Source organism: Vitis vinifera, chromosome 2 (genome assembly GCF_030704535.1).
Source record: "Vitis vinifera cultivar Pinot Noir 40024 chromosome 2, ASM3070453v1".
NCBI lineage: Eukaryota > Viridiplantae > Streptophyta > Magnoliopsida > Vitales > Vitaceae > Vitis > Vitis vinifera.
In genome coordinates this window covers 1,790,889-1,855,502 of record NC_081806.1, presented here as the reverse complement: position 1 = coordinate 1,855,502, position 64,614 = coordinate 1,790,889, and the positions used below count along the sequence as shown (strand labels likewise).

Below are 64,614 nucleotides of genomic sequence, written 5' to 3'. Positions count from 1 at the left end.
GATTCTTTTGGATATAGCATAGTATAAAATGTCATTCACATGAAATCAAATACTATTAATGACATAGTATAAGTTCTTTTGGAATCTTTAATTAGGTTTCTATTACTTGATATAATATTAACATCATTTATTATCGATGTTGTGTAATTAATGAGACAAGAGTTTGATCAAAATAACAAGTCATAAAACATATCATAAAGATCTCGCCCTTATAGAATTGAAAAAATCTTACTATAAAGAAAGAGTTGAAATCAACAAAAAAAAAAAAAAAAAAATTACTAGTCGTTGACGATGACTTAGTTTAATAAGTTGTGTAAAATTAGATTTAAAACATTTAAGATTCTCAATTAGATTTTTATTATACAAAACATTATAGAATTGTTGGAAATTTTTTTTTATTTGATGTTTAATATTGAACTTAAACAAATCATCTAAGATATGAAGAAGAAGAAAAACCGTACATTGATCCATATTTCTAACTTCAATATGATTTGAAGTTCTTCACATTATCATTTTGAACTCCTTTCTTGATTTTCCTTCTCAAACTCTTCTTTTATGCACTTCTTAATGATGGGTATGACGATGAGGAAGTGGAAAAAGGAATCAACAATTCCTCTGTTTACCGGAGTAATATGTTCATTTCATTAATGAAATTTTATCTAATCATGAATTCCAAAATGAATAAAAAAAATTAATAAGAGGAAACTTAACTTTTAAGAAAGGAAAACTTATATATCATTAGATAAAAAAATCAAAGTATTTAATAGAAAGAAACTCAACTTTAAAAAAAAAAACTTATATCATACACTATTTTACTTTTCTAGAAAGATATATAAATTTGCTTTTCTCTTTCTTCTTAGTCCAACTGCTTAGGCAATTTAGTAATGTCACAAATGAATATGTCATGGTTGAGCACAAAGCTCAGTCGTGAAGCATGTAAACTCAGACTATGAGAATCTCAAAAGAGGCCAAAGCTCCGTTTCCAATACAATTTCAATAAAAGAATAAGAGCATAAATGTAGTGTTAATTTGCAGGAAATTTGGTTGATTGCATGTGATTTCTAGGATTATAGAATTTGGTTGATCTAAGCATTGATTTTCACATAAATTCCCGTGAGTAGAGAGCAATGTTTTGAGTTAGGATGTGGGTTTGTTATGTGTTTCTGCAACAATTTTGCAAAACTGATTTTTAGAAAATAAGAGTACAAAATTTATTTTATTATTCAACAAGTTGATAACCGTCTAAGACAAATTGTTGATTTTGTTTTTCTTCCATTTTTCATTGACTTTTTTTGTGGTTAACCAAGCAAAAGAAAATGAAGATTTTTTTCCCTTGATTTTTCATGGATAACCAAACAAGTGAAAAATTATATTCATTTCCTTAGTTTTTTCTTTCCTTCCATTTTTCGTCACAATTTTCTTTCTTTCGCATTTTCCAAAAACTGAACATAGCCTTAAGGATATTTTTGTCTTTCATATTTCATGTCTTTAACATCAATTATGCTAAATATGTACCTTAGATTCGTTATCTATCTTAACTAGTCTTAAATCATAATTGTCCTTAAATTTTAACATGTAAAAAATATCGAGATTTGCACATAAGTTCAATAAATAATGATGGAAAAATAAACTTATTTTATTTATATTATTTTATTAAAAATACTTATTTGATGGTAGAGTTATTAAGAAACAACTCAGAAATCGTAGTTATCAAGCAATAATACAACAACAACGCTTTCCACCGTTAGGATTTGGAACACACAAGACAGCAGTAGGAGAATGGCCTTTTGCTCCGCAAGGTTTTGCACAGTCTGCCTTATTCTTGCATGACCCTACAAAGTCGCAATCACTCCCTGGATCTTGCGCCATGGCCCCTACATCCCAATAAATAAATAATATTTTTATATTAAATAAAAATTGGATAAAAAGAAAAAAGATTACAAATTTAAAGGAAAAAAGAAAAAAAATACCAAGAGAATGAGAGAGGAAAATAAGGGAAAGGATGAAGAGAGAAGTGAATTGAAACTTGGATGATCCCATATTTCTTGTATTTGCCTGAATGACCATGATGAGACATATATATATATATATATATATATATATATATATATATATATATATATATATATATATTGCATAGATTTTTTTGTGTAAAATAATAAATGCATAGATTTTTTTTGTGTAAGGTAATAAATCCCTAAATAATTTTCAAAATATTTTTGGCTTTGATTTTTTTTTTTCGGGAAACCTTGTAGATTTTATTCATTTATATAGATATATAATAGCATAATTGATGTTAAATGTGTACATTAGATTCGTTATCTATCTTAACTAGTCTTAAATCATAAAAATCTACAAGTTTTCAAAAAAAAAAAAAGATCAAAGCCAAAAATATTTTGAAAATTATTTAGGGATTTGTTTCCTTACACAAAAAAATCTATGCATTTATTATATTACACAAAAAAAAAATCTATGCAATATATATATATATATATATATAAAATGAATAAAAATCTACAAGTTTTCTAAACAAACAAAAAAAAAATCTATGCATTTATTATCTTACACAAAAAATCTATGCAATTTATATACACACACACGTAAGATAATAAATGCATAGATTTTTTTGTGCAAGGAAATAAAGCCCTAAATAATTTTCAAAATATTTTTGGCTTTGATTATTTATTTATTTATCTTTTGGAAAACTTGTAGATTTTTATTCATTTTTTTTACTATGAATGGGAAGAACTTAAGGCAATGTGACTTTTTTTTTGGTAAAAAATGAATATAAATAATTTGTTATGTGGAGATTTTGAGGAAAAAGTAATAAAATAAAATGTTAATTTCATTTACATGAGGTTTCAGCTAAATACATCTAGTTTCTATGGATTTGAAATTTCATGGGATAATTCCTTGATCATTATCCTTATCATTTCCTTATCATTCACCTCTCCTCTCACTCAAAATAAATAAATAGACTTCCCATTTTAATTGTTATAACATATACGGTAACAATTGCAAATATTTAACATAATGAATATGTATAGGCAAATTAGATAATAAACATGTGCTTCCCATTTCAAATATTCATTGAGGTGATTGTACCACATATGTCTTTGGATTCCTTAATTAATACAAGGATCTTTGTAACTTAATTGAGTATATATTACAATGTTTTGAATTAGTTGCTTCAAGTATTTGAAGTCTTTCAGAGATTTTCATATATATGTTATTATCTAAAGATTCGTATTAATATATAGTAACGACATCCATGACATGTATATCCAGTCTTTCTGAGACTGCTCAACAAATTAAATATCTAAATATGGTTGCGTCTATCATAGGAGAATATGTTTCCTCGTAGTCAATACCAGATCTTTGTGATAAATCTTGAATTATGAGTCGCCCTTTATATCTCATGATTTCATTTTTTTTTATTGCACTTTCTTATAAATACCAATTTATATCGGACAAGCTTGACAACTTTAGGCGTTTGGACTACTTATCCAAATACTTCTCATTTTGACAAATATTTTCTATGTTGGTATTTATCCATAGTTTCTGATTTGGAATTCTTATCATTTCTTATAACGTTAATAACCATTTAGAAAGAAAATATATTGTCAATGACAAAAGTATTTCAACCCCATTTTTCTTCATACATAAGTAGATAATTGAGATCTCATCATTATCAAGTACTTGTACCTTTTCAGAAACTAATTGTATAATATATGTCTTTTTTAGGGCTACTTGCTTAAACTGTGCCTTTTTAGGAGTTGTTTGAGATTGATTAATCATTTTATTAACTCATTTTAGATGCAATTTCTTCAAGAGTGCCACATTTTTATATATTTTTCTTTGTGTTTTCCTCTTCTAAGGAATGAGTTTACCTTTTCAAGGTTTACCACGCTTCATGTGTGCCTTAGACTCATTATTTAATTGTCTTTCATGGACACCAATCTGTATTGGAATATTCTCAGTCTATAAAAATGATTTTATTACTTTCTTTGCATCAATGAAAGCATCTGGTAGTTGATTTGCAAGTTCTTACAAATGAATAATGTTTTGAACTTCCAGTTCATATTGATTAGTATGAGGATCAAGATTAATCAAAGTTAATGCATTCCAAATAATTTCACGTCGTTCTTCTGGAATTGGTTCTTCTTCTCTTAATATCGGGGAAATTGTCTTATTAAAATGATAATTTACACAACATGTTATGTACTTTTCAAGTGTATAGGTATATTAGTCACTAAATAAAAACTTTTAATTTTTATAATGTACGTTCATACGATTTTACAAAAAATTAATAAAAATTAATACATCATCGTTTACCTCGGGGACCAAGTTGATCTTATAAGATTATTTTGGATATAGCATAGTATAAAATGTCATTCACATGAAATCAAATACTATCAATGACATATTATAAATTCTTTTGGAATCTTTAATTAGATTTCTATTACTTGATATAGTATTAACATCGTTTATTATCGATGTTTTGTAATTAATGAGACAAGAGTTTCATCAAAATAACAAATCATAAAACATATCATAAAGATCTCACCCTTATAAAATTGAAAAAATCTTACTATAGAGAAAGAGTTGAAAAAAAAAAATTACTAGTCATTGACGATGACTTATTTAATAAGTTGTGTAAAATCATATTTAAAACATTTAGGATTCTCAATTAGGTTTTTATTCTACAAAACATTATAGAATTGTTGAAAAAATATTTTTTATTTGATGTTTAATATTCAACTTAAACAAATCATCTGAGATATGAAGAAGAAGAAAAACCGTACATTGATCCATATTTCTAACTTCAATATGATTTGAAGTTCTTCACATTATCGTTTTGAACTCCTTTCTTGATCTTCCTTCTCATACTCTTCTTTTATGCACTTCTTAATGATGGGTATGACGATGAGAAAGTGGAAAAAGGAATCAACAATTCATCTGTTTATCGGCGTAATATGTTCATTTCATTAATGAAATATTAACTAAACGTGAATTTCAAAATGAATAAAAAAAATTAATAAGAGGAAACTTAACTTTTAATAAAGGAAAACTTATATATCATTAGATAAAAAAAATCAAAGTATTTAACAAAAAAAAACTCAGCTTTAAAAAAAACTTATATCATACACTATTTTACTTTTCTAGCAAAATATATAAATTTACTTTTACCTTTTTTTAGTATTATTTAAAAACCTTTTCTCATCTATTATTTAAATTTTAGTACAAATATATATATAAAAAAAATTAAAACATTATAGATGGATTTGAATCATATAACCCAATTTCAAACAAGTTTAGAACAATAAAGTTGAATTTGTATTGAGTACCTGGTATTAAATTAAATTTGTGTTGATTGTTTCTCGATTTAAATTAAATTTAAGTTGGTCATAAAATTGATTCAATCTACCCAAATTCCAGTCTTAGTAATAACTCATTTTCCGAGTCAAGGAAGCAAGAGAGACTCGTTATGATAGAAACCATCCCTATAAAAGAAAAATGAAAGAAGAGAAGAATGGAACAAACTTCTCTTTATCTCTTTATTTCATTCAACCAGAGTCACCCGGGTGGCTTTATAGGCTTTAAGAAAGAACACAACAACAACAGCCTCCACCACCAACTGGATCTGGAATACACAAGACATTGTTTGGATCCCTATTTTTCATTCTGCACGGCTTCGCACAGTCTGCCTTTGTTTCACATGGACCAGCATAGTCACAGTCACGCCCTGCATCCCCCATTCAACTTTGTCAACATATTTTCGAACAAGTGAGATGGAATATCTTGATTTTCTATAGATGATGATTAACAAGCCACAGTAATAAGATTTGAGGAGCGTACAACAATTTGATTCTCACAAGATTCACTCATGTGAAAAAAATTTGGACCAATTCCAATGAATTCATGTGGGTTATTTGGCAAGATGCTTGTATGGACTTGTATTCTCTTCTTTCTTAGTCCAATTGTTTATGCAATTTAGTAATGTCATAGTGAATATGTCATGGTTGAGCACAAAGCTCAGTCGTGAAGCATGTAAACTCAGACTATGAGAATTTAGAAAAAATGCCAAAGCTCCGTTTCCGGTACAATTTCAATAAAAGAATAAAAGCATAAATATAGTGTTAATTTGCAGGAAATTTGGTTGATTGCATGTGATTTCTAGGATTATTGAATTTGGTTGATCTAAGCATTGATTTTCACATAAATTCCCGTGAGTAGGGAGCAATGTTTTGAGTTAGAATGTGGGTTGGTTATGTGTTTCTGCAACAATTTTGCAAAACTGATTTTTAGAAAATAAGAGCACACAATTTATTTTATTATTCAACAAATTGATAATCGTCTAAGACAAATTGTTGATTTTGTTTTCTTTCCATTTTTCATTGACTTTTTTTTTTTTTGTGGTTAACCAAACAAAAGAAAATGAATATTTTTTTCCCTTGATTTTTCATGGATAACCAAACAAGTGAAAAAAATTTATATTGCTTTCCTTAGTTTTTTCTTTCCTTCCATTTTTCGTCACAATTTTCTTTCTCTCACATTTTCCAAAAACCGAACATAGCCTTAAGGATATTTTGTCTTTCATATTTCATGTCTTTAACATCAATTATGCTAAATATGTACCTTAGATTCGTTATCTATCTTAACTAGTCTTAAATCATAATTATCCTTAAATTTTAACATGTAAAAAATATCGAGATTTGCATATAAGTTCGATAAATAATGATGGAAAAATAAACTTATTTTATTTATATTATTTTATTAAAAATACTTATTTGATGGTAGAGTTATTAAGAAACAACTCGGAAATCGTAGTTATCAAGCAATAATACAACAACAACGCTTTCCACCGTTAGGATTTGGAACACACAAGACAGCAGTAGGAGAATGGCCTTTTGCTCCGCAAGGTTTTGCACAGTCTGCCTTATTCTTGCATGACCCTACAAAGTCGCAATCACTCCCTGGATCTTGCGCCATGGCCCCTACATCCCAATAAATAAATAATATTTTTATATTAAATAAAAATTGGATAAAAAGAAAAAAGATTACAAATTTAAAGGAAAAAAAAAATACCAAGAGAATGAGAGAGGAAAATAAGGGAAAGGATGAAGAGAGAAGTGAATTGAAGCTTGGATGATCCCATATTTCTTGTCTTTGCCTGAATGACCATGATGAGACATATATATATACATTGCATAGATTTTTTTGTGTAAAATAATAAATGCATAGATTTTTTTTGTGTAAGGTAATAAATCCCTAAATAATTTTCAAAATATTTTTGGCTTTGATTTTTTTTTTTGGAAAACTTGTAGATTTTTATTCATTTATATATATATATATATATATATATATATATATATATATATATATGTATATTTCATGTCTTTAACATCAATTATGCTAAATATGTACCTTATATTCGTTATCTATCTTAACTAGTCTTAAATCATAAAAATCTACAAGTTTTCCAAAACAAAAAAAATCAAAGCCAAAAATATTTTGAAAATTATTTAGGGATTTATTTCCTTACACAAAAAAATCTATGCATTTATTATATTACACAAAAAAATCTATGCAATATATATATATACATAGATTTTTTTGTGTAAGGAAATAAATCCCTAAATAATTTTCAAAATATTTTTGGCTTTGATTTTTTTTTTTTTTTTTTGGAAAATTTGTAGATTTTATTCATTTTTTTAAAACTTTAAGGCAATGTGACTTTTTTTTGGTAAAAAATGAATATAAATAATTTGTTAAGTGGAGATTTTGAGGAAAAAGTAACAAAATAAAAGATTAATTTCATTCACCTTCCCTAAGGTTTTACCTAAACACATCTAGTTTCTATGGATTTGAAATTTCATGCGATACCTCTCTTATTATTATCCTTATCCTTTCCTTGTCATTTCTTATTTTCATTCACCTCTCCTCTCACTCAAAATAAATAAATAGACTTCTCATTTTAATTGTTATAACATATACTATAACAATTGCAAATATTTAACATAATGAATACATATAAGCAAATGAGATAATAAACATATGCTTCCCATTTCAAATATTCATTGAGGTGATTGTACCACATGTCTTTGGATTCCTTAATTAATACAAGGATCTTTGTAGCATAATTGAGTATATATTACAATGTTTTGAATTAGTTGCTTCAAGTATTTAAAGCCCCTTAGAGATTTTCATATATATGTTATTATCTAAAGATTCGTATTAATATGTAGTAACGACATCCATGACATGTATATCCAGTCCTTCTGAGATTGCTAAACAAATGAAATATCTAAATATGGTTGCATCCATCATAGGAGAATATGTTTTCTCGTATTCAATACCAAGTCTTTGTGAGAAACCTTAAATTATGAGTCGCCCTTTATATCTCGTGATTTCATTTTTTTTTATTACACTTTCTTATAAATACCCATTTATATCGGACAAGCTTGACATCTTTAGGCGTTTGGACTACTTATCCAAATACTTCTCATTTTGACAAATATTTTCTATGTTGGCATTTATCCATAGTTTCTGATTTGGAATTCTTATCATTTCTTATAACGTTAATAGCCATTTGGAAAGAAAATATATTGTCAATGACAAAAGTATTTCAACCCCATTTTTCTTCATACGTAAGGAGATAATTGAGATCTCATCATTATCAGGTACTTGTACATTTTCATAGACTAATTGTATAATATATGTCTTTTTTAGGGCTACTTGTTTAAATTGTACCTCTTTAGGAGTTGTTTGAGATTGATTAATCATTTTAATAACTCATTTTAGATGCAACTTCTTTGAAAGTGCCACATTTTTATATATCTTTCCTTGTGTTTTCCTCTTCTAAGGAATGAGTTTACCTTTTCAAGGTTTACTATGCTTCATGCGTGCCTTAGACTCATTATTTAATTGTCTTTTAGGGACATCAATCTGTATTGGAATATTCTCTATCGGTAAAAATGATTTTATTACTTTTTTTGCATCAATGAAAACATCTAGTAGTTGATTTGTAAGTTCTTGCAAATGAATAATAATTTGAACTTCCGATTCATATTGATTAGTATGAGAATCAAGATTAATCAAAGTTAATGCATTCCAAATAATTGCATGTCGTTCTTTTGGAATTGACTCTTCTTCACTTTACAAAAAATTAATACATCATCGTTTACCTCAGGGGACCAAGTTGGTCTTATAAGATTATTTTGGATCTAGTATAGTATAAAGTGTCATTCAAATGAAATCAAATACTATTAGTGACATAGTATAAGTTTTTTTGGAATATTTAATTAGGTTTCTATTACTTGAAATCAAATACATCAATGAAAACATCTGGTAGTTGATTTGCAAGTTCTTACAAATGAATAATGTTTGAACTTTTAGTTCATATTGATTAGTATGAGGATCAAGATTAATCAAAGTTAATGCATTCCAAATAATTTCACGTCGTTCTTCTGGAATTGGTTCTTCTTCTCTTAACAACGGAAAAATTGTCTTATTAAAATGATAATTTACACAACATGTTATGTACTTTTCAAGTGTATAGGTAGATTAGTCATTAAATAAAAACATTTGATTTTATAATGTACGTTCATACGACTTTACAAAAATGATTTTATTACTTTTTTTGCATCAATGAAAACATCTGGTAGTTGATTTGCAAGTTCTTACAAATGAATAATGTTTTGAACTTTTAGTTCATATTGATTAGTATGAGAATCAAGATTAATCAAAGTTAATGCATTCCAAATAATTGCATGTCGTTCTTTTGGAATTGACTCTTCTTCACTTTACAAAAAATTAATACATCATCGTTTACCTAGGGAACCAAGTTGATCTTATAAGATTCTTTTGGATATAGCATAGTATAAAATGTCATTCACATGAAATCAAATACTATTAATGACATAGTATAAGTTCTTTTGGAATCTTTAATTAGGTTTCTATTACTTGATATAGTATTAACATCATTTATTATCGATGTTGTGTAATTAATGAGACAAAAGTTTGATCAAAATAACAAGTCATAAAACATATCATAAAGATCTCGCCCTTATAGAATTGAAAAAATCTTACTATAAAGAAAGAGTTGAAATCAACAAAAAAAAATAAAAAATTACTAGTCGTTGACGATGACTTAGTTTAATAAGTTGTGTAAAATTAGATTTAAAACATTTAAGATTCTCAATTAGATTTTTATTATACAAAACATTATAGAATTGTTGGAAAAAAAATTTTATTTGATGTTTAATATTGAACTTAAACAAATCATCTAAGATATGAAGAAGAAGAAAAACCGTACATTGATCCATATTTCTAACTTCAATATGATTTGAAGTTCTTCACATTATCGTTTTGAACTCCTTTCTTGATCTTCCTTCTCATACTCTTCTTTTATGCACTTCTTAATGATGGGTATGACAATGAGAAAGTGGAGAAAGGAATCAACAATTCATCTGTTTATCGGCGTAATATGTTCATTTCATTAATGAAATATTAACTAATCGTGAATTTCAAAATGAATAAAAAAAATTAATAAGAGGAAACTTAACTTTTAATAAAGGAAAACTTATATATCATTAGATAAAAAAAAAATCAAAGTATTTAACAAAAAAAAAACTCAACTTTAGAAAAAACTTATATCATACACTATTTTACTTTTCTAGCAAAATATATAAATTTACTTTTACCTTTTTTTAGTATTATTTAAAAACCTTTTCTCATCTATTATTTAAATTTTAGTACAAATATATATATAAAAAAATTAAAACATTATAGATGGATTTGAATCATATAACCCAATTTCAAACAAGTTTAGAACAATAAAGTTGAATTTGTATTGAGTACCTCGGATTAAATTAAGTTTGTGTTGATTGTTTCTCGATTCAAATTAAATTCGAATTGGTCATAAAATTGATTCAATCTACCCAAATTCCAGTCCTAGTAATAACTCATTTTCCGAGTCAAGGAAGCAAGAGAGACTCCTTATGATAGAAACCATCCCTATAAAAGAAAAAGGAAAGAAGAGAAGAATGGAACAAACTTCTCTTTATCTCTTTATTTCATTCAACCAGAGTCACCCGGGTGGCTTTATAGGCTTTAAGAAAGAACACAACAACAACAGCCTCCACCACCAACTGGATCTGGAATACACAAGACATTGTTTGGATCCCTATTTTTCATTCTGCACGGCTTCGCACAGTCTGCCTTTGTTTCACATGGACCAGCATAGTCACAGTCACGCCCTGCATCCCCCATTCAACTTTGTCAACATATTTTCGAACAAGTGAGATGGAATATCTTGATTTTCTATAGATGATGATTAACAAGCCACAGTAATAAGATTTGAGGAGCGTACAACAATTTGATTCTCACAAGATTCACTCATGTGAAAAAAATTTGGACCAATTCCAATGAATTCATGTGGGTTATTTGGCAAGATGCTTGTATGGACTTGTATTCTCTTCTTTCTTAGTCCAATTGTTTATGCAATTTAGTAATGTCATAGTGAATATGTCATGGTTGAGCACAAAGCTCAGTCGTGAAGCATGTAAACTCAGACTATGAGAATTTAGAAAAAATGCCAAAGCTCCGTTTCCGGTACAATTTCAATAAAAGAATAAAAGCATAAATATAGTGTTAATTTGCAGGAAATTTGGTTGATTGCATGTGATTTCTAGGATTATTGAATTTGGTTGATCTAAGCATTGATTTTCACATAAATTCCCGTGAGTAGGGAGCAATGTTTTGAGTTAGAATGTGGGTTGGTTATGTGTTTCTGCAACAATTTTGCAAAACTGATTTTTAGAAAATAAGAGCACACAATTTATTTTATTATTCAACAAATTGATAATCGTCTAAGACAAATTGTTGATTTTGTTTTCTTTCCATTTTTCATTGACTTTTTTTTTTTTTGTGGTTAACCAAACAAAAGAAAATGAATATTTTTTTCCCTTGATTTTTCATGGATAACCAAACAAGTGAAAAAAATTTATATTGCTTTCCTTAGTTTTTTCTTTCCTTCCATTTTTCGTCACAATTTTCTTTCTCTCACATTTTCCAAAAACCGAACATAGCCTTAAGGATATTTTGTCTTTCATATTTCATGTCTTTAACATCAATTATGCTAAATATGTACCTTAGATTCGTTATCTATCTTAACTAGTCTTAAATCATAATTATCCTTAAATTTTAACATGTAAAAAATATCGAGATTTGCATATAAGTTCGATAAATAATGATGGAAAAATAAACTTATTTTATTTATATTATTTTATTAAAAATACTTATTTGATGGTAGAGTTATTAAGAAACAACTCGGAAATCGTAGTTATCAAGCAATAATACAACAACAACGCTTTCCACCGTTAGGATTTGGAACACACAAGACAGCAGTAGGAGAATGGCCTTTTGCTCCGCAAGGTTTTGCACAGTCTGCCTTATTCTTGCATGACCCTACAAAGTCGCAATCACTCCCTGGATCTTGCGCCATGGCCCCTACATCCCAATAAATAAATAATATTTTTATATTAAATAAAAATTGGATAAAAAGAAAAAAGATTACAAATTTAAAGGAAAAAAAAAAATACCAAGAGAATGAGAGAGGAAAATAAGGGAAAGGATGAAGAGAGAAGTGAATTGAAGCTTGGATGATCCCATATTTCTTGTCTTTGCCTGAATGACCATGATGAGACATATATATATACATTGCATAGATTTTTTTGTGTAAAATAATAAATGCATAGATTTTTTTTGTGTAAGGTAATAAATCCCTAAATAATTTTCAAAATATTTTTGGCTTTGATTTTTTTTTTTGGAAAACTTGTAGATTTTTATTCATTTATATATATATATATATGTATATTTCATGTCTTTAACATCAATTATGCTAAATATGTACCTTATATTCGTTATCTATCTTAACTAGTCTTAAATCATAAAAATCTACAAGTTTTCCAAAACAAAAAAAATCAAAGCCAAAAATATTTTGAAAATTATTTAGGGATTTATTTCCTTACACAAAAAAATCTATGCATTTATTATATTACACAAAAAAATCTATGCAATATATATATATACATAGATTTTTTTGTGTAAGGAAATAAATCCCTAAATAATTTTCAAAATATTTTTGGCTTTGATTTTTTTTTTTTTTTTTGGAAAATTTGTAGATTTTATTCATTTTTTTAAAACTTTAAGGCAATGTGACTTTTTTTTGGTAAAAAATGAATATAAATAATTTGTTAAGTGGAGATTTTGAGGAAAAAGTAATAAAATAAAAGATTAATTTCATTCACCTTCCCTAAGGTTTTACCTAAACACATCTAGTTTCTATGGATTTGAAATTTCATGCGATACCTCTCTTATTATTATCCTTATCCTTTCCTTGTCATTTCTTATTTTCATTCACCTCTCCTCTCACTCAAAATAAATAAATAGACTTCTCATTTTAATTGTTATAACATATACTATAACAATTGCAAATATTTAACATAATGAATACATATAAGCAAATGAGATAATAAACATATGCTTCCCATTTCAAATATTCATTGAGGTGATTGTACCACATGTCTTTGGATTCCTTAATTAATACAAGGATCTTTGTAGCATAATTGAGTATATATTACAATGTTTTGAATTAGTTGCTTCAAGTATTTAAAGCCCCTTAGAGATTTTCATATATATGTTATTATCTAAAGATTCGTATTAATATGTAGTAACGACATCCATGACATGTATATCCAGTCCTTCTGAGATTGCTAAACAAATGAAATATCTAAATATGGTTGCATCCATCATAGGAGAATATGTTTTCTCGTATTCAATACCAAGTCTTTGTGAGAAACCTTAAATTATGAGTCGCCCTTTATATCTCGTGATTTCATTTTTTTTTATTACACTTTCTTATAAATACCCATTTATATCGGACAAGCTTGACATCTTTAGGCGTTTGGACTACTTATCCAAATACTTCTCATTTTGACAAATATTTTCTATGTTGGCATTTATCCATAGTTTCTGATTTGGAATTCTTATCATTTCTTATAACGTTAATAGCCATTTGGAAAGAAAATATATTGTCAATGACAAAAGTATTTCAACCCCATTTTTCTTCATACGTAAGGAGATAATTGAGATCTCATCATTATCAGGTACTTGTACATTTTCATAGACTAATTGTATAATATATGTCTTTTTTAGGGCTACTTGTTTAAATTGTACCTCTTTAGGAGTTGTTTGAGATTGATTAATCATTTTAATAACTCATTTTAGATGCAACTTCTTTGAAAGTGCCACATTTTTATATATCTTTCCTTGTGTTTTCCTCTTCTAAGGAATGAGTTTACCTTTTCAAGGTTTACTATGCTTCATGCGTGCCTTAGACTCATTATTTAATTGTCTTTTAGGGACATCAATCTGTATTGGAATATTCTCTATCGGTAAAAATGATTTTATTACTTTTTTTGCATCAATGAAAACATCTAGTAGTTGATTTGTAAGTTCTTGCAAATGAATAATAATTTGAACTTCCGATTCATATTGATTAGTATGAGAATCAAGATTAATCAAAGTTAATGCATTCCAAATAATTGCATGTCGTTCTTTTGGAATTGACTCTTCTTCACTTTACAAAAAATTAATACATCATCGTTTACCTCAGGGGACCAAGTTGGTCTTATAAGATTATTTTGGATCTAGTATAGTATAAAGTGTCATTCAAATGAAATCAAATACTATTAGTGACATAGTATAAGTTTTTTTGGAATATTTAATTAGGTTTCTATTACTTGAAATCAAATACATCAATGAAAACATCTGGTAGTTGATTTGCAAGTTCTTACAAATGAATAATGTTTGAACTTTTAGTTCATATTGATTAGTATGAGGATCAAGATTAATCAAAGTTAATGCATTCCAAATAATTTCACGTCGTTCTTCTGGAATTGGTTCTTCTTCTCTTAACAACGGAAAAATTGTCTTATTAAAATGATAATTTACACAACATGTTATGTACTTTTCAAGTGTATAGGTAGATTAGTCATTAAATAAAAACATTTGATTTTATAATGTACGTTCATACGACTTTACAAAAATGATTTTATTACTTTTTTTGCATCAATGAAAACATCTGGTAGTTGATTTGCAAGTTCTTACAAATGAATAATGTTTTGAACTTTTAGTTCATATTGATTAGTATGAGAATCAAGATTAATCAAAGTTAATGCATTCCAAATAATTGCATGTCGTTCTTTTGGAATTGACTCTTCTTCACTTTACAAAAAATTAATACATCATCGTTTACCTAGGGAACCAAGTTGATCTTATAAGATTCTTTTGGATATAGCATAGTATAAAATGTCATTCACATGAAATCAAATACTATTAATGACATAGTATAAGTTCTTTTGGAATCTTTAATTAGGTTTCTATTACTTGATATAGTATTAACATCATTTATTATCGATGTTGTGTAATTAATGAGACAAAAGTTTGATCAAAATAACAAGTCATAAAACATATCATAAAGATCTCGCCCTTATAGAATTGAAAAAATCTTACTATAAAGAAAGAGTTGAAATCAACAAAAAAAAATAAAAAATTACTAGTCGTTGACGATGACTTAGTTTAATAAGTTGTGTAAAATTAGATTTAAAACATTTAAGATTCTCAATTAGATTTTTATTATACAAAACATTATAGAATTGTTGGAAAAAAAATTTTATTTGATGTTTAATATTGAACTTAAACAAATCATCTAAGATATGAAGAAGAAGAAAAACCGTACATTGATCCATATTTCTAACTTCAATATGATTTGAAGTTCTTCACATTATCGTTTTGAACTCCTTTCTTGATCTTCCTTCTCATACTCTTCTTTTATGCACTTCTTAATGATGGGTATGACAATGAGAAAGTGGAGAAAGGAATCAACAATTCATCTGTTTATCGGCGTAATATGTTCATTTCATTAATGAAATATTAACTAATCGTGAATTTCAAAATGAATAAAAAAAATTAATAAGAGGAAACTTAACTTTTAATAAAGGAAAACTTATATATCATTAGATAAAAAAAAAATCAAAGTATTTAACAAAAAAAAAACTCAACTTTAGAAAAAACTTATATCATACACTATTTTACTTTTCTAGCAAAATATATAAATTTACTTTTACCTTTTTTTAGTATTATTTAAAAACCTTTTCTCATCTATTATTTAAATTTTAGTACAAATATATATATAAAAAAATTAAAACATTATAGATGGATTTGAATCATATAACCCAATTTCAAACAAGTTTAGAACAATAAAGTTGAATTTGTATTGAGTACCTCGGATTAAATTAAGTTTGTGTTGATTGTTTCTCGATTCAAATTAAATTCGAGTTGGTCATAAAATTGATTCAATCTACCCAAATTCCAGTCCTAGTAATAACTCATTTTCCGAGTCAAGGAAGCAAGAGAGACTCCTTATGATAGAAACCATCCCTATAAAAGAAAAAGGAAAGAAGAGAAGAATGGAACAAACTTCTCTTTATCTCTTTATTTCATTCAACCAGAGTCACCCGGGTGGCTTTATAGGCTTTAAGAAAGAACACAACAACAACAGCCTCCACCACCAACTGGATCTGGAATACACAAGACATTGTTTGGATCCCTATTTTTCATTCTGCACGGCTTCGCACAGTCTGCCTTTGTTTCACATGGACCAGCATAGTCACAGTCACGCCCTGCATCCCCCATTCAACTTTGTCAACATATTTTCGAACAAGTGAGATGGAATATCTTGATTTTCTATAGATGATGATTAACAAGCCACAGTAATAAGATTTGAGGAGCGTACAACAATTTGATTCTCACAAGATTCACTCATGTGAAAAAAATTTGGACCAATTCCAATGAATTCATGTGGGTTATTTGGCAAGATGCTTGTATGGACTTGTATTCTCTTCTTTCTTAGTCCAATTGTTTATGCAATTTAGTAATGTCATAGTGAATATGTCATGGTTGAGCACAAAGCTCAGTCGTGAAGCATGTAAACTCAGACTATGAGAATTTAGAAAAAATGCCAAAGCTCCGTTTCCGGTACAATTTCAATAAAAGAATAAAAGCATAAATATAGTGTTAATTTGCAGGAAATTTGGTTGATTGCATGTGATTTCTAGGATTATTGAATTTGGTTGATCTAAGCATTGATTTTCACATAAATTCCCGTGAGTAGGGAGCAATGTTTTGAGTTAGAATGTGGGTTGGTTATGTGTTTCTGCAACAATTTTGCAAAACTGATTTTTAGAAAATAAGAGCACACAATTTATTTTATTATTCAACAAATTGATAATCGTCTAAGACAAATTGTTGATTTTGTTTTCTTTCCATTTTTCATTGACTTTTTTTTTTTTTGTGGTTAACCAAACAAAAGAAAATGAATATTTTTTTCCCTTGATTTTTCATGGATAACCAAACAAGTGAAAAAAATTTATATTGCTTTCCTTAGTTTTTTCTTTCCTTCCATTTTTCGTCACAATTTTCTTTCTCTCACATTTTCCAAAAACCGAACATAGCCTTAAGGATATTTTGTCTTTCATATTTCATGTCTTTAACATCAATTATGCTAAATATGTACCTTAGATTCGTTATCTATCTTAACTAGTCTTAAATCATAATTATCCTTAAATTTTAACATGTAAAAAATATCGAGATTTGCATATAAGTTCGATAAATAATGATGGAAAAATAAACTTATTTTATTTATATTATTTTATTAAAAATACTTATTTGATGGTAGAGTTATTAAGAAACAACTCGGAAATCGTAGTTATCAAGCAATAATACAACAACAACGCTTTCCACCGTTAGGATTTGGAACACACAAGACAGCAGTAGGAGAATGGCCTTTTGCTCCGCAAGGTTTTGCACAGTCTGCCTTATTCTTGCATGACCCTACAAAGTCGCAATCACTCCCTGGATCTTGCGCCATGGCCCCTACATCCCAATAAATAAATAATATTTTTATATTAAATAAAAATTGGATAAAAAGAAAAAAGATTACAAATTTAAAGGAAAAAAAAAAATACCAAGAGAATGAGAGAGGAAAATAAGGGAAAGGATGAAGAGAGAAGTGAATTGAAGCTTGGATGATCCCATATTTCTTGTCTTTGCCTGAATGACCATGATGAGACATATATATATACATTGCATAGATTTTTTTGTGTAAAATAATAAATGCATAGATTTTTTTTGTGTAAGGTAATAAATCCCTAAATAATTTTCAAAATATTTTTGGCTTTGATTTTTTTTTTTGGAAAACTTGTAGATTTTTATTCATTTATATATATATATATATGTATATTTCATGTCTTTAACATCAATTATGCTAAATATGTACCTTATATTCGTTATCTATCTTAACTAGTCTTAAATCATAAAAATCTACAAGTTTTCCAAAACAAAAAAAATCAAAGCCAAAAATATTTTGAAAATTATTTAGGGATTTATTTCCTTACACAAAAAAATCTATGCATTTATTATATTACACAAAAAAATCTATGCAATATATATATATACATAGATTTTTTTGTGTAAGGAAATAAATCCCTAAATAATTTTCAAAATATTTTTGGCTTTGATTTTTTTTTTTTTTTTTGGAAAATTTGTAGATTTTATTCATTTTTTTAAAACTTTAAGGCAATGTGACTTTTTTTTGGTAAAAAATGAATATAAATAATTTGTTAAGTGGAGATTTTGAGGAAAAAGTAATAAAATAAAAGATTAATTTCATTCACCTTCCCTAAGGTTTTACCTAAACACATCTAGTTTCTATGGATTTGAAATTTCATGCGATACCTCTCTTATTATTATCCTTATCCTTTCCTTGTCATTTCTTATTTTCATTCACCTCTCCTCTCACTCAAAATAAATAAATAGACTTCTCATTTTAATTGTTATAACATATACTATAACAATTGCAAATATTTAACATAATGAATACATATAAGCAAATGAGATAATAAACATATGCTTCCCATTTCAAATATTCATTGAGGTGATTGTACCACATGTCTTTGGATTCCTTAATTAATACAAGGATCTTTGTAGCATAATTGAGTATATATTACAATGTTTTGAATTAGTTGCTTCAAGTATTTAAAGCCCCTTAGAGATTTTCATATATATGTTATTATCTAAAGATTCGTATTAATATGTAGTAACGACATCCATGACATGTATATCCAGTCCTTCTGAGATTGCTAAACAAATGAAATATCTAAATATGGTTGCATCCATCATAGGAGAATATGTTTTCTCGTATTCAATACCAAGTCTTTGTGAGAAACCTTAAATTATGAGTCGCCCTTTATATCTCGTGATTTCATTTTTTTTTATTACACTTTCTTATAAATACCCATTTATATCGGACAAGCTTGACATCTTTAGGCGTTTGGACTACTTATCCAAATACTTCTCATTTTGACAAATATTTTCTATGTTGGCATTTATCCATAGTTTCTGATTTGGAATTCTTATCATTTCTTATAACGTTAATAGCCATTTGGAAAGAAAATATATTGTCAATGACAAAAGTATTTCAACCCCATTTTTCTTCATACGTAAGGAGATAATTGAGATCTCATCATTATCAGGTACTTGTACATTTTCATAGACTAATTGTATAATATATGTCTTTTTTAGGGCTACTTGTTTAAATTGTACCTCTTTAGGAGTTGTTTGAGATTGATTAATCATTTTAATAACTCATTTTAGATGCAACTTCTTTGAAAGTGCCACATTTTTATATATCTTTCCTTGTGTTTTCCTCTTCTAAGGAATGAGTTTACCTTTTCAAGGTTTACTATGCTTCATGCGTGCCTTAGACTCATTATTTAATTGTCTTTTAGGGACATCAATCTGTATTGGAATATTCTCTATCGGTAAAAATGATTTTATTACTTTTTTTGCATCAATGAAAACATCTAGTAGTTGATTTGTAAGTTCTTGCAAATGAATAATAATTTGAACTTCCGATTCATATTGATTAGTATGAGAATCAAGATTAATCAAAGTTAATGCATTCCAAATAATTGCATGTCGTTCTTTTGGAATTGACTCTTCTTCACTTTACAAAAAATTAATACATCATCGTTTACCTCAGGGGACCAAGTTGGTCTTATAAGATTATTTTGGATCTAGTATAGTATAAAGTGTCATTCAAATGAAATCAAATACTATTAGTGACATAGTATAAGTTTTTTTGGAATATTTAATTAGGTTTCTATTACTTGAAATCAAATACATCAATGAAAACATCTGGTAGTTGATTTGCAAGTTCTTACAAATGAATAATGTTTGAACTTTTAGTTCATATTGATTAGTATGAGGATCAAGATTAATCAAAGTTAATGCATTCCAAATAATTTCACGTCGTTCTTCTGGAATTGGTTCTTCTTCTCTTAACAACGGAAAAATTGTCTTATTAAAATGATAATTTACACAACATGTTATGTACTTTTCAAGTGTATAGGTAGATTAGTCATTAAATAAAAACATTTGATTTTATAATGTACGTTCATACGACTTTACAAAAATGATTTTATTACTTTTTTTGCATCAATGAAAACATCTGGTAGTTGATTTGCAAGTTCTTACAAATGAATAATGTTTTGAACTTTTAGTTCATATTGATTAGTATGAGAATCAAGATTAATCAAAGTTAATGCATTCCAAATAATTGCATGTCGTTCTTTTGGAATTGACTCTTCTTCACTTTACAAAAAATTAATACATCATCGTTTACCTAGGGAACCAAGTTGATCTTATAAGATTCTTTTGGATATAGCATAGTATAAAATGTCATTCACATGAAATCAAATACTATTAATGACATAGTATAAGTTCTTTTGGAATCTTTAATTAGGTTTCTATTACTTGATATAGTATTAACATCATTTATTATCGATGTTGTGTAATTAATGAGACAAAAGTTTGATCAAAATAACAAGTCATAAAACATATCATAAAGATCTCGCCCTTATAGAATTGAAAAAATCTTACTATAAAGAAAGAGTTGAAATCAACAAAAAAAAATAAAAAATTACTAGTCGTTGACGATGACTTAGTTTAATAAGTTGTGTAAAATTAGATTTAAAACATTTAAGATTCTCAATTAGATTTTTATTATACAAAACATTATAGAATTGTTGGAAAAAAAATTTTATTTGATGTTTAATATTGAACTTAAACAAATCATCTAAGATATGAAGAAGAAGAAAAACCGTACATTGATCCATATTTCTAACTTCAATATGATTTGAAGTTCTTCACATTATCGTTTTGAACTCCTTTCTTGATCTTCCTTCTCATACTCTTCTTTTATGCACTTCTTAATGATGGGTATGACAATGAGAAAGTGGAGAAAGGAATCAACAATTCATCTGTTTATCGGCGTAATATGTTCATTTCATTAATGAAATATTAACTAATCGTGAATTTCAAAATGAATAAAAAAAATTAATAAGAGGAAACTTAACTTTTAATAAAGGAAAACTTATATATCATTAGATAAAAAAAAAATCAAAGTATTTAACAAAAAAAAAACTCAACTTTAGAAAAAACTTATATCATACACTATTTTACTTTTCTAGCAAAATATATAAATTTACTTTTACCTTTTTTTAGTATTATTTAAAAACCTTTTCTCATCTATTATTTAAATTTTAGTACAAATATATATATAAAAAAATTAAAACATTATAGATGGATTTGAATCATATAACCCAATTTCAAACAAGTTTAGAACAATAAAGTTGAATTTGTATTGAGTACCTCGGATTAAATTAAGTTTGTGTTGATTGTTTCTCGATTCAAATTAAATTCGAGTTGGTCATAAAATCGATTCAATCTACCCAAATTCCAGTCCTAGTAATAACTCATTTTCCGAGTCAAGGAAGCAAGAGAGACTCCTTATGATAGAAACCATCCCTATAAAAGAAAAAGGAAAGAAGAGAAGAATGGAACAAACTTCTCTTTATCTCTTTATTTCATTCAACCAGTGTCACCCAGATTTATCAATCAAAGGGTGGCTTTATAGGCTTTAAGAAAGAACACAACAACAACGGCCTCCACCACCAACTGGATCAGGAATACACAAGACATTGTTTGGATCCCTATTTTTCATTCTGCACGGCTTTGCACAGTCTGCCTTTGTTTCACATGGCCCAGCATAGTCACAGTCACGCCCTGCATCCCCCATTCAACTTTGTCAACATATTTTCGAATTCTTTGATTTTTAATATGCCCACTTTGGGATAGAGTTTAAGAGTCCGTTTAGTAATGATTTTTAAAAATTTTCATCATTTAAGCGTTAAAAATATTAAAAACGTTTTCTAAAATCAGTCTCAAACGCACTCTAAGTTCTTTAAACAATTTTGTAGATCATGAAATGCAAGCTATTTCTATTGTGATTTTTTTTTTTTTTGTTTTTAAATCGTTGAAAGAAAACATGGAAATTAATATATGATAGAAAAAGTGAAAGAGAGCTGACCGATGGACTGAGAAAAGGCCACAAGCGAGAGAATGAAAAGAGCAACCAATTGAACCTTGGGAGAAGCCATTTGGGAGTTCATGAGAAAGAGCTAGTTTATATAGATATATTCACTTTTGACAAAAAAAAAAAAGAAAAAAAAAAAAGGAAAGGAAAAGGAGTCTTTTTTTTTGGAATATTAATTTTGTTTATATGGTAAAAAATTTAAATTCTTAACAAGTTTAGGATTAATTGTTTTATGGTAAATATGAAATTAAATTCTTAATCATTTTAGGATTCATTCTTTATCTTGACTCTTAAATTTTGAGTTTTTTTATGCATAAACTTTTATCCAAAAATTTTCTTTAAAAAACCATTTTTCCTATAAAAAAAAAAAAGTGATACTTGACAATATAAGAAATTATTAAATTTTCTAAAATTTAACAATAAAAAAATTGAATAGCATAAAACACTTAAAATTAGAAAATTTAAGGGTCAGTTTGATCATGTTTTTTAAAACTAGTTTTAAAAAACTATTTTTTAGTTAAAGAATAAAAAACAACTTTCTAGCATTTTATAAAAATTAGGATGTTTGACAAGTTGTTTATAATTTTTTTGTTTGTTTTGATTTTGTACAAATATTGTAAATTCAGAGTGTTTTTGAAAAGAAAATTCAAAAGTTTAACAAAATTTAAAAAATACTTTAAAAAAAAACTAAAAAATCATTTGTACTGTTCTTTAGAAAAACACTTCTAATAAAAATACTATCAAACAAACTCTTAGAGAATGTTTGTTTTTTTAGCATTTTATTGAAAATAATTTGTTTTTAGATTTTAGGTAATTTGTTTTTATACTTTTTACAACTTATATATTTCATATTTTTTATTTAATTTATGTCATGTTCACTAATATTATTGGAGTATTCATTAATATTGAAGGGCTTCCTAAACAACAAAAAATAATATAATAATGCAAAAAATTGAGAAATAAATGGAACAAATTTTAAAATTAACAACTTAGTCCCATAAATTCAAAATGTTCTTGATTCAAAAGTATTTTAACTAGAATAAATAAATTATATGATAACAAAAATATTATCATATTCTTATATACAATGTCGGGATGCATTATGTCACACCCTAAATTTGAGACCCATTAATTAATCCTCAAATTATAAAATCAGTGCTATCAAAATCTAAGTATAAATAAGAAGTTCATATTTTTGTTTTGAGAACACTAATTTTATAATTTAAAGATTAATTAGTAAGTTTGAAATATGGAGTATGGAGATGAATAATTTATTCTCAATTTTTCTTTGCTTATATAAATATTGATAAAGAATTTGTTATAGAAATTTATATTATTGTTTAGTAATTTTCAAAATTAAATGAGTTACTATTTAAATTTATGCTAATTTTAAATATTTTAACAAATTATTAGATATTATAATAGAAATAAAATTTAATTGGAAATTTCAATTTCTTATGATAATTTATTTGAAAAATATGGTGATGAGTCGTTAAATTTTATTTTTCCTAATTTTTTGAAATTATTATTATTATTATTGTCCTAAAACAAGTAACATCATCTCTCCAATCATTTGTCACTAATCTTGGTATACTTCACTAAAAGGTCCTTTTCGTCATTTGACATTCTTGCCTAAAAGTCATTTGGATTCTCGTTTCTCATCACTGCAGAACCCTAATCCATGCCTTCTTCACATTTCAAAAATCTCGATCAAATCGAGTATAAATTGCAGATTCTCTGCGGCTAGATTCGAACCCATCTCTGCGATTGAATCAAGTTCATTTAAAGGTGACTTCTTGTTTAATTTATTTATTTATTTTAAGATTTTTCATATAGAGGTACTATGGGAATTTCATTTTCGTTGAAGCCCTTCATTTTATTTCAGATTGAATCGAGTTTTCTGTGAGAGAGGTTTTGATTTTGAATGTGGGTTTTAGTGGGAGGTATGGACAAATCTGCGATCTGGGATTGTAGAATTACTGGAAATCTTTTAGCTTTTGAATGCTGGAAATCATGGGAAGTGGTGTGGGGTTTAGGTTTGAAATGATTGAAATTTGATACCTGTAAGAATATAAATTGAAGAAAAAAGTAATAGAAGTTAGTTCAAGTATTTTATAGAAATGGAATAAATATAATCTTTAAAGTTTCCAAATAGTTTCTTCCATCCATTAGATTCTGCCTTTCAAAAAAGGCCTCCAATGTTAGGGTTTCATTATTGTCGAAGCCTAACCCAAACCCGAATTCTTCATTTCATCGATGCCGATAATATGTTTGTCAAAATACCTCTAAATTAAGCTCGAATTGTGGAAATGCTGGTTTGAGATGCTCAGTACCCGGGTAGGCAAATTGGTATCATGCAATGCTTTTTGAGTGCTGTTAAATGAATTGACTAGTATGCTGCTCTTTTGTTGTAGTAATTGGTTACGGTGAGCTTAGAGGGCCAACCACGCAATTTGCAATTCCCATGCATCGTTTTGTGATGAATGGATTGGTCGGGTCATTAGCTTGAAAGTGCCACATCAGTAATTGCCCTTCATTGAATCTAGGATAGCTTTTTTCCTGCTCTATCTGAACTGGGAATTGATAACTTTTCTTTCCATCCTCAATGACCTGACAAGCCAGAGCCAGATGTATTTGAGAGATACTTGAGATAGTTATGAATCTGTTATGATCTTCGTCATTAAATAGTTTGGATTTCTATTATCATCATATAGTCATGCTTAGCTGTTAAACTTATTGATGGTTAGTGATCAGTTTATTTCCTAATTTACTTCTCTGGACTTATGCTATCATTATCAAAGTCATACTTAGCTGTTCGAATTACTGTAGTCACACATTTAGATGGTGTTACAATTAGTAATAATTTAGCTGTTGCTGCAGGAAATGAATTTTGGGTATTGAGCGTCCCATTTGTCACATTTTCTTGATGTTAATGAAATTCGTGGTTCGAAGAGTTTCAGATTTTCCATTTTTGTTCAAAATGAGTGAAGGTTGTCATAATTTTTTAATTTATGAGGATCTATTTGTATATTTTTGTCCAGTTAAACATCAATTTGAAGGTCTATTCTCCCAGTTGCATAAAGCATGAATTTTATTGTATTTCCCTTCACACATGGACAAAGCTGGAGCAGCCAAGTCATGCACACTTGGTGACAGGAGTACTAGCGACATTACCGTACGACTGACTAATAGAGAAGGCAGGCCGGAATGGTTCTACTCTCACTCTTCCATTCTTATAAACAAGAGCAAGTTCTTTGCAGACCAGCTCTCTCATCTGGATTCTACAGCTTGCATCGAGATTCACTGCTCAGATTTTGATTATGATCATCACGTTAGTCTTTTGAGGCTGCTCTATCTGCCTGAGGATTCAGTTGTTGACTCTTTCGATTCTGTTAAGACTGCTATTGGGATTCTTCAGGTGGCTGTTGCCTTACACTGTGAAGAAATCACACGGAGTTGCATCCAGTACTTGGAGGCTATTCCCTGGGAGGACAAGGAAGAGGAGGAGATCTTAAAAGCAGTTTCGAAACTGGGTCCAGTAGCCATGCCCATAGTGGCCAGGTTACAACCTGTAGATCTAAGCACCACAAGAAATGTTTTTGTTTCTGCAATTCGATTTGCCACATCCATTGCAGCACCCTGTCTTCCTTTTGGAGATGAGCTTAAAACTTCTGCTCAGGAACAAGTAGAATACATGCTTGGGGAAGATGAAGATACATCACTGATTACAGCAGATGATGAAGTAAAATTGGTGGTAAAAATGGGCCTTTCCCAGATTTGTTCTTCATTCGAAAAGGAATTATCTTCATTGCTTTTGGAGTCTGATCTTACATCTGAGGCAGTGGAAGATAGAGTACTGAGGAGCCTATCAGACCTTGAATGGATGTGTAATATACTTCCCAAGATGGATTTGATGAAGGAATTTGTTTCTAACTGGACTGAAATCTCTGGACGCATTTTGACAGTGGTTGAGGACAGGAAACTTGATTCTCTCATGTGGGGTTTGAAAGTAAAGCTGATAGAAGTGACAGGAAAGGTCTTGGAAGCAGTTGGCTATGGCAATGTGATTCTTCCTCCCCCATGCCGGGTGCAATTGCTGAAGACCTGGCTTCCCTACATAAGAAAAATGAAGCCTCTTTTGGATTCAAAAGGACATGAAGACCTGGGTTTTCCCCACAAAATGGATGAGGACCTGTGTGAAAGCATTGAAGGCGCAATTATCTCACTGATACTGGCACTGCCATCAAACGATCAAGCTGATATTCTGGCAGACTGGATGAAGACTGAGCAGGTGAGGTATCCTGATTTGAGCGAAGCTTTTGAGGTCTGGTGTTACAGAACCAAGTCTGCAAAGAGAAGACTGGTGGAGGGGCTGGACAAAGTCGGCAACGCTGCAGTCAGCCTTTGATTTCTGCCCTGGTTTTGTTGTAAGATGAGATTATAAAATGGGTTGGACGGTAATGCTGAATTTAATCTCTATTTCATTTCATTTTCATGTAGTCTGGCAGTGGCCCCAGGAATAATGGTTCCACTTGATAACTATAAATTCAGGCATCTTATCAACTTGCTTTGTTTATTTTTCTGGGTTTGGTAGCTCATATTCATACCAAGCGTCTAGCTTCTAGCTTGGTGGTGAGGTTATCATTCATTCCTATTCCTGTATCTAGGGTTTTAAGAATTTGATTTTTCTTCCATTCTATAAACTTAAACCCTACTCTACTCAATAGAGCCATGGATGAGATCCCCACTAATACATAATAGATTACAATTATGATTGTATTGGATGGAGTTTGTGTAGGCCATCATCTATTTGGGGTAGATTTTGCTTCTAAGATACCCCTCTTTACTATTATTATTATTATTATTATTATTATTATTTTACAATTTGTTAAAAGTCCTATAATTTCAAAAAGGGTTGGCAGGGTTTAAAAAAAAAAAGAAACAAGGAAAAAAAATTTATTTAGTTTATTTTAGGTTATATAGGAAGTCATTTAGAAACGTTTATAATATAAATATTAATGTTTGAAAATAATAAATTTGGCTTTTAATTTTATGAATTTTTTTTTTTGAAGAATAAAAAACTAGGAAAACAAAGTTATTTTTCTATTTTTTGTTTTTAGGAACAAAAAATAGAATGTCGTGTTTTTAGATAATGTCTTTTAATTGTTTTTTACCTTTTTCATTTGTTGTTTTAAAGAATGTTTAAAAAAATATATTACAAACATGTAAAATGAATAAAAATAAAATATCAGATAAAAAAATTATTTTTAAAAATATTAAAAAGGAGTTAAAAGTATTTTAGATTTTCGATTTTTTTTAAATATATTTGAAAATAGTTATCAAACATATCTTTATAAAAAATATATTATTTTTGTCTTTGTTTGTTTGGTTTTTTTTTTTGAAGTTTGATTGAAGATTTTGTATCTATGGGCCAAATAATTTGAAAAAGACATTGAATCAACTTCAAATGAAATGTATAAATAAATAGTAAGTAATATTTTACAAATGAATAAAAATAATTGACCATTTCTAATTTCCTCTTCTTAATAAATTAGTGATATGTCAACTATTAACTAATTTAATATAGTTTCCAATCCTAGTTGGGGAAATTTTAATCATTATAAATTAAAGAATTTAAATCCAAAGGGTTGAATTTAATAATTACGAATAAATAATATATCCCTCGCTTCAGTGGATTAAATTAGGATTATTTGATTAGAAAGACAAAATAATCTCCAATTTGAAAATCTAACCCCTACAAAATATGTTAGAGATATTTATGGAAAAAAAAAGTTTTTTTTAATTAATTAATTCTGTAAATTATTAATATCATATTTAGTAAGTATTATAAAATTTAAAATAAGAAATTAATCCACCGCCGACGCCTACAAAGAGCCAAAATGAACACATAACAGTGGTGGTTGATTGAGGAAAAATCAAACACCCTGGTCCCACCCTCACCAACCAATTGTCTCGGACCCTGGTCCGTTGTTGTTGTAACCCTCTGCGGTCTAATCGCTTACAAACCCGAGCCACATTCTTCCATAAATACGTGGCCTGAAGCTGCTTCCAGAAAACGACGCCGTTTCAACCTCTAATGGCGAAGCTCTACGTTCAGGCCCTGCCGCCAACGGATCTCAACCGGAACACCGAGTGGTTCACCTACCCCGGCGTCTGGACCACCTACATCCTCATCCTCTTCTTCTCTTGGCTCCTCGTCCTCTCCCTCCTTCGCTGCTCCTCCGGCGCCGCCTGGACCATTCTCCACCTCTCCCATTTCCTGGTATACGCTTCTTCTTTCACTCCCATTTTTTCCGATCTTATTCTTAGGGGTTCAGGTGGAGTTATGTGGGATTTGATTTGGAGATGTCAACGATTGGATTCCGATTAGTCAAATTTGTTGAATTTAAGTTTTGAGTGTGGTTTGTCTGTAAATTGTGTCGTTTAGGGTTTTGAATTTGCTCTGTTTTCACTTGCTGTTACGAAATGATTTGTTTGTTTGGTAACTTGGAAACTACTTTGTGGATCAATGAACTTGAATGCATATTATCAATTGCAATAATGAATACCGTTTTTCAAACTTTTGTTTCTTGAACAGTGTGATTAAGCATTTACGCTTTGGTGACCTAAAAACTTGAGTCTTTCTGTTGTGTTATTTCTATATTTTGTTTTTTGTTAATAAGAATTTTTTTTAGAAAAGAGAGCATAGCATGTGGAGCATGAAAAAGTACGTTTAAAACCTAACAGAAACCAAAATTTCTTTTGAACTTGCAACGTTTCATCAGTTTTTTCGGCTTTTGCGGGTTCTGTTGTAATCAAAAGTTATTTCTCTATGGAATGATGTAGATTAAGAAATGAATTCTTGTCATCTTCCATCGCGATTCTGATATGTCATTTTTGCTTGTAGTTCATGTTACTTAATACAATTTGGGTTTTTGTCGTCCTGCAGGTTACTTATCACTGCTTTCACTGGAAGAAGGGAACACCATTCGCGGATGACCAGGGTATCTACAATAGGCTAACCTGGTGGGAGCAAATAGACAGTGGGAAGCAGCTCACTCGCAATAGAAAGTTTCTCACTGTTGTGCCCTTGGTGCTGTAAGTATTTTTTCAGCTATGAATCTTTTGATTTTGATGTTGAGGCTAAATAAACAAGTGAATCTCTTTGATGGAATTGCTGATGTAATTTATTTCAAGTTGGGAAATGATTGTTTGCCATGTCTGTTACTATGCTACTATGTGTATCTTATGCTGTTTCTCAGCATGTTATTCTCTTCGTGCTGTCTGATCTTTTGTTCTCGTGGTAGCATAATTGGAAGGATGTGATGCTTTTGCTGTAATCTTAATGATTCTATTGAGAACTCAGAAGTTTGAAGTTCATGGGACTTAGAGTTAATTATCTATCTATCTATCTATGTATATAAGAACTCTACTGAAGAAATTGAAGATGATCTATAAATTTCTGTTTGTTTGATTAAGCATTTCCTTTGTAATGCTTTAAACCCCTTAGGTTTCTGAGTGGCACCCCCCTTTTTTCTCTGAATCATGGCCTAGAACCTTACAATGGTGGTGCATGTCTTTATCAGTTATCACCTGGAAGGTGAGGAGTTCAATCTGGGCAAACATAATTATTATGCTCAAACGGTGGTGTGGGAAAATTTCCTTTTTCCTTTTTAATAAATACTTGCTTTTTGGTCAACATTAGTTATGTCAGTTTAGCTGAGGTTTTGTCTAGTTGGAAAGAGTCCCTTAAGAAAGGTTTGAGCTATCTGTATTCCACTGGTTTTTGCTTGGAAAATGATGCATCTCGAATCCTTGAATATGAGCGGTTTATTGTCACGATCTTCTGTATGCCGTTATTGATAAAAAAAAAGTTGACTTTCTCCTTTAGATCTAATTCTTTGCTAAATGATGAGTTTGTCCCTTTCTGATTTGTCAGGGACTTCCAAGACAACACTCAGTTGCTTGTGCACTGGCCATTCTTAAGATTTCTAAGCAAGTAGAAATTTGATTTAATTTCTGATGGGTAATTAACTTACGGTTGCCATGATGAAGAACAGAGAACATGCCAGTGGAAAGTAAAGACTTATTTTGACGGATACTTGTGATAATGTTCTGTTAGCCTTAACTATTAAATGCCTTAGTCCTTGAAATTATTTTTAAACTCACATCCTCCTTGATAAGAAACATGCCTTGCTTACTCTATGTTTCATTTGGCAGGTACTTAATAGCCTCGCATACAACCGACTACCAACACCCCATGCTGTTCTTTAATACACTGGCAGTTTTTGTGCTAGTGGTTGCCAAGTTCCCAAACATGCACAAGGTCAGGATATTTGGAATCAATGCAGATCACTGAACCAGGGTCCAGATGAAGGATGCAATCTCAGATTTACTGAAACAAGGTTTTGATCACTTTGGGTTAAAAATCTAATGCTAATATCCTGTACAGATGCCTGATCTGGAAAGGGTATTATATTTTTTTCCCTTTCAAAGTGAAGATTTTTTATGTGTACTGCTCTCTGGTAGATCCTGGAAATAACATGTGAGTTGTTGATTGTATTCCACCTTTGTTACTAGTTGCAAATGATGAAATCCATAGCTGTTCTTTAATCCATGGAAATCCAAATCCTCAAACATTTTTCTTTTTTCTTTCCCCCATGCTAGAAGCTTTCTTTTACTTCCCATGATTATATCCTCTCAAAAAGCCTGCCATTGCTGGTATGATCTCTTGTTGACATTGAATGAGTACTGTCTGTGAAAATGGAGGCAAAACCAAGAACAAAACTCAAGCAGAACCTCCTTTCTCAAAGGCACTCCCCCTCAATTGGTTGAGGCTGAACCCTGATTTTTGGGTCAAAGTCTCCCTTGATTTTTATGGATGATATTCTTGGGTATTGCTGTAGTGGATCATGTTGGATCTGGGTGCTGTGGAAATATTCATTTTGCATGCTACTTAGTTGATACTTGCATAGCGCAGCCTCATCTCTGACTGCAGAAGTTTCAACCTTTGCAACCCAATTCCTGCATTCAACCCTGGAATTAGGAGGGCTTTGTCCACCCCAAATCATATTTTTCATGATCTGCATGTGAACTTTCACTTTCTCTCTCTGAAATGTTGACACCCACCAAATGGGGTTGGTGGAGTCGGCTAATATTTCTGTGCTTTCACACGACACATAGTTTTTTTTTTTTTTTTTTGTGATAAATGGCAAGGGGATGCGCTAATGGGGGCTGTTGGCAGCTATTTTAACTTTTAAGTGAAGATTCATGCCCATTTACTCACAAGTTGAGCCCATTGTGATTTTGTATTTGCTGTATTGAATTATTCCCACTCACCTAGGATGATGGATTCAAACCTGTGTTGACTACAGCATTGGAATACTTTGAAACTGAACCCAGAAGCGTGAAAAAGCATTTTTGAACAAAACCCCCAAAATTCATATGAAAGTGATGTGTTTTTAGCTTTTTAAAATCATCCAAGTTCATTCTAGATTTTGTCACCATATCTACAAAGATTGCCTTTGAAAATCTTGGTCGACTTCTACCCATCCTTCTCTCACTTTAGCTCAAAAACAATGGATGTTTGTCCTGAACATGGACTGAAGCAGTTATTTTCTGGTTTCCCAAACAGCCGTGAGTAGAAGAAGAGATGATGAATCAGAACTCTCAATTTGGAAGAAAGGGACCTCCATGATAAGGTGGTACATGCATCTAACAAATTTGCCAGTTATTATGCACACTAAGTGGCTTACAGCAAAGAACAAAAAATAAATGATTAAATAAATGTAGGGTCTGGATCTGGTTGGACGGACTGAGTGGGAGAGATTATTCTTCAGCACACTTGCCTAGGGGAATGTTTGTGGGTCCCCACCATGACCAAAGAAAGAAGGGTTTGTCAGATCTTTCTCAAATCTTTCAATAAGAAAAGAAAAAGGAAAAAAAAATGAGGGGGAAGTGGAAATGGCATGGAAGCAAGCAATGATCATTCATAGAAATGGGGCAAATGTGAGGGGGTCTTGTGGAATGTTTGGATTATGGGAAAATAGTAGGTGTAGTTGCTCTCATCAACAAGAGTTGTTGTATTGAGGTGTATTTTTCTGTATTGTTAAAGCAGTGTCATGTGTGGAGATCATGGCTCATACCTGGTTGCTTTGTTTCTCCTCTGGACTTCTGCTTTGCTTCATGCAACTGCTTGCTTGGAAGAATCTTTGACTGAGACCTGAAACTCCGAGCCTGTTTGGAGGAAAGGAAAATGGGAAAAACAATGGTATGGTTGCAGAAAATTAATGGGAAAGAATTAACAGCCCCCATGGAAACCCAATTTGAGTATAAGAAAATCAACAATAATTTAATAGTTTGTTCTCGATTGAAAGAAGCTACAGAGTACTTTTGTTTTTGATCCACAAACTCATGGGAAAAAAAAAACTTGAAACATTATACATTATTCTTTGTACCAAGCCAACCAATGACAAAAGAGAAGTGGGTTGCAACCTCTTCTGCTCATAGAAGAAATGACATGAAATAAAGGGGTATAGTGCAAGCCCTCTCATCTTCAACTTGGGTTATTGCCCTCCAAAAATCTGGGCTGTTCTTGATTTCTTCTTCTATCCTTTTAAGAGTACTGTAACCCATGCCACCTTTACTCTGAAGCCAACCTAAAATAAGCTTCAAATTCCCACCACGATCAAAGAGTAATGAGAAGATAATCATAAAGAAAGGAAGAGAGATAAACCCATGTACCATCATCATCATCATCCTATCTGTTAGTTCTGAAGAAATCCAAACAAAGTCACCACCCACCATGAGAAATCAGAAAACCCAAAGAAAAAAAAAAGAAAAGAAAAAAAAAGAAAAAAAGAAAACAAAGACCCAGATTGTCATTCATCTTCTTTACCATGATCCTCCACCTAACATCCCAGTCCAGTACCCAGTTGAATCTCCTTGCTCTCTAGTTTGCTCAATATGATCAGCTGTGCTTGAGACCTGTTTCAAATCTTCAAATGGAAACAACAGCCTCCCACTACTGCTCCCTTGAACTCCCTGGATGCTACCATACCCACTCCCAAGCCCATCCAGAGAAAAATTAAGAGTCGGTTTGAACTCCTGCATAGGAAACCCAGTTGTGTAAACTGTGTTTGGATCAGGAATTGGCATGGGCATGAAGGAATTCAACCCCCTTGAAGTGATCCCAGTGAGCAGCTCCAAAGCTGAGAGGTGGGATGAAGTAGAGGAAGTAGAAGTGATGTGGCTCTTGCTGCTATTATTTGTGTTGTTATTGCTGTTTTCAATGCTGGGCATTTGCATGAACTCAGAGACACTTCTGAAATCTTGAGCGGCTGGGAAGGAGAGGTTGAGATCTTGGCCTTCATGGATCTTAGGGTTTTGAGCAGAAGACTGAGAGCAGCCTGGTGGCACCAGATCAGGAAGCTTCTTTGATGAAGCTGAAGATGAAGATGATGAAGAAGAAGATGATGATCTCTTGTTCTTCCTTGAACCCCCACCAACTGGAATATTTCTGAGAGACCCACCTTCAGTCCAATACCTTCTACAAGCCTTGCAAAAGTACCTTGGCTGAGAGAGACTGTAGTTGTTGTAATAGCAGAACTTAGTGTTGGTTGAATTGCACCTTGGGCAGTTCAAAGCTTGCTCTTTCTGAGGTCTTGCCCTCTTCTCCAAAGCAGGCTTTGGACATGTATTTGTGACTATCTCCTCTAGTGGTTTCACCACAATCTCCTAAAAGCAAAAAGGAAAAGAAAGAAAAAGAAACGTATGAAAACGCCCATAAAGAAACCACAGCTTCAAGATCAAACAAACAAAGAAAAAACCAACACCCAGAAACCTGCAGATCAAAAGAAGATAGCTGACAAACAAACAAACAAACAAACAAAAACAAGCTAACTGCTTTACACTTTTCAAGATTATACCAGCCAAAAAAGAGAGAAAAAAAAAATAAAAAAACAAATAATAATAACAAATCAATCCTTTCCCCTTCCCTTTACTTCATAATCAAAAGAGTTTAAAAAAAAAGTGAAAAAAACCTTCAGATGAGTGGGGACTTGCACTAGCAACACAGGAAGTCCATCAAACTTTACCAAAAAGCAGACGACAAACACCAAAACCAAAACCCAGTACCCAGAACAAAAATTTTCAATTCTATCAGAAGATCAGGGGCCAGATGATGGATCTCCCTACCTGTGGCCACTGAGCAGTATCCATGGAGGATGAAGATGAAGAATAGCAAAGAACAAGATGAAGAAATGACTATCTCCAAAGAGATAAAACCCCCCTCTTTTTCTCCCAACTGACTACAAAAGCAGAAGAGAAATGAATGTTTTAGATCGAATGGTTTGTGTGTGGACGTTCAATATGCAACCTTGCTTTAACAGAGAGAGAGAGAGAGAGAGAGGCCTTTTGTCTTAAAAATATTATTATAGTATTAGAGTAGTTTAATATTCCAAATCCCTCAGTGGGAATATATGTCTTTTACAAGTATACATATAAAAATATAAGAATTGGGTGTCTTTTGTGGACCTGTGGTAGGGTTTTTTCTTTTCTTTTCTTTTCTTTTCCTTTCCTTCATTTAGTTTTGAGTGTACGTATATACCATGGAACTGTGTGGGTTTGCCTTTTCTGACCTGAGAACTTAGTGAAGTCAGATACTTCTCATCTTCCTACGGAACCTTTCTTTCTTGCCTTTGGAAAATCATAAAGAAAAACGATCAAAATTTTGACTCCCTCCAATCACCTGAAGAAGGGAGCCCTCTTTAGGCTGATTGTGAAGTTGTGGTACTGCTAACTGGTAACCTCAGCTTTGTCATATTCAACCGTTCATTTGTATTTTCATCAATCCACAAAAGTTGAACTTCACCTCCCTTTATATTATTTTGTATATTTATATAATTTTGGTCTGGAATATTCACATAAAACAAAGGTAAAAAAAAAGGGATACAAATTTGAATAAATAAGAGTAAGATAAAATTAAAAAAGAGAAGATATTTTGATTTGGAGAATCGACAATGTCTTAAGACATATAAATATATATATATATATATAAAGTTATTATGATATCTCATATTGTCTTTAGAACGAAATTTTCTAATAACATACATATAATTACCTCTCTTAATTATATAAAATAATTTTCAAGTTTTTCGAGCTCTAATTCGGAGCATAGCCGAGAATAACTAGACAAAACAAGTTATCATACATGATATTAAAATTTGAATAAGTGTTTTGATGCTGCAAAAAATTTATTTTCTTCTATTCATTATAATCGCTTCTTAAAATTATATGGTTACTATTGTTTTACTAGCTTTAAATACGTCGTAAGGACAAGTATATTCGGGTACTATATATGATACATATGTAAAATGTTTTTGTAGAATTAAACAAGCAATTGGGTACAAAAAATGAAGGGGTTTTTTTGCAGGAAGCATCCATCAACAGTGGGAGTTTTTGAATTCAATCTTGAAATCATTGCTGTAACATTCATATATGTGGAGGTGATTTGACTGGAGAGGTTAAAGAGCCTCTGGGTCCTTGGCAGCTGATCCCAAACATTTAGGGACAGACAATAGAAGCCATTTGTCACTGTTTCTATCATCATGTTTTGGCCCCTTATGATCACACTCTCAGTTCTCAAGCCATTTAAAACTATTGCTTCATCATGTGCAAAACAAATACTAGTACTACAACAGAAATTTACTCCAAAATAGCTTATCTTACTATATACTTCTTGATTTTATCCTCCTCTCCTTGTGGGGAACATTCCAATTCCAAACCTCTCATAATTGAACTACTGATTAGGTTAAACTACTAGGTAATGGGTTATAAAAACAAGTTCCCCTTTTCATATAAGCAAAGAATCCAATTAAAATTTTGATACCATGTTAAGTTATTTATATAGTTCAAAGAAATTAAAATAGAACAAAAACCTATTTGAAAATATAAATTTTTTTTAAGAAAGACTTTAATATGTAATGCTTTATTTTAATTATTCTTTATATTTATATAATTAAATTTTAAAATATTTCTCAAAAAATAAATGAAAAAAATAAAAACATTTAAAAATACTATATTTTTTATTTTTAAGAATAAAAAACAATTATCAAATACCAGCTAAACTTTTGGATGATCAGTTTTTTTTAAAAAAGAACTCTATTTTTAGGTGGTGTTTGTTTTTTTAACTTTTTGCTTAAAACAATTTGTTTTCAGAATTTAGGTTATTTATTTTTCTATTTTTTTATGACTTATTATAAACTTTTTACTAAATAGAAAAAAATAAAATATGTAGTTTTTTCTAAATAGAAAAAATAACATATTGGTTTTTCTTTACTTTTTAATACTTAATAGAAATAAAATACTACAAAAACAAACAATATAATATTTAATACTATTAAACATTAATGTTCTATTTAGAATTAAGTAAAAAAACAAATACCACCTTAGTCTAAAGAAAGACTTAAACTCGAAACCTTCAATGAAGTGGAATTATGATATTTTTTGTAAGCTATTAGTTTAGCTTAATTTAAAAGGTTAAAGTTGCAAGTAATACATCATGAAAGTTAACCACTTTCTTCATTTACAAGGCATGTAATTAAAACTCTATGTATCATATTAAATTAATAATTTGATTCAAAAAGTTAAAGCTTTTTGAGTAACCCATTACACCACACTAGACAAATTTGAAGTAAAAAATAAATAAATAAATAAAAAATAAAAAGGCAATACTACTGATTTGATAAATGAGGTTGAAGTCTATAGAATTTTTGCAAATGGGAATTTTGGGTTTTACTCATAGGAACAATAATGATGTTGTAATTGTCTTCTTTCACATAAAAAGGAAGTGGGTGATGCAATGGTACAAAATGCCCATATATTTTATTGAAAAGTCCTTACCAAAATTTAGTTTTGGATCCAAAAAATTGAAGTGGACAAAGAGGGGGGGCTTGGTGGGGTTGGTGTAGGGTGGGCAATAGCACTAGCCCCATTGTGTTACCGTTAAGAGGAAAAGTGAGAGACCCCACACCTTAAGGTATTGGAAAGTGACCATTTCAAAATTTTCAATCAAGCTTCCAACGTGGGGTGTTGATGCCAAAAACAATTGAAGGATGATGCTCATTTTCTTTAGGGAAAATATATGCATCTCTAATTAAGGCATGAGTGTCTTTGTTCCATTGTTTGGTATGGGCATTTAGTACAAATTATATTATTATTATTAAGAAAATTTGAAAGTTGGGTTCACAATGTTTCTTCGTGGGTATTTCTATGTTTGATTGGGATCATTAACAAAGAATATCTTTGATTAGAATTTTACGTACTATAATTTTCATTAGAATAATTTTCGTGTTTTAGATTTTAGTTGGAAGTTGAAAGTTGAAGTTGAACGTGAAATCATAATTTGTAAAGTGATAACTTTAATATTATGAAAAATTCACCCAATGTAAAAATTATTGGACTCATAAATACAACTATTGCTACATATGATATTTATTTTTCTCTATTTTTTTAAATAATTTTTTTCATAAAATTACTAAAACCCTAATCAAATTTAAAATAAAAGTTTTGCATTCTAACAAAATTCATCCAAATAAAACCAATTGGGTGGTAATAAATTGGCTTAATAATTTAATATGACTTAATTTTTATTTTTCAACATCTTAAATATATTTAGTAACTTAATAATATCAACTCTATATTAAGAATTTAAAAATTATCATTTCTAAATCTAAAATAATTTTACTTTCCCTTTCTTCTCCACAACCATCAAATTCTCCTATTATTTCCCTTTTTTATTATTAACTCATTGATTAATCATTTGGGTAAATATGTCAAATTAAATAATTTTACAAAATGTTAAATATTGATACCTAAAATAAAATTAAGGGGTTTTTTTTAATAAAATTTAATATTTAATATTTAATAATTTAAATTGATTTTAGATTAAATTATATTTAATTCTTATTTTAACTATTCAAGTCGTTTCATCAAATAGGGATTAATTTAATCGGAAAACCCTAGTATAGTTTTTCACAAATCTAGAAATATCCATGACGAATTTAAGTCCATTGTGAAAATTCTTAAAATTATTCTTAAGTCAAACAAAGTAGGTTATTCCAAAAGATGCCACGTCACGTGATCACTTATCGGTTAAGGTACGAAGGGCGGAGATTTTGCCAACTCACCCTAAAAATGCGGTCACATCATCATGAAGACTCAACAGCCCTGATTGACTCTTAGTCAGTAAAGATGTGATCATAATAATCATCACATTGACATGGCCCACACCATATCATTCTCTTGGGAAGTGGGCCCATCGGCATCTTCACTACAACAACCGCCATCATCCCATTCCCATCACCACTCATGCTCCTCTGTCCCACTCTACAATTTCCCCACCAACACGTGACGAATATCGGACGGCTCAAGCTAAGTGTATAGCTGTAGAGGAAATGGCTGCAACTGGAAGCCGTCAGATGTGGAGGAGGCGTCGGGGCCCACAGAAAATATGACGGACGGACATCCATTGGCTGAGGAAACGAAACGTGTCCCACGATATAGACGGCACGGAATCAAAACTTTGATGTCTTCGAGAAAGGCGTGCGTGATTTGAAGAAGGCGGGCGGTGGCGGTGGCTGCGGAGCCCACCTAAGGTGCGCGTGCCGTTTTTTAACTAACCAAGTAAGGAATCAACCACGGTCGTGTGATCGACATTACGCGCTAAATCTGACGTCAGGTAACCGGGGTGACGTGGATCGCAGAGACTAAGGGGAGTGGTGGCGGTGGTCGACACGTCAGCAGATGCCCCCCAAGTTGGGCAACTGTGGTCTCTCAGTCAGAGTAATTGGATAAACCACAACCGTCGGATTGGGGCCTATGAGATTTTCACGGAGGCCCCACTAAATCTGTGATCGACACCCTATGTCTTTTGTCTTAGCCTAACTCCAAAAATAAATAAATAAATAAATGTTATTATTAGTGAGATTAAGCATGTGAGGGTGGTGCCACTTTGCACAGCGCATGACCAAATTTGTGCTTGAATTATTAGAGAAAGCCTAGCCAAACGCGCCTTTCAATTGGTTCGGCTTCGCTTTGGTTGTACATGCTAGGTTCGGTATCCCCGTTATATGTCATTGTTTTATAAAAAGTTCAAAAATTATTAATATTATAAGATTTTCGGTTTCTCTCTTAAGGACGCGTTTGCTTGATTTCAAAGTAATCAAATAAATAGCAAAACTTATTACGTTTCTCCATGAACAAAATTTTGGTAAAAATGTCAACATGTTTAATTAAATAATATTAAATGGTCAACCCTATGTCTTTTGTTTTTTAAAACTATTTGTAAAAGCATTTTCCAAATATAGCCTTGTATTTTCTTAAGAATGGAAAGGGCTATTGGGCCGCCTTTTTTGTAGTGATATTCAGGCCACCTCAGGCCTGGCCCAGACAAATTGTTAGATCCATGGGCCCCAGCTCCTTGGATGGTTGCATGTAAATTGGGTCATGAGCCATATACCCTGTGTCCCATGTGGGCTAATGCCCAAAAACCTATATCTAATTTATGATTTTTATTTTAATAGCATATTTGAGTTCCTTAAACAATTCTCACTTCTGACAAAGCAATCCTGTCTATTCAAGGATTTTTCTATGGTGCATGAAGCAGGAAAGTAACTTGGTCACATTTGAAAAATAATTGGACCGATTAAATAATTGGTCCAATTATTTTCTAAAAATAGCATTTTGTATGTTCAAATTTACTATATAAGTTCGCATAGAATTAATCAGTAGTGCTTCAAAGTGGAAGTAGACCAACTTGAAAAATGCATAATTATAAATATTTAATAATAAAAAATCAAAATATTTATCATTTTCCATTTGAAAGAAAGATTTCTCAAGCAGCCATCATATCCAAAATATCAAGCCACTGTCCTTTGTCCTCCAACCCAAAAGGCCCATTTCTCCATCCTCATCCCCATCCTCATCATTTCATCTCCTCCTACTTCTTCCCCCAACTCCTTTCATCTTTTGTCAATCCATATCCTTGGAATATACCACCCCCTCCATATCTATTACGTATTCAAAGGTCAAAAACAACTCCCATGATGATGGGAAAATTTGGCTGTAGAGATAAAGATGGGAGAATAAATAAAGTGAAGTGGTTTGAACAGACCCAATTCAAAAGTTCATGCCAACCAACTACCATATATCAAGCCTTGAATCACACATCTAGAAGGATAAGGCATGCCCTGGATTGTTCCAGAATCAAAAGGTCATGACCTTTCAGTATCATATAAAAACCTTGAAAAAATGTTGGTCTTTGACATCCAATGGTATTATTTAGCATCACATTGAAGTCTTATTAATCTTATTTAGTCACGTAAATAATAATGTGACTAAAATACGAAAAATATAACAAGTTACAAAAAGATTAGATGACCGAAAGTCCGAAATTGTGATTAAAATATAAAATATGATATCTCGTATTTTTATTTTTCATTTATTTTTTTAATTAGTTTTGTCGACATAACATATCTTATTCCATATATAATTTTACGATATCATATCCATTTGATATAATATTCAATAATATAGTAAGTATATCATTGAAAATGAAATGATATTTAGGATATGCATTTCCTATTTACTGAAATATGATATTTTAGGATATATGTATTTTATCTATGTAGCCTTAATTGATATATTAAATTTTCTAACAATAGGTAATAAATTAAAGAAAAGTTATAATAATTTCAAATCTTGAAAGCTTGGACAATGCTTTCATTTACATCAATTTTTATTTTTTTATTTTTTAAAAGTTAAAGTCAGAGTTTATTCAAACTTAAAAAAAATAAAATTAAAAATAAAAAAGTCAATTTTTTTATTATTATTTATTTACAAATTAAATAAAATTACATATATTTATATAATGTGATATGATATTTTACTGTTTATTTATTTATTCTCAAATTTGGTCTAAGGGAGACTTGGTCATGAGACAACAAGTTTGAACTTCAATCATACCATGAGAGACCTTATGTTTATAAATGGGAATTAGTGGGTGAATTTGTTCTTATTAGACTTCATTGCTTCATGAGATTTTCATGAAAAATGGCATGCCCTAATGCAATTTGACTTCCCTTTGACTAGTATAAAACCCCAAGCCTATCCCATCACTTTGCCCTAACCAAACCTTCCACAATTATGATAATTCAATTCTCAAATTTTATTTATTTATGGATATGAACAACCCATCTAATAAGGGTACCAATCATGAATTCCACCAAGTCCATTTCCCATAAAATTATTCCATTTCATTTTTGTTTTTTTATCGAACTTCTAGATTCATTAAGATTATGTTTAGGTTCCGAAAAATATTAAGGAAAAAAAAAATTATAAAGGAAATTGATTTTTTCATGTTTGATTGTACTAAGGAAAATATAAAAAAAATCAAATATAATTAAAACTAATTAAAAACTTATATATTTTTAAGTTATTTAATCTTTATATTGATGAGTTAAAATAATAAAATGAGTTTGAAGTAAAAAAAAAATAAAATTTATCAACTTTTAATCTATTTTTTATTTATTTTCCTTTACTTTTTATTTTCTTCTACTTTTCTTTTGTATTTTTTTTTTCTTGTATTTTCTTTCAAATTTTATGAGAACCAAACATAACCTTAAACTTTTTAAAAGAAATTATTTATCATATTTTAATTTAAAAAAAATATTTCGGTATCTTGAAATAATTATTAGAAATATTCTCTATTTTTGGAATCACAAAACTGTTTTTTTTTTTTTAATTTGAAAAACATTTATCAAAAATTTTCAACGAAAATATATTTTTAAAAATTTATTCAATTTATTTTTAATTTGAATTATAAAAATTTTACTTTTCAAAATAATTGATTCTTAAGGATTTTTTTCTAAAATATTGTCTTGGAAATTTCAATTCCCAACGGGAAATGAAAAATATTTTCAAAATTTTCGTGAGAATTTGAGAAGGTTGGTAAGATTTTAAGAATTCATGATGAATTTGCTAACGTTGGGAAATCGAATCCCAGAGAAAACAAATTACTTGCGAATCAAATTTGCCTTAAATACAATTATGACCGTTAACAACCCCCATATTCATTATTTACTGATAAATGGCGAGAAATTCACGACAAGTTGGCGATTCAGGTTGACCGACCCGGCCGTCGGTAGAGAATTCACTGCCACGCAATGAAGTCAAAGTCAAACTCCAACGTAGACACGTCACAACAGTGAACACGTGCTTTTACTTAAAAGCCTCTGGCCCCAGATTGAATATCTGAATTGCCTGGATCACGCCATTGTCGATGTGGCATTATGTCATTGGTGACGGCTTGGAAAGACAAGCCCTTTATTTTTTAATCATATTTTTTCGGTAATAATAATGTTTCACGTAGCATAGATTTAAGAGACAAAAATTAAATTTAAAAAAATCTCTTTGGTCAGCTCATTTTCCCTGTAAGCATATTTCCATTTTTGCCCATTTCATTTTTTCTTTATTATGCATTAAGGTTTATTAATATCAACCTTTTTTTTCTCACAAAATAATTTTTTTATAAGAGCTTATTTCACAACTATTTTAAAAGCATTTTTAAAATTTTTAAAAACATTTAAAAATAATTTTTAATTTACTTCTAAAATAAATGACCTTTTCAAAAAAAATTTAAAATATGTTTAAATTTTTTAAAATTGAGTTAATTTCATTTATTTTTTCTAAGGTTTAGACTAAATGTAAATAAGATTTATAAAATATAAAAATTAATTAATTAAAAAACCCAAAATACAAAAATTTGAAATAAAAAATTACCACTATTATTACATGAAATATATATATATATATATATATATATATATATATATATATATATATATATATATATATATATATATATTTTAAATCCAAATTAAATTCCAAAGTATTGAATATGTTGGACAACTAAATAATTTTTTTTCCATAAATTATCTATTTTAAATGATTTATACAATTTTCGTCGTTAGCGCCGTCACACCGTTACCCTCAACGGGCCGAACACTCCGCGGGGTAAAACCGTAAATTGGGTATTAGAGTCCAAAAGAAGACGAGAACAATTTCTGTGATTTTCACGAGAGAGAGAGAGAGAGAGAGAGAGGGCCTTCCCCTTCTTCGGACCTTCCCTGACATGTACCCGATTTCTAGGCATTTCTTTGCACTTTTTGTTCTTCTCTTCTTAATTATCAAAGGGCAAAAAGTTTTCTTATTTTTAATTCATTGTTATTATTATTTAAAAATAAATAAAAATTTTCAAGTGTTCTTTTGGTGTACGAAGTGGGCACTTCGGTGCAGAGGCGTTTGGTGAACCTGAAAATTTCCGATGTGGGTGAGTCCATTTCTTGGCTTTGACCAGAATTTGTTGCAAACCCAGGTGAGAGAGATGCTCTTGGTTCCTCCTCTTTTGTTGTAATTTTGATTTGTTGAATCATTTGGGCGTTTTGTGCGATAATCTGTTTTGATTTCAGTGAAATCTGTTTTACTAGATGTTTAATGGGTTTGGATCTTCTTTGTGTGCTGAATAGTGGGTGTCTGTTGTTTTGTTGTAAGATCGATGTTGGGTGCTTCTGTTTTTGGATTTTGTGGATTTAATGGTTGGTTGATTTTGAAATATGGATTCTTTTTTGTTTGGATAAGGAAGTGTTTTTACTCGTTGATTGAAAATTTTGTAAAATACTTAGGGTTTGAATATGGTATTTTTGTGTGGCAGGATCTCGTGGACTGAAGCTAGCAAATCATGGGGAGTAGCAGTGAGGAAGAAGGAGATCGATTTTTTGATACGCGGGAGGAGTTTTCTGATTCGGCATCAGATGGCTCCGTGGATTTTAGGTCTAGTAATGGCGTTGTCGATGGCGATTCAGATAGTTTTGGGTATGGTTTGTGGATTAAGAACCCACAGAGTGTTAATGAGCGTCGTGATAAGTTCCTCAAATGGATGAATTTAGACATGGATCAAAATCGGATTACAAGCGAAGAGTCAGAGTCAGAGTCAGGAGATGTATGTTGTGACAAGATCAAAATTGAGACTGATAGAGCTACAGAAAACAGTGGGGCTGTGCTGCGGAATTCTGTTTCGGAAGACAGGGTTTCATCAATTCAATGCTCAATGAGTTTCCGGTCTAATGGTGAGGAATTGTTGGAAGGTGGTATTAGGAAGGATAATTTACCGTGTAAAATCAAGAATTTGGATGATGGAACTGAATTTGTGGTGGATAAATTGGGTGGCAATGGAATGCATGGGAAACCAAGGGAAGTAGGTTCCAACCGAGTGGTTTCTATGGAAGAATTTCAAAGAACAATTGGGTTGTCTCCTTTGGTTCAGCAACACTTGCAGAGAGAAGTGGAGGAGGTTAGCAATTCAGTGGATATGAAAAAGAAAGTGAAGAGAGGTTGGTTAAGGAGATTAGGTGCTGTGGCATGTGTTCGGGATAGGCAAGGGGAAGCTGGTTCCACTCATGCAACAGTGGGGGCAAAAACTCGGAGAGTTCGTGTTCATCCGTATAGGAAGCGGTCTAAGGAATTATCTTCTCTTTATAAAGGTCGAGAATTTGCTGCACACAGAGGCCCAATTTTGACAATGAAATTCAGCCTTGATGGGCATTACCTGGCTAGTGGTGGGGAAGATGGCATTGTGCGGGTGTGGAAGATAATTGAGGATGGGAGTTCGAAGGAAGTTGACATTCAAGACATTGATCCTTCATCTGTGTACTTCACTAGGAATGATTCAGAATTAACTCCTCTTGATGTGGATAAGGAGAAAAGGGGTAAGAAGAAGAGACTGAAGAGGTCATCAGATTCTACTTGCGTCATTATCCCACCAAAGGTCTTTCGAATATTGGAGGAACCACTGCATGAGTTCCAGGGACACAGTGGTGATATCTTGGATCTCTCATGGTCTAAGAAAGGGGTCAGTATTATAAGGAAGCTCCCATGTTCTCTGGGATTTTCACCTTTGTTAGATAGAACTTCAATTGTTTTCCTGGATTTTGAATGAATAAAGCTTCATTTTTATCATTTCATGGTCTTCAGGGTAATTAATGTTTGCGTTATCTTTTACTTGCTGTAGTATCTGCTGTCATCCTCTACTGATAAAACCGTTCGCCTGTGGCAAGTGGGTCAGGAGCAATGCCTCAGAGTTTTCTACCATAATGATTATGGTGAGCTGTTGGCTGCTTCTTTATGTTTCTTTATAACAAGCATAAGATCAATAATTTGTTTGATGTTGGTTTGTCCATTTGGTGTTATGTTTGATGTTATCTCAATCCTTTTTCTCATTTGATTTATAATTGTCTCACATCAGTTCTTTTGTCTTTTGGTTACTGCTATTATTGAGGCAGTGACTTGTGTAGATTTCAATCCTGTGGATGATAATTACTTCATCAGTGGTTCAATAGATGGAAAAGTTCGCATCTGGGAAGTTCATCGCCATAAAGTTGTTGATTGGACTGATATTAGAGATATAGTCACTGCTGTTTGTTATCGCCCTGATGGGAAGGTTCAGTGATTTTTTCATGCTCTTAGCTTCTTTGTATGAACAATTGTCTTGAAAATTTTTTATGGACTTCTTAAAGAATCTCGTATTTGATTCTTGCAGGGAGGAATTGTAGGCTCCATGGTTGGCAACTGCTGTTTTTATGATATCATAGGTATGCATTTATGTATGTATATGAGGTAGAACCAACTTTTTTCTTTGAGGTATCTTCCAGCTGTTATTTAGAAGTCAAATTAGTGGACATTGTGGACTTCAGGAATGCTGATACTTTATGCTTCTTGGTTAATACTGGTGCTGTATATAATACTTTTGGAAAATAGATTATATTTCATGCTTATTGCTTTTATTCATGGTGGGTAGCGTGGTGATAGCTTGCTAAGTTTCTATGTGTAGTAAACATACAAATCCTTTTTATGCTTATTTTCCTATTTCCTTTGCGTGTTGGAGTTGGGATAAGCTAGTAACATTTCATTTTGTAATTGCTTTTACTCTGAAAGTTGAAATGCTGTTTATTGTTACTGAAAGGATTTGAAATTTTGCATGAGGAAAAAAATAAGACATAATTAGATAAAAGGAAGTTTGATTGCATGTCCCATACCCATGGATCAAATTTGAGAAAATGGTGCTAATTTCTGTTCATTTTCATAGTTTGTTTAACTTTTGTTGTCAAACTAGCTAAATGGTCCCAATGATCAGCTCTGAGTCGGGCCTATGATGATTGTATCATTGACATTTATTTTGAATAGTTCCATCAAAAAGGTTTTGGTGAGGAAATTTAGAAACATCCAACAGGCCAAGGAGAAACCAACAAAAATATGTACATCATTGTTGGTGATGATCCAACGTTTGTGCACCACTTTATCTGAACTTGGAAGGAACCACTTTATCTGAACTTGGAAGGATGGACCATTTGACATTCGATCAACTTAATTGTGCTTTAAACTCTCCTGCCTGGTCTGTTTCTTGTGGTTGAGATTAATAGAGTTGGTAGGATTATTTCTGTACTTCATTGCAGAATGCCAAATGCTACTTATTTGATGTGATTTATCAATCCTGCCTATTATGTTCATGCAAAAGTTGTGACTCATAAATTCCATGCAAGTGTCCAGTTTATGTGGCTAGTAGCTTTGGTCTTTCATTTCCCTTATTCTATGAACCCCACAGGGGAAGATTTTACCTTTATTTATTTATTTTTTTTCGGTTGATTAATTTTTTTGTGCTGGAACAATATGGAGAAAATTGCTCGGTTGAAGGTTGAACTAACCATTGATGTTTTGTATGGATCAGATAACCACTTGCAAGTGGATGCCCAAATATACTTACAGGGCAAAAAGAAGTTACCGGGCAAAAGGATAACTGGATTTCAGGTGGCAATCTCTTATCCACTCCTTTTATCAGACAACTCGTTTCATCTCAATTAGTTGATTTCCTGGCAAGAACTTACCCATCTTGTATTGACTCTATAGTTTTCCCCGAGCGACCCAACCAAAGTAATGGTCGCTTCTGCTGATTCATTAGTCAGAATACTTTGTGGTGCTGATGTTATCTGCAAATTCAGGGGTGGGTGTTTATTCTTTTATCTTGATTCTTCTTTCTCCCCACTTAAAAAGATGGTCTCATTGTTAGGGTCTACACTCTTGAACCCTATCCAACAATTCTATGTAGTACTCAGTGATTGATCTCTTTTTTTTTTTTTTTTCAATTGTCAGGTGTTCGTAATGTAGGAAGTCACACATCCACATCCTTCACTGCAGACGGGAAACATATTGTTTCAGCAAGTGAGGATTCTAATGTCCACCTCTGGGACTACAATAACCAGGACAGGGCTTCTTCCCGAGCAAAGGATATTTGGTCTTGTGAGAGTTTCTTGTCCCACAATGCAACGATCGCTATACCCTGGTGTGGCATGAAAACCACCACAGAAACATGTCCGTCCCCAACATTGACCACAAGTCTTCCTGGATTTGAAAATGGGCAGGAAATGGCATCTTCCCCTGATTGTTTCTCTGCTGCCCGTGAGTTTTTGTTAGAGTCTTTGCCAAGGGGTTCTGCAACTTGGCCAGAGGAGAAACTTCCAGACTCAAGTCCATTTTCACCTTCAATGCGTAGATCAGAGTACAAGTTTTTGAAGAGCGCTTGTCAAAACACAGCCAGCTCCCCTCACACATGGGGTCTTGTGATCGTCACTGCAGGCTGGGATGGATGGATCAGAACATACCACAATTATGGGTTACCTCACCGTCTTTGAATTCTTGCAGTTCAGTAAAATCAACAAGGCTGGTTTTTGATTATTTGGCATCTCAACGACAACTACCATGGTTGAATCTCACTGAGAGGCCCTGTTTATTATACAAGCAAATGTGTAGTTACTTGTAGATTAGACTCATACCAGAAAAGAAGAAAAAGGGTTAATCTCAATCCTGAACCCTTCATAGATAAGCAAGTGTATCCAAATAGGTGATCTGATGTTACCGCAAATCGCCCAGCTCTTAACTAGTAGCTGGGGTTTGCTTCTGTATTGGATTCCAATATTCATGTCATTTATATGATTCTTTGATTTGTTATTCAGCAGATTTTATGCACTTTCTGACCAAAAAAATACAGAGGCTCTTATGTTGCTGCTCCCATTTTAAGTCTTTTATCAGTACTGAAATTTTGATATAGTTGTAGGAGTCAAATTCTCCAATAAGGTGGATAAAGAGTAGATGTGGATGAAGTCCCTTCTGTTTTCTTCTTCTATTCATTGTCAGTATGAACTTACCTGTTCAATAGACATGTGTATAGAAAGTTGACAAATTGACATGAACAATGTCTTTCTAAATGATGATCTTCAAGAAAAGAATTGGTATTCATGGCTCAACCCCAGGGATTTTTAGATTCTACTAAACCAACACTTGTTCGTTGACTGCATAAAGCATTGTATGAAGTCGTCTTTTGAATAGATTTGAAAATAATTTTCTTTTAGCGTATTTTATAGAATATTTTCTAAAAATAATTTTTGTTTTTGTTTTTAAATATCACCTCCCGTTACTCTAACATGTCCATGAACAAGAACAAGGACCATAAATTAGAGAAATTAGCTGGCCTACTGGACTGGACAGGTCATCTATGTAAAAGGAGGCCCGCATCAGTTTTGATGGCCCATGTGAGTTGTATCTTGGGCCCATGGGTCCCAAATCATTACTGATGGCAAGGACGGTTTTGTGGGCCCCACTGGCCTACCTCTGGATCCATTAATGATTCATCTTGATTCTTGATGCAACCTGATTGCCAAGTTAACGATGGTGATTTACTGTGGTCTCTAAGAATGATCTACCTCAGATGTAGTTCAACAAAAATCCATTAAATACAGGTACAACACCACACAAGGACATGTGCAGACCACGTGTTTAAATGTAATGATACCCTACCAGTTCCACTCTCATCGGTTTCCGTTTCATCGTGGGCCCCTGTTCCTCTTTATTTATTTATTTAATTTTATACATCATAATATTAATATTATAAAATTTTATTAAATATAAAAAAATTATGCATAAATTAAATTAAGAGCTTTTATAAATCGAGAAGTGTTGATCTATACATAAAATACATATTTTGGTTTCTTTAGCATAATAATTTTGCAAATTAAGAAAAATATATAAAAATTTTAACTAAATATTTTTATAAATTAAATAAATTTATACATTAGATAATATCAAATTAGTGAGGCTCTTAAATATGAAAAAAAAAATTAAGGGACAATATTTTATATTCATTTTATTTATATAAATATTAATAATCATTTATAAATTGCCATTGCTATAAGTAAAATTAAGAACATCATTCTCATAATAATGATTTTTTATCAATAAAATATTAATATTTTAATCCAAATTTTATTTTAAGTGTATAAGTATAATGTTTTTGTATGACTAATTTTAAATCTCTCTCTTGCAAGTTAAAATGAATATATATATATATATATATATATATATATATATATATATATATATATATATATAAAAGTAATACTTAAATAAGGATTTTTTTATTTTTTAAAAATAAAAATTTATATACATATATAAATTTTAGTCCGATTGTGTCTTTAGCCTTTATAAACATTAAATATGGTTAGTAGTTCTAATTTAATTTTTTATTTTTTAAAATAAAAAATATTATTGTAGACTCCTATTTTTTGGACTGGATGGTGGAGATCTTCTCTATAGAGGGGAGTAAGAGACCAACAGCTGGAAGAATATTCTGCAAGGGTAGTTTATTTTTATTTGTTTATTTTATTTTTTTTATTTTAGGGTTAGTTAGGGAGAGATGAATGAAGACCGATGGTAGGGCGACATGTGGAATAACTTTTTGAGAGGTTGTTTCTTTAGAGTGGGATTCTGTAGGGCGTTGGAGGGGAAAGTGGCTTAGGAAAAAAAGAAAAAGTTCATAAGAAGGAAAGAAAAAGGTTAGGATGAGAGAGAATTCAGATTTTTTTGGGGGAGATGGTGAGAAAAAAAAAAAAGAGAGTTGAGCCTATTTGTAACGCCCAAGCATTTTCTTTTAAGGGTAATTTAGGAAATTGTTATAAATAATTAAATTAGTTAATTAATTAATTTAATAAAAAGGAGGAGGGGTAAAAGTATAATTTTATGAATAAATACCCTAGGTATAAATTAGAAATTTTATTCTTTCCATTTTTTTTTTAATAGAGTTCCTGTTTGCAGAATTTAAGAGAACGTAAGATTGAAATCAGATTTCAGAGTTGAAGAACAGATCTCTATAGGTAAGATTCTAACTCCTAGTTTAATATTTTAGATTCATTGGTTAATTTCAAATACATTAGATATCTTTTGGAAAACCTAAATTTAGATTAGGGTTAGTTTATTTTATTTTTAATTCGTTTTAATATCAAAATAATAAAAAAATTTAAGATTTCGATTTTATTGTTGGAATTTGGGAGATCTTAAGTTTTATTAGATGAGAAAAAAAAAATTCTTGGAAGGTTTCGATTTTATTGTGGTTGAAGAGATTAGAAAATGTTAAAAAAAAAAAAGAAGGAGGCTTATATATATATATATATATATATATATATATATATATATATATATATAATGATTCATTATTATGATGATGGCAATGAAAATACAAAAACTTGCTTTGTTTTATTGGGTTGGTGTACCGAGACAAGTGAGTAATATTTTGGGTAGCTTTTGAATTGGTTAATTAAAAATAATAATAATAATAATATTTAGTTTTAGATTAATAAATAAGATAATAGTAATAGTGGTTTTTTTTTTTTTTTTTTGTAATAAATAGAATGAGAGATTTAGCAATATATATATATATATTGTTAGGAATTTGAGGCTAATCCAACCTATGGTAATCACCTTAAAGGGAGGGTGAATAGGGTGATGGTCTTTTTTTTTTACAAATTTAAACTATGCAAAAATAAGAGACAATTATATGCAAATATATAATAAATAAACTAAACACAATTGCATATAATTTAAAAGAGTTAGGGAAGAGAGAGTGTAAACACGAGAGTTTATAGTGGTTCGGCACTTTCTTGCCTACGTCCACTCTCCTCAACCTCCTAACCGAGTGAGGGTTCCACTATTTTGAAGCTTCAACCAAGCTTCCAATTTCTTTACAATTGGATTATGGTTCCAATTCACTCTCTTGGACTTTTGGCTCCAAGTACCCTTTACACTTTTTCAAGAGATATCCCTCTCTTGAACAACCTCTCAAGTGATACCTGATCGCTCAGATTTTTGTCGGTTGTTGGATCAAAACAAAATTTATAACCTAATTCACTCTTCTATAGCAATTTGTACCCGATCAAAAAGTGGTTTTAGTACAAACTACTGTAGCATAGTGGTTTTTAGGTATCGTCCACAAGGATGGGTTATTCTTGGTAATTAAGGCTTGAATGAGATGATAAGAAATGATTGTGATCAAATGAAATTGGTTTGAAAATGCATGATAAAATCTCAAGGTAACAATGTATTCAAATTGAAAGGAAAATGAAGTGTAAAAGAGAAGAAAATTAATAAGAGGTGAGATTCTCGGAGTTAGGATTTTCTAGAGAGCAATTTCTATGGTGAATAGGTGTTGAGATCTAATTTTCATCAAGTTAGATTGAAAACCTAAATTTTCATCAAAACTGATTTTTGATTTAGCTTTAGATCTAGATCTAATTTCTCTTCAAATTAGGTAATCTAATCCAAGAGATCAATTTGAATCATATATTCAATTCATCTTAAATTATCTTCCAATGATTCACACAATGCAACTATTCAATCTCATCAAATCTAGCATTAAGAATTTGATGAATCTACCTAGCTTGCATTGTAGTAATCATCCAAGAAAATTTGAAGAGAAAAATCCTCAAATTTCAATTAATCAATTAATTGGATCAAATTACCTTTGCAATTCAAGTGCAATTCTCTAATTCACCATAGATCTTGCCTCTAGATCCTCCATAGATCTTGCCTCTAGATCCTCCATTCTCCAAGAAAAACGAGATTTAGCCACTCATGCTTGGAGATTTGATCTCACAAGACATGTTTGGCTACCGAGAAAGTAAGAGAAATTGAAGGAACGTGAAGAATTATATAGAGAGAAGAAGTATGAAAAGTTTTACAATTAGAAAATGTATAAAAAGGTCCCTAAATGAGTAAAATCCCGTTTCTATTTATAGGCCAAGGTTAAAAGGACACTTGGCAACATTTTAGAGGTCTTCCGGATGCTTCTTCATCAAGGAATCTGGAGAAAATGCATTTTCGCAGGAGCCCCTAGCAATCTCGCATGATGGTGCAAAGTGGAGAGTCCATCAGCTTCATTTTCGTTCTTCTGGAGCGTTTCGCATGATTGTGCGAAAATTTCGCATGGTCATGCGAAATTGCTTTTCACAATTCCCTTATGTGTTGCAGCCAATACCCATGCTGTTTCATTTCGCATGACTATGCGAAAATTTCGCATGGTCATGCGAAATCGAGAAATATGCTTTTTCCGAATCTTCTTTGCAATTTCTCTCATTTCTTCATGTTTAATCCATCTCCACCACCTTCAATTAAGCTCCAAATCCCAATCCAAACTGATTGCATTGCTTCTTTCATTATGCATTTGGATCATCATCAACTTTATTTGTTTTCTTCAATTTGATTAATCTCTTTTGTCACCAATTTATCAAATTTATAGCTTGAAATGACTCCAAAACTTCATAAAACTTGTTAGTAACTCTTGCAAGGGCAACAACATGCTAATTGAGTGTTTTAGGCATAATTACTACTCAAAAGACATGAAACTCATGAGAATTATTGTCTAAAATATGCTCTTTTTAAGTAGTAATCAATACCCCTCACTTGAGAAAATTCCTCACAAAGATATACAAATAATGATCTCTCAAAATCCTAGTAATAGAACTTTAGGTTCAAAGATACAAGAAAAACTAGGATTGAATGGTGCACTAAAGATATGCAAGTTATGAAACAATGGTGCACTCAAAAAAACTCTTTCAAGGCTCAAATATAATCAAGAATGATTTGGGAAGGTTAAGCTTATGAAACAATGAAGTTTGGAGCCCTTTTATAGAAGAAAAAAGTCATACTAGCCGTTGGGGGTTCGACCGGTCGAGCTAGGGGTCGACTGGTTGACTAGCCATTAGGAAAAGTGGCCGTTGGTCCTCAACCGGACCTCAACTGGTTGAGGTTCAACCTTGACTGGGAAGAGAAGGCCATTGGGAGAGAGAGAAAGTTTTTGGCCTCCCTCAACCGGTCCTCGATCGGACGAGCACAACCGATCGACCGGTTTAACCAGTTGAGCCATTTTTTTTTGTTCAACACTCAACCTTTTTCAACTTAAAACCTTTTAACACAAGTTTGAAAATCATTTAACACAAGGTTTTAGTTGAAAACATGAAATCATCCAATTCTTAAGATATTTAAAACAATATTACTCTTGGATGATTTTGGTGCATAAATAAATAATGAAATGCATGAAAGTCCTAGTGCACCAACAACCTTACAAAGAGATCATAAGAAGCTTTGGTCTTGAAAAACTCTTCTCTTTGAGGAGGTCTTCTTCTTCATGATTTCTCCTTGGCTTGATTTGTCTTTGGATTGCCACTTTGGAAGTTGTCTTGCCTAATCACACTTGAAATATGATCATTAGTTCTAAACCTTGTTTTGTTATCATCAAAATCAAGATTAACCAAACCTTGGTTTCACACACACACACACACACACACACATATATATATATATATATATATATAGAATTTTATAATGAAATAAAATTGTAATTTAATTAAATTAGTAATGTGTTATTAGAAACAAATTGCGAATTTATTAATTTTATTTAAATAAGGAATAGATTGGTTAAATGATAGATAAATAGTAATAATTATTTCTCTTATGTTATATTAGGAGAAAAGTAGATTTTTCCAGAGTTATTTTTCTCCCAAGCTTTCAAGACTTCTTTTAAGGTAAGGAAAGTTAATGCAATATTTATAAAATTAAATTATTTTATATGTTATTTTGAATTGTGGAAAAGAAAATGATATTTTGTTACCATGCATGGATCAAACTGTTTTGCACTAAATATTATGTTGGAATATTTTGTTTTATTTATGACACAAAATATGAAGATATTATGTTGTGTAAATTTGAATACTTGAACAAAAACATCACTCTGGTTTATTTGGCCCTTGTCAACGGGATATAATAGTTGACTATTCGGCCCTATCAATGAGATATAATAGTTGACCTTTACATTTCATGGTGGGAATGTAATTGATTTGGACCCCAGCCTCTAGGGGTTTGGTTAGAGGTTACTAGTACTAGTAGTGTTTGGTTCCGTCCACCAGGAACAATTTGAGGTTAGCCACCCATTTGAAAAGTCCCACCTAATTGGGCATTTGATATTTGAAAACCAGAGTAATGAAAATTGAATGGATTTGATTGAATCTTATGTGAAAGCGTTTGAATTTGATATGGTTGGTTGAATTTTGAATATATTGGTATTTTTTAAACTCTGATATTTGATGAAAAAAAAAATGATATCTCCTATTTGAAATGCAAATATTTGATCCATGAACTGCATTAATATTCCTTTATTGGGTTGTGAGCTCATTTCCAATTGTTGAAAATTTTTCAGGTACCCTTAGTTCGGGCGAGGAGTGATGGCTAGGTCGGGAAATGGTCATCATTAGGATTTTTCTTACGATGTTATTTTTGAACATTGTTAGCTTATAAGTTTATATTCATTTTGATTATTTAGTTTTTGGAAGCTATTTAGATATTGAGCTTTTAAATATTTTTTTTATGATAGTTTGAAGTTGAGATTTGGAGATTATAAAAATTTGTTAGTACTTGATTTGTTGAGTTGCAATCTATTTGGATAATGGATTTTTGGTTGATGGATGCTTAGTTCTAAAGTTAAGTTTGAAGATTTTAGAATTTTGTTCCGCTACTCTGAACAGGTATTTGGTAATTGGTTACATCCAGTTACAATATGATTGTTTGGGTCAGATTATACTTTAAGCCTTCGGGTTTGAGGTGTAAAATGATCGTCACGCCCTTAGAGTGAGTCTTAGGGCGTGACACTACTGATTTTTTAGGGGTTTTAAAAAAAATAAGGTAAAGGAGTGAGTATTAGACATGGAGGATTTTTGATGGGTTTTGGAGAGGAGTATTTAGGAAGAGGTTAGCAGATAAGAGAACAGAGAAAAATGGGAACTAGAGAAGATGAGGGATTCTAGGCTGAATGTTTGTGGGAAATGAGGCGAGTTGTGAGTAGCAAGGAGAAGGAAAATTTATCGATCTTTGGAGGATAAGATGAACAGCTTCAAGTATGGTTTTTTTTTTTTGCAGATTTCTTATTCATTCTTTCTCGTTTTCACTGTTCTTCATCATTTCATCTTGCTACTTGAGCATTGTTTATTATGGATTAGGTTTTGTTGAATCTAAGTTCGCTTCATGCTTGCTCTATTTTGTTCCATTTTTGGTTTTTTTTTTATATTTCTCCTATAAATGACTGATATATGGGTTGTTTTCTTTGAGCTTGATATTTGATTAATCATACAAATGCTCATTGTTCGTTCCACCTGCTTAGATCCATTGAGTACAACAAGAAATGAGGTATAGTTTAATGGATTGTTTGTTTAGAGCATGCTCTATTTCTTAAGACCTCTCTTTGATTTTGAAAAACTCCTACCATTATTTTGAAAACTATTTGGAAATTCAAATAGCTTTTGGAAACTTGTTAGATATTCCTTGTACTCCAAGACCTCTCTCATGGGTTGTGACTGTTCCTGGAATCATCTCTGATTTTGGTAGATATGGCAGTAATACTAGAGAGAATGATTACAAATTAATTATTTTGCTAAGAGACTTGAGATTAATGAATGATTATGGTGTGAGCAAGTTCAACTGGTTGTGAAAAGTTTTGTGGACTTATGTCTCCACTGTTGCTACTTCAGTGAGTATGAAAAGAATGCCATTAGGTTTAGCTTCTAATAGATCATATTCAGTAGACTTTGCTTCAAGGGGCTCGACATTTGGAATCCATAGAAATGTTCAATTACCTTTTGGAGATAAAGCTTTGTTAAAAAATTGGTGTTAAGTCTTCAAAAGATGGTTCCAATCATGTTGTTGGGTTTTTTCCATTCTTCAATATCCTGTTAGTTTGGAAAGTTCAGATGTTGATTTGGCATCAATATTAAAGTCCCAAGTAGATTACATAGCTAGAGTAGTGATGGTCGTAGTGACAGTCCAACCTTTGAAAATGGAAATATTGCAATTTTAATCCTAGCTTCATGAGGAATGGAAAACTAAAGCAAAAATGTTCTATGGTTTGAGAATTCAAAAATGGATATGAGACTGAAAAAAGAGCATAAAGAAATAGATTGGGAAAGGCTCCTCGAGGAAGAGAGAATGAGAATAGTTTCAAAGAGGAAGGAAGTTGAAGATGAGAAGAGTAGAGTTGTCAAGTCATGGAAAACTGAGTAGCTAAGAAAAGTGATCTGATTATAAACCCCACACGCATGTAATCTTCGTTCATGGGCACGTGGCCAATTATTTCCCAATCTTCCAGCTTGCTGCTAAGTTTTCTTTGTATTCAAGTCACCACCCACTTCCCATTTACTCTACTACTTATCTCTCATATGACACTCACCCATTCAACTCATCTCTTATACCATGTTCATCATCATCTCCTCAACAAGTCCACCAAATTCATCACATACCCACCGCCATCAATTTGTTCCCCATCTCCATATTCACAATCATCCCTCATAACTAACCCACCTAGCTATCAACATCTTGCTACCTTTCTTTCCACATGTACGTAAATGCCCATGCATGATCAACCCAACTTCATTTTTTCTACCCAATACGGACCCTCAAACACTACCCAGCTTCAGTCCCAACACTACCAATTTTCACCACCCACTCCCTATTTGCATCACCATAAACCTAACCCATCATCATGTTCACTAATAACCCCACACACCTACACAACCTAGCTCCACCACTCATTTCTCACTAGTTCCTTTCCATTCTTTCCTATGTACATGCCATTGGCATGCATGGCTACCTTGTTGTACATGTGACCACTTCTTGCTTGTTTCTAGCCTTGATACTCTCAATACCCGACAACCTTCACACAACTCATCCAAAATCATTCCTTCATCAAATTTGAATCCCATTCATATAGTGGTGTAGCTTCGACTATCAATGGAATACCTCTGTTTAGTGGTGGCAGTCCACACTTAGAAAAGTTACTACAAGAGATAAGACATGACTCATTTACAAGTAGGTATGGATGGCCAAAGCAAAGAGAGATTGTAATTATGAGTTGGGTTTGGTAATTATGTGAAGTTGTTAGGAATCAATGATGGCAAGGAGAATCCAATATGATAATCAATGGTGAGAATGTGATCAACGGTGAAAAGAATGATAGTGATTTTTGGTGATATGATATGTTGGAAATTGATGTTTTGCTCCAACAAACTCTTTTTCATTCATCCCCACATGCATGTTACCCATGCGTGCATGGCCACCCTCTAGTACATCACTCCAAAGGCCACGTGTCTCATAATTTATTTCTTCATCTTTGCTTTCAATTTTTTTTTTCTTTTCAAAAATCCAGTTTTCAAATAATTTTATCTCTTTAGTTTTTTATTTTTTATTTATTTTTTTATTTTTATAATTCATTCTTAGATATCTTTAGGACTTCAAAATCCATTTTTAATAAACATTTGCTTCCATTTTCTCTTTGGCATGCACTTTCATAAATTTGCTTCGATCTTCAAATAATTTTCGATTTTCTCAATTTTTAATAAGCATGCATGAATCTCCATAATTTCAAAATAATGGAATTTATGGGATTAATTCATGCAAAATCAATCGGGCATTGGTGGGGCCCAACATCTGTGATTGATTGCTTGATTGACTTGCTTTACTCTATAAATATGCATGCAATTATTTTGTATATTGTGCACTAACCTTGTCTCTCATGATAGCACTCGACTTGCGATTAAGGTATGCCTTCTACTCGATCATATTCATTTATTTATTCGTTCTTATGCATGATTTGATTTATTATTTAATCATTTCATTGGTATCTATTGATTTTTTTTATCAATTGTCACACTTATTTAACCCTATTTAGTAGAAACCCGTTTTTTACGGACTTAGAGGGGTGCTACAGTTTTTTTTTCGTACCTTTCCAATAGGTAACTTGACCCCCGGATCCAGACTCGGTTTTTCATAGACTATCTTTTCCAAATAAGGAGTCATATTTAGGGTTTTCTTTATTATTTTGTTTTCCCTTTAAAAATAAAACAAAAATAAGTGGCGACTCCAAGTCTTTTCTAAAAAATATTTTTTTTTTCACAAATAAAAAGCGAGTTCGCTATTAAATGAGGACGCATGTGAAAAATGCGGGATCCACAAAATGGCGAGTCCGTTGGGAATCATAAAGGGTAAAGTTTGAACTAAAGTGAGACAAATATGACTTTTGATTAGTCGATTGATGGATATATTCTCTTATGCTTTTCCATGCTTGAGTGATCATAACACATTGAGAGTTTTGATGTGGTGATTTTTTATGCTTGATTGCTATATCCATTTGGGACATTGACATGCTGATGATATTGATTAATTCTCTTGCTTGTCTTAGCATATTGACTTTGCTTTTACCATGATTATTCTACTCACTTTGACATGTATGTTCACATTGCTGTATATCTTGTTTGTCTTAGTGTTGATTCTTTTGCTTGTATATTATCTTGATCATCTTTGAGCATGCTATCCTTGTTTCTATTCATCTTGATTGTCATATTTTCGTTTAGCTTGTGCATGGACATGGATGATATACTTGCGCTCTGCTTTACTGCCTATTGCATGACCATTCTTTTTTTGTGTGATTGCATATTGTTTGTTCGTATGGGTTGCACATCTATCATCTTACCTCCAATCCTCTAGTTTTGGTCATTTCTTTTTTTTCGGTTCTTAAATTTGCAAGTATGAGGTCTTGTGTGTGCTTGTTTCTTTTACCAAGCTAGTGGTTAGGAGTAAGGTCTAGCAATGAGCTATATCAATGTTTGAGAGCGTTCTAGATGAGGTGGACTACTGGTGCTAATTAGAGTCCAATCTTTGAAGACCTGTATAGCCCAGAGTTAGATTTCATGGATATTTGTGTGACTAGTATGTTTCATTTTCTGTTTTAGCTTCATAGGATTTTTTGATGCACTCACATGGCTCACTATGCACTTTAGTCAACTACTGAGTGTGAAGAGTTAGGAAAGCTTTCACTATAGGAAACCCCTTGGGATGTCGAGGTAGTGCATGTGTGGAGGTGATGATCACCTTGCATAGAAGTACCTCGTCTCTTCAAAGGCGTGCAAAGGGTTGCGTACCATCAGAGGATATGATCGCTTCTACTATGGATTTTTTAAAGTCCACCCTTATCTTTTTAGAACCACCTTGACCTTGTAGGTTGAGCCTTAGATCCTTTGACTAGGGCTTATTTCCTACACATAGGTACATCTGAGGGCCTTCAAAGTCTTTTTAGTTACAATTTAAACCCAATACTTCTTCTTTTGGTCTCCAGTTGAGAATGCTCAGAGGTCAGTATGAGTTTGAGTTATAGTTGGACAATCTTTTTACACTTTGATGGCTTGCTCATTTTAGTATAGATTAACATTTCTTTTGTGCTTTCCTCGTGTCATACCTTATCTCGTTCTTTATGTTTTGTAGGATCAACTCTTCATTCTCAATCTAGATTACCATTGTTAGGAATATTAGGCTAATCCAACCTAAGATAATCATCTTAGATGGGGGGTGAATAGGGTGATGGTCTCTTTTGCAAATTTAAACAAGTGAGTGTAAGAGACAATTATATGCAAGTATATAATAAGCAATATATAGACAATTGCATATAAATTAAAGAGTAGGAAAGAGAGAATGCAAACACAAGAGTTTATATTGGTTCGGAGCAACCCGGCCTACATCCACTCTCTTCTAGCTTCAATCCCAAGCTTGCGGTTCCACTAATCCAAGGCTTCCAAACCAAGCCTTCAAGCAATACAATTGGATTATGGTTCCAATTCACCCTCTTGGACTTTTGACTCCAAGCACCCTTTACACTTCTCAAGAGATATCCCACTCTTGAACAACCCCTCAAGTGATACCCCACACTTGAGACTTCCTCTCAAAGGTTTACAAATGAATGATCACAAAAATATTAGTACAAGAACTTTAAATTCAAATGATACAAGAAAAACTAGGATTGAATGGTGCACTAAAGATATGCAAGTTTTGAAATAATGGTGCACTAAAAAATACTCTTCCAAGGCTCAAATATAATCAAGAAGGATTTAGAAAGGTTAAGCTCTTGAAACAATAAGATTGAAGCCTTTTTATAGAAGAGAAAAACTAAATTAGCCATTTGGGGGTTCGTCTGGTTGAGTTAGGGGTCGACCGGTTGACTAGCTGTTAGCATTTAATGCTTGGCAAGTGACCGTTGGGTCTTAACCGGACCTTAATCAGACCTCGACCGGACCTTGACCGGACCTAAATTGGGAAGAGAAGGCCACTAGGAGAAAGAAACTTTTTGGCCTCCTCGACCGGTTGAACCGATTGAGCCATTTTTTGGCTCAACACCCAACCTTTTTCAACTTAAAACCTTTTAACATAAGTTTGAAAATTATTTAACACAAGGTTTTAGTTGAAAACATGAAATCATCCAATTTTAAAGATATTTAAAACAATATTACTCTTTGATGATTTTGGTGCATAAATAAAGAATGAAATGCATGAAAGTCATAGTGCACCAACAACCTTACAAAGAGATCTTATGAATCTTGGGTCTTGAAAAACTCTTTTCTTTGAGGTGGTCTTCTTCTTCATGATTTCTCTTTGGCTTGATTTGTCTTTGTGATAGCTACTTTGGAAATCGTTTTGCCTAATCACACTCGAAATATGATCATTAATTCTAAATCTTGTTTTGTTATCATCAAAATCAAGATTAACCAAACCTTGGTTTCATAACCATCTTAGGTCAGAGTAGAGGGTAGATTAGTTCGCATTTCTAAGATATCATACATGGATTAGCAGTCCGTCATAGTTGACTAGTTCACGGTCGCCATGGCTTTTATCTAGGAAGCCTTGGCTAATCTTAAATAGGAGATAGGCAACTAGCAGAGTGGACAACCCATAGTTTAGGATGAAACGTCTTATGATTCACTGCCTCCTCCGCTACCACCATCTGGTCAAATAGTGCCATAGGCTTCACCTTATCTATTACATGGTCATTCTAAGGTCGCCCCACCTATAGTAGTACAGACCACGATCCCTAAGGATACCCACACATGCATGGATTGTATTGAGCAATGTATTAGGCAGATGAGGGTATCTGACAGTTCAATTGTTTAGAATGATCTTGAGGGTATACTAGTAGCCAGTTTACCGACCAAGTTTAGGATGTCTGACATTGAGAGGTACACGGGCATTGGTTGCCCCCGTATTCATCTTCAACTCTACAATATTGTGATGAGGGCCCATGGGTTAGACGAGTCATAAATGATCACTCTATTCCCATTATCTCTGAGTGGCATGACCCAACGTTGGTTCACATATTTGGAGTCCTCGCAATGCAAGACATGGGATGACTTCGCTTAGGATGACTTCACTTAGGATTTTTTGCGACAATTTTCATTTAATACTATTGTAGATGTGTCGAGGAGAGAGCTTGAGGCTTTGAGATAAAGATCAGGCGAGTTTATTTCTTCATTCATCTCCCGTTGGCGAGGAAAAATAGCAGAGATTGTTGATAGACCATCAAAGAGAGTTCGGATACAAATGATTTTGAGGAGTCCACAACCCAAGATTGCTAGACATGTGGTCGAAGTACCTTTTACAAACTTTGGATATTTGGTTTTAGCCTTATATGATGTAGAGGATGGCATTTCGAGAGGATTATGGTTTAATTTTTTTCTTGTTGATACTAAGGGGAAGAAGCCATCCGGAGAACATATATTAGTTGATGTGGGTGCTATTACTTCTATTAGTCAGAGGTCTTCCAAGCATCATCAACCAATTCCACAGCTTATTTGGACTTACCCTTCTTATCCACTTCACCAGTATAGGCCACGAGCATTTCCTCAGTCGTATGATTAGGCTTACTTGTCTCCCATACTAGCATTGCCTTGTTATGCTACACAAGGTACAGAGAGACCTCTGACTTCATATCCTACCCCAATATATCCATACTATGCAACACAGGTTGTAGCGAGACTTCATATCATAGACCTAGAGCTCTGTAGACTTTTGTTTTTTTTTGCTTTGAGGACAATAGGATAGTTTTTACAGTTGGGTATGCCGTTGAGCCAAGCTCTTCAAAAGCTCATAGATGTTGGGTTATTGACAACTCTTGCTCCTAGACCATTGTCTCAGCCTATCCCGCCACAGTTCAGGATTGATTTGCATTGTGCTTATCATCATGGGCTAGAGCATGAGACTGATCGTTGTACTGCTTTGAAGCATGCCATTCAGGATTTGATAGATCAGGGTATGGTTCACTTGGGTCAACCGAGTGTAACCACTAACCCATTACCAACCCATACTACACACGCAATTCTCTCTCCAGTCGATGACATACACTTCATTGATTTTGCTGAGCCTGATGGTCACATTCACATGCTAAGTTGGGATGAGTCTGAGCCTAAGCCCATTGTAGTGGATGGGATTTATGAGGTAGATGGAGTGACCTTGGGCCCATAGATGCCCATTCCATTTAGATTGGTCTCCAATGTAACATCAATACAATCGACCATTGTTGAGTCATTGACTTTCCCATGTTATAGTGTTCAGACTCCATTTGTTTTGATCCCAGATGTTGATGAGGTTCATACTCCAAATATACAATATGTGATTTGCGGGGGTAAGGTAGTACGACAGTAGCCTCCCATAGCCGCTAGACCTTTAGAGGATGCAACCTCTCATGAGGAAGTTAGGAAAAAAAACAATGAGATTATGAAACAATTGCAGAACACCCAGGCTTGTATATCTATTTGGAGCCTATTGACATCTTCCAACATTCATAGAGATGCTTTGATTCAAGCTATGAATAAGATCATGGTCGAGACTACCACTACTCCCGAGGGGTTAATTCACATGATGACAGTTGGTAGAGTCACTTGCATTGTGTTTTCAGATGATGATTTGCTACCCAAGGGTTCAGACCATACACGTTATCTACACATCTCAGTTGGTTGTTCAAACCACCGAGTCCCATATGTCCTTTTGGACAATGACTCGGCCTTAAACATTTGGCCCTTAGCTACTACTATTGCTCTTGGTCACGTACCTTCAAACTTTAGTCCCTCTACTTAGACTGCCAAAGCGTATGATAGCACTAAGAGGGAGGTTATGGGCACTTCGGAGATTGAGTTATTGATTGATCCAGCTACATTTCCTATTATGTTCTAGGTTTTGAGGATTCTCACATTCTTTAACCTGCTACTATGTTGACCTTGGATTCATTAGAAGGTGAAGTTCATCCATGATGGAAAAGTCATCACGGTATAGTCCATTGGAGATATGTTTGTCTCTTCTGAGCTAATGCTTCAAATCAATCACAGTGAGGATGACTTATTTTTTATCGTGTTCACGTTTGATGAGGTGTAGACTTTTAAGATTGAGGATTTTTGCAGAGACTTCGTGGCTATGTCATTTGATCAGCACAACAGTACAATGGTACTTGACATGATGATGGGTATGGTTTTTTTTGCCTGGCATAGGGTTAGGGCAACATCAGCATGAGCCTAGTGAGTTTATAGTTGTCGTTGATCATGATGCACCATTTGGACTTGGGTTCATTCCTATTGAGTCTAATTATCGATATATGACGCAACTACACAAGGAGAGGGTAAGGGCTCAATTGTCTCACATACCATTTGACTATCATGTTTGCTCATACAACATGAGCTTGGTGGACTACTTTGTGAGGGCATCGGAGC

General features: G+C 31.8%; 4 protein-coding genes and 3 long non-coding RNA genes across 10 annotated transcripts; 3 read left to right on the top strand and 4 right to left on the bottom strand.

Annotated features, from left to right (window-relative positions):
• Window positions 1-1,620: 1,620 nt before the first annotated feature.
• On the bottom strand, window positions 1,621-2,056 carry LOC104881402 (uncharacterized). Its single transcript, XR_787443.2, has 2 exons — window positions 1,971-2,056; window positions 1,621-1,874 (listed from the first exon to the last, which is right to left on the bottom strand). It is a non-coding gene; the product is annotated as an uncharacterized LOC104881402 (long non-coding RNA).
• A 4,680-nt stretch (window positions 2,057-6,736) lies between these two features.
• LOC132254846 (uncharacterized) lies at window positions 6,737-7,159 on the bottom strand. The gene is made up of 2 exons (XR_009467230.1): window positions 7,090-7,159; window positions 6,737-6,998 (listed from the first exon to the last, which is right to left on the bottom strand). It is a non-coding gene; the product is annotated as an uncharacterized LOC132254846 (long non-coding RNA).
• Window positions 7,160-12,251: 5,092 nt separating this feature from the next.
• LOC132254845 (uncharacterized) lies at window positions 12,252-12,675 on the bottom strand. The gene is made up of 2 exons (XR_009467229.1): window positions 12,606-12,675; window positions 12,252-12,513 (listed from the first exon to the last, which is right to left on the bottom strand). It is a non-coding gene; the product is annotated as an uncharacterized LOC132254845 (long non-coding RNA).
• An 11,465-nt stretch (window positions 12,676-24,140) lies between these two features.
• Window positions 24,141-27,137, top strand: LOC100249644 (BTB/POZ domain-containing protein At3g05675). Of its 4 annotated transcripts, none has more exons than XM_002262565.4 (2): window positions 24,141-24,349; window positions 25,603-27,137. In XM_002262565.4, exon 2 carries the CDS (start codon window positions 25,674-25,676, stop codon window positions 26,967-26,969), a length of 1,296 nt encoding a protein of 431 aa, XP_002262601.1. In that variant the 5' UTR covers window positions 24,141-24,349; window positions 25,603-25,673; the 3' UTR covers window positions 26,970-27,137. The 4 variants fall into 4 exon arrangements, with proteins under 4 accessions (XP_002262601.1, XP_019072284.1, XP_003631407.1 ...); XM_019216739.2 differs by having other exon boundaries at window positions 24,147-24,349; window positions 25,684-27,137; XM_003631359.4 differs by having other exon boundaries at window positions 24,174-24,349; window positions 25,442-27,137.
• Window positions 27,138-28,448: 1,311 nt separating this feature from the next.
• Window positions 28,449-31,184, top strand: LOC100244495 (uncharacterized). Its single transcript, XM_002262588.5, has 3 exons — window positions 28,449-28,844; window positions 29,511-29,659; window positions 30,782-31,184. The coding sequence occupies exons 1-3, from the start codon at window positions 28,659-28,661 to the stop codon at window positions 30,918-30,920; spliced, it is 474 nt and encodes a 157-aa protein (XP_002262624.1). The 5' UTR covers window positions 28,449-28,658; the 3' UTR covers window positions 30,921-31,184.
• A 1,701-nt stretch (window positions 31,185-32,885) lies between these two features.
• LOC100266812 (dof zinc finger protein DOF4.6) lies at window positions 32,886-35,027 on the bottom strand. Its single transcript, XM_002262667.5, has 2 exons — window positions 34,757-35,027; window positions 32,886-34,297 (listed from the first exon to the last, which is right to left on the bottom strand). Exons 1-2 carry the CDS (start codon window positions 34,778-34,780, stop codon window positions 33,455-33,457), a joined length of 867 nt encoding a protein of 288 aa, XP_002262703.1. The 5' UTR covers window positions 34,781-35,027; the 3' UTR covers window positions 32,886-33,454.
• An 8,645-nt stretch (window positions 35,028-43,672) lies between these two features.
• LOC100249640 (uncharacterized) lies at window positions 43,673-48,683 on the top strand. The gene is made up of 8 exons (XM_010661522.3): window positions 43,673-43,994; window positions 44,331-45,527; window positions 45,687-45,777; window positions 45,958-46,115; window positions 46,215-46,266; window positions 47,400-47,479; window positions 47,579-47,672; window positions 47,822-48,683. The coding sequence occupies exons 2-8, from the start codon at window positions 44,358-44,360 to the stop codon at window positions 48,358-48,360; spliced, it is 2,184 nt and encodes a 727-aa protein (XP_010659824.1). The 5' UTR covers window positions 43,673-43,994; window positions 44,331-44,357; the 3' UTR covers window positions 48,361-48,683.
• Window positions 48,684-64,614: the final 15,931 nt, after the last annotated feature.

Excerpts from the sequence above, each read along its gene's own strand:
- LOC100249644 (XM_002262565.4), top strand. The coding sequence starts at position 25,674 with ATGGACAAAGCTGGAGCAGCCAAGTCATGCACACTTGGTGACAGGAGT.
- LOC100244495 (XM_002262588.5), top strand. The coding sequence starts at position 28,659 with ATGGCGAAGCTCTACGTTCAGGCCCTGCCGCCAACGGATCTCAACCGG. Across the intron at positions 28,845-29,510 it reads TCCACCTCTCCCATTTCCTG|GTTACTTATCACTGCTTTCA; the intron begins GTATACGCTTCT and ends GTCGTCCTGCAG. Across the intron at positions 29,660-30,781 it reads ACTGTTGTGCCCTTGGTGCT|GTACTTAATAGCCTCGCATA; the intron begins GTAAGTATTTTT and ends TTCATTTGGCAG.
- LOC100266812 (XM_002262667.5), bottom strand. The coding sequence starts at position 34,780 with ATGGATACTGCTCAGTGGCCACAG. Across the intron at positions 34,298-34,756 it reads ATACTGCTCAGTGGCCACAG|GAGATTGTGGTGAAACCACT; the intron begins GTAGGGAGATCC and ends TTTTGCTTTTAG.
- LOC100249640 (XM_010661522.3), top strand. The coding sequence starts at position 44,358 with ATGGGGAGTAGCAGTGAGGAAGAAGGAGATCGATTTTTTGATACGCGG. Across the intron at positions 45,528-45,686 it reads TCTCATGGTCTAAGAAAGGG|TATCTGCTGTCATCCTCTAC; the intron begins GTCAGTATTATA and ends TACTTGCTGTAG. Across the intron at positions 46,116-46,214 it reads GTTATCGCCCTGATGGGAAG|GGAGGAATTGTAGGCTCCAT; the intron begins GTTCAGTGATTT and ends TGATTCTTGCAG.